Genomic DNA, 69,903 nt, shown 5'->3' with positions numbered 1-69,903 from the left:
GGGTCCCGGTGGCCATTCACGAGCCTGTGATCCTGGACACAAATTGGCACAGAATACTCAGCTTCCCCCTCTTAAAATGGGGATAATATACATAAGGCTGTTGTGAGCATGCGGGGCAGGGGGCCCGGCCAGAATGGTTGTTCAATAAATAATAACACCAACACCAAGGATAGGAGGCTATGCTCACTGATGGCGTTGACGGCCTCAGTTCTGTGGAGCTCCAGGCTGGCTTGGTGTCAATGCTTCTCGCTTTGTTCGTGTCTCAAGTGAGAAGAGAGAAAGGCAGTCCCGCTCCCCAGCCCCTGGCTCTCTAATCTCCCTGGCCTCCTTATCTGGGCAGCAGCTAAAAAGGAGAGATTTGCGGGACAGGGTGAGAGCCTAAGATTGCACACATATATATGCTCTGTCTGTATGTGTGTTTATTTCAATTAGAAAAAGCCTTCTCATCCTGTACTCACTGGCTGATCCCTTTGGATCAATACTTTAGTTAGGTCTTTTGTGAAATGAAATTTATATTCACGCTCCACTGTTCCCTTAGTAACAATCTCCGGCAATCAGATCTGCTCTCTGGTGGAAATGGCCTTTGGAAAGTGCCTGCGTGTGGTGCACAGTCGTACGATCTTACCTTTGCCAGAAACAGTTTTCTGATGTAGCCGGTATCTTTTCCAGAAAAAAAAAAAAAATTAACTACATTTAAGCAGACTTAACAAGGTCTTAAAATAGATATAAAGTGGTTTCACCCCACAAGGGGAATTCTTAAAATACTAAAGTACTGTTTTTAAGCATAGTCAAGTACTTCAGAAAAACTAATTTACATTCCAAACAATTTCTATGCTAATTACAAATGATTCTTTCCCAACCGCTAGGTAATATTTTGTGTTACTGTATGTACCTGAAATGAATAAAATTACCTTTCTTTCTTTCTTTCTTTCTTAACCAATATTCACTCATTCAAACTGGCCTTTCTGCAATTCTTCCAGATTTGCATTTTTATTGTATTTCAGGTGTGAATTTGAGAATTTGATCCCGTAGTATTGCACAAAAACAGATTTATCACAGTTGTCTAAATGAGATGGTTGTGAATCTCAGATTTCCATTGCTTTTGCCTTTTCATAGAAAATGAAAGCCCAGGATGCTCTCTATGGCTGACACGAAACCTATAAACTCACCTGCATCATTCTCTCTTTCTCCTCGGGTCCCCCTTTCAGGTTCCTCTCAATCTTTCTCTCTCGGTCTCTTGATGGTTGAATAAAACTTTATTTATAAAAATAGGCAGCTGGCTTGGGGCCTCAGATTCCTCTCTCTTAATTAATGACCCTTCACTCTTCGGAATGAATCTTCAACTTGCCCTTCTCTGTGGGTCCTTCCCACCAGGGTGTAACCTCGCTGCAAACAAAAAACTCTCACCCCCACCTTCCAAGCATGCCAATCTCTCGCAACCACCCCTCCCCTTGCCGGTCACATTTATTGGAAAAGTCTCTGCTTCCTCACTTCCCACTCTCAGCCCACTGCCTTCCAACTCTGCCATGGAAACTGATCTCTTGGTGGTTACCACTGGCCTCCTTGTTGTGAAATCCAGTGGCCCCTTATCAGTCCTTCCTTATTTAACTCAACCTCTAGGCAACATCTGACTGCCAACCACTCCCACCTCTTGGCTTTCCTGCCACACACGCTGGCTTCCCTCCGGCCTGGGGTGGGGGTGGGGGCTCCTCCTCAGACTTCTCTGCAGGCGTCTCTGCAGGCTTCTCTTGGCCTCTTCCATAAATCTGGTGCTCCAAGCATTCTGTCCCCGTCCTCTCCATCTACACACGCCTCTGAGTGAGCTCATCACTCCTTGGTTTTAATGCTCACTGATGACTTTTAAATCTGCGTCTCCAGCCCACACGTCCCTCCTGAGCTCTAGACCTCAAGCCCCAGCTGCTTCTGGACCGCTTCTTGGATGTTTCCCAGGCTTCTCAAATTCATCATGTCCTAAACGGAACTCGTTATCTGTCACCCCAAACCTGCTCTGTATTACTCTCCAAGCAAATGCACGAGATTTCTTCATGGCCTCCTTCTACCTACCACCGCCCCCATCAGTCGATCAGTCAAACCCAGACTCTTGTCCCTTGCACCTCCCAGTTACCTCTCCAGCTCTGCCTACCTCTCTCCATCCCCACCTTGGTCCCAGCCACCAGCATCTCTCACCTAGGTTAGTGGGAACTCCTCTTTCTGGCCTGCACCCATCTAGCCTCTCCAGTTCATCCTTCACACTGAAGCTGGAGAAGTTCCCCTAAAATACAAATATGTATTCCATAATGTTCTCCGCTGCATGCCACTGCCCTCAGGTTAAAGTCCAAACTCCTTATTCAAAGGCCGGTATTGCTTGATCTGAGCCAGCCTGCAACATTCCCGCAGGTCTCCTCTCTCTTTGTGGTCCAGTCACACTGGATTTCTTCCCTTCAGCTCCTTAGACCCACAGTTCCTCTTTTGCCTCCGGACCTTTGCACATGCCATCCCCTCTGTCCAGGATGCTCTTAGGTCTGACAAACTTACTATCAGTAAATGTGTGTGGTGATGTGATGGAGCAGACTTCTGAGAGAGACAGACCTGGGTCTGTATTCTAGCTGTGTATGTATGGCTGTAAGCCTGCCCACTAACCTCTCTTAGCCTTGGTGTCCTCATCTGTAGAAAGAGAAATAATAATGCTTGTGATGTCTGGCATATACTGGTTTTTCTTTTCAACTACCTGACCCACCTCCACCTATCCACTTTGAAATACTTTTTCAAGGAATTGCTCCCTCTTCCCTATTCGTGTAGGAACAGTGGTGATTCCTGGCAGCCGTGTTCATATAACACGGTGAAGCCCCTTCCCCACAGATGATGGGGCCGAGGTTGGCACCCCAGCTGGACTATCAGTCCCTACCTCCGGAAAGAGGAGTTGGGACCAAGAGAGAGTCACACTGGAGACTCTCCTGGGCGGCTGGACTGAGCATAGACAACCCCCACACACCCTCCACCCCCCTGCCGCTATCAGGAGCCGTGTGTTCTGGCAGACGGGAAGCAGAGAAAGCTGGTTGCATCAAAGAAGATGGAAACAGGTGCACAGAAGCAAAGACCCGGAGAGGAAGAGAAGGTGGAGACAGAGAAAGAATCTCATGCCTTCAACATCTGTTTCCGGTGACTGACTGACACTAGGTGCACTGAGCCTGGGAGAAACTCCTGCCTCCTTAAACTGAAAAAGAAAAAAAAAATTGTTTTTTTCTTAAATAGCTAGCCTGGATTTCTACTACTTGGAACCAACAAAGTCCTGGGTAATTTACCTATCTTCCAGAGTTCAGAGTTATTGTGAAAGGTGGAAATGAGGTAAATATTCATATGGTAAGTATTCAATGAATAATAATAATAATATTAGTAGTATTAATACATCCAGTGGATGAGTGAGGTAAGGGCTGAAGATGTCAGAACTCTCTGTACCTGTTTCTCTAGAATAGTTCTAGAAATAGGGCCCAGTGCTTAAGACTATATCATCCCATGAGTTGTTTTTTTTTTTTTTCATTAAGAAGGCAAATGACCGTATTTTGGTAATTTTGAAAGAAAGGAAAAAATTACACATAATCTCACCCTACCAAATTGAAGCAATATTTCCATTGCATATGTACAGTGCATACTTGTAATCATGGTGCACACTCCATTTTGTGTCCAGTGTTTTTCAGTTATGATATTATTAACATTTTAATATTTCTACACAGGCTTTATAGTAATTTTATTTTATTTATTTATTTTGAAAGATTTTATTTATTTATTTGAGGGGGAGAGAGAGAACGAGCAGGGAGGAGGGGCAGAGAGAGAGAGAAACAGACTCCCCATTGAGCGGGGAGCCCAACATGGGGCTCGATCCCAGGAGGACCCCAGGATCATGACCGAGCCAAAGGCAGATACTTAACCGACTGAGCCACCCAGGCGCCCCTAGATAGGCTATTTTGTTTGTTTGTTTTTTTTAAAAGATTTAATTTATCTATTTGTCAGAGAGAGAGAGAGCATGAGCAGTGGGGAGCGGCAAGCAGAGGGAGAAGCAGGCTCCCCGCTGAGCAGGGAGCCGGATTTGGGACTCGATCCCAAGATCCCAGGATGAAGACCCGAGAGGCAGGCAGATGCTTAACCCAACTGAGCCACTCAGGTGTCCCAGGCTATTTTTTAAGATTTGTTTATTCATTTATTTATTTGAGAGAGAGGACGTGAGTGGGGGGAGGGGCAGAGGGAGAGAATCTTCAAGTAGACTCCCTGCTGAGCAGGGTACCTGAGGCAGGGCTCAATCCCATGACCCTTGAGATCAGGACCTGAGCCGAAACCAAGAGTCTGACTCCCACTCGACTACACCACGTAGAGGCCCCTGGATAGGCTATTTTAAATTGGCTCACACTGATTGTTTTAATTGCAAAAGTAATATGTAGTCATCTTTGAAAATGTTGATGATACAGATAATCAAGAGGAAAATATTTGTCATTTCACCACCCAGAGATAACTCTCATAAACATTTTGCTAAGTGTCTTTCCAGCTCTTTTTTATGCATAAATATTCGATTATACTGTACATATTTTATAACCTGCTTTCCCCCACTTTAACTGTATATCAGAAACATCTTTTTGTGTCACTAAATATTTTTCTACAACCCTTTGTATAAAAGTACCTTACATGAACAATCCTCTATTTTTGAATATGCATTTATACCAATATTTTACTATTTCAGCTGAAACTGCAATGACTGGAATTCCCGAGTCACATCTTTATGCGTGTGTCTGATTGCAGTATTTCCTTAGGATGAACTCTCACAACTGGAATTGTAGGGTCAAGAAATAGATGGATATGCTTGAGATAATTTCTAGGAGTGAAATGTGAGGTTCAAGTTTAGAAGTTCTTTAAGGCTCTTGATGTGCTGTTTTGCTCGTAAAAAAAAAAAAAAAGATTGCCTTAATTTTTAAAAGTGGAATTTTAGTGGGGGAGGAGGGAAGAGTGCTTTTTTGTCCTCCTGGAATCACTGGGTTATGGGGACCAGCTCTCTTCCATCTTCCCTTCCTTCTCAGCACCCAGGCATTTCAGGATAATGGCAAAGATCAAAGAACTTGGATTCCAGGGACTGTTTCCATATTTTACGGACTAAATGACTCAGGCAAGTCGCTTAGATGTTTCTCAGGCCTCAGTTTCCCCATCTGTTAAGTGAGGTTCATTATATCTACTCTGAAGTAGCAAAGTTTCCTCAGAGGTGAAGAGGGATAATAAATCAACCATAAATCCCTGTTCTAAGCCGTGCATTTGTTTAGCCTCACGAGGAGACAATGGTGCTCAGTACTGGGCTGTGTTTCCGATAAGATGATGGAGACAGGGGGGCGGAGAGTGTTGAATCATGGGATTTTACCTACCTGGCCAGCGGCAGGAGGGGCAGGGGGTAAGCCCCATAAACTCCTCCCTCTGGGCCCCACTGTCTGGATCTATTCTATGGGGCCAGGACGGGGGCCAGCCTACTGCAGTAGGAGCTCCAACAGCAGAGGTGGGATTCTTTGGCTCTAATCCACAACCCCTTCCTCCCCCAAACCCAGACAGCCCCTGTAGGTTCCCATGACAACAGCACGCCCGGGAAGGACCAGCCTGGGGGGAAAAAAATAAACAGATTTTACTGTAAGAAAAAGTGGCCAGAAGCCACAGGCAGGGCAAGCAGAGACAAGGGCTAGTGGGGCGGGGTCCTCGGGACAAAGACCACAGGGGTGTGAGTATGGGCTCCACGCAGGACAGTACCTGACATGTTTTGAGCACTTACTCCGGCCAGACACCATTAAATGCGCTGTATATGTATGTTGACTTGTTGGATTCTCCCGCGTAACCTGTGAGGTAGGACATTACTAGCCCTGTTTTATTGGTGACAAGACCCGTACAGGGAGGTTAAAAACCGGCAGTCTGACTTCAGTGCTTGTATTATGGACCTCTAGGAAGTCATAACTCTTCTGCCTACAGCCTTTGGCGATTGATAAAGTACAGCTTCCTTCTCGCCTCACCAAAACGTTGCAAGAGAAAAATTATTATTCCCATTTTACAGATGAGGAACCCAAAGGTCAGAGAGGCTAAGTGAAAGGTCCCAAACCACACAGCAAGGAAGTAATAGAGCTGGGATTTGAACTCAGATCTGTCTGAACCCAAAGCCCGTGGTCTTTCTTCTACCGAGGTGCCTAGAAGTAAATCTGGAACTTCCTATCTGCCCACAGGTACACTTGCCTGTCGGCCTGAAGAGGCAAGTCATGGTTGCTTAGTACAGCTTTAGGAGCGTGTGTAGGGAGTGTTTCTGTGCCAACTCTTTCCCAACACACACACACACGCACGCACGCACACACGTAGGCACGCACTCATGTACACACAGGCCCTGGCAGGCTGATGCTGTCTTCCTCCCAGCCAGGAATGGGCCCGCCTACTCACAACAGGCTTCCCAGGCAGGTGAGCCTGCCCACACCTGCGCGCCTCACCTGGGAGAGGCTGCTGGAAGGCACATCTCCCCACCCCAACTCATTCTGTGTAACCAGGCTGGGGCTTCCCAAGGGAGGGAGAAACTTCCGGAGGTCTGGGAGGCCCCTGGGACTTTGGGGGGGATTTTTTCTTTTTTTTTTTTTTTTAAAGATTTTATTTATTTGACAGAGAGAGACACAGCGAGAGAGGGAACACAAGCAGGGGAAGTGGGAGAGGGAGAAGCAGGCTTCCCGCAGAACAGGGAGCCTGATGTGGGGCTCGATCCCAGGACGCCGGGATCACGACCCGAGCTGAAGGCAGATGCTTAACAACTGAGCCACCCAGGCGCCCCGGGGGGGGGGGGGGGGATTTTTTTCTAAATAGAATGGGGAGCCTAAACTTCAGAGCTTGGAGTTGCTCCAAGTTAGGATAGGGAAGGTTCTGGCATTCCAAAAGGAAAACTGTCTCTATTGTTCTTCCAGGGTCAATTTTTTTTTTTTTAAAGATTTATTTATTCATTTGAGAAAGCGAGAATGAGAGAGAGTACATGAGAGGGGGGAGGGTCAGAGGGAGAAGCAGGTTCCTCGCCGAGCAGGGAGCCGGATGCGGGACTTGATCCCGGGACTCCAGGATCATGACCTGAGCCCAAGGCAGTTGCTTAACCAACTGAGCCACCCAGGCGCCCCCAGGGTCAATTTTTTTACTTAATGTATTTAATTACCTGTACCCTGATTTAATTCTTTTCTGGATGTGGCCTTCGATTTTTAAAAGTCCTACAATCCCTGTGGTAAGTGCAGTGGTCTTCTGTCATTCTATCTTTTTTTTAAGTTTTTTTTTATTCCAGTGTAGCTAACATACAGTGTTATATTAGTTTTTTTTTTTTTAAGATTTTATTTATTTATTTGACAGAGAGACACAGTGAGAAAGGGAACACAAGCAAGGGGAGTGGGAGAGGGAGAAGCAGGCTTCCCACTGAGCAGGGAGCCTGATGCGGGGCTCGATCCCAGGACCCTGGGATCATGACCTGAGCCAAAGGCAGACGCTGAGCCACCCAGGCACCCCTACAGTGTTATATTAGTAAAAAATTAGTATATTAGTAAAATTAGTAAAATCAAGACATTTGCTTAAGTTCAGGTGTACAATATAGTGATTCAACTATTCTGTACATCATTCAGCGTTCATCATAAGTATACTTTTAATCCCCTTCACCTATTTCACCCATCCCCCACCCACCTCCCCTCTAGTAACCAGCAGTTTGTTCTCTATGGTTAAGACTGTTTCTTGATTTCTCTCTTTCCCTGTCTCTCTTTTTCTTTGCTCATTTGTTTTGTTTCTTAATTTCCACATATGAGTGAAATCATATGGTATTTGTCTCTCTGACTTATTTCGCTTAGCATTATACCCTCTAGCTCCACCCATGTTGTTGCAAATGGCAAGATTTCATTCTTTTTTATGGCTGAGTAATATTCCACTGTGTGTGTGTGTATGTGTGTGTGTATCACCTCTTCTTTATCTATTCATCAGTCCATGGACACTTGGGCTGCTTCCATAGTTTGGCTATTATAAATAATGCTGCAATAGACATAGGGGTGCATGTATCCCTTTGAATTAGTGTTTTTGCATTCTTTGGGTAAATACCTAGTAGTGCAATTACTGGATCATAGGGTAGTTCTATTTTTAATTTTTTTGAGGAAACTCTATACTGTCTTCCACACAGGCTGCACCAGTTTGCATTCCCACCAACAGTTCATGAGGGCTCCTTTTCTCCACATCCTCACCAACACTTGTTGTTCCTTGTGTTTTTGATGTTAGCCATTCTGACATGTGAGGTGTGAGGTGATATCTCATTGTGGTTTTAATTTGCATTTCCCTGTTGATGAGTGATGTCTTTTCATGTGTCTGTTGGCCGTTTGTATGTCTTTTTTAGAGAAATGTGTGTTCAGGTCTTTTGCACATTATTATGTTTTATTTTTATTTTTTTAAAACATTTTATTTATTTATTTGACAGAGAGAGACACAGCGAGAGAGGGAACATAAGCAGGGGGAGTGGGAGAGGGAGAAGCAGGCCTCCCGCAGAGCAGGACCGTGGGATCATGACCTGAGCCGAAGGCAGACACTTAACGACTGAGCCACCCAGGCGCCCCTCTTCAGCCCATTTTTAAATTGGATTATTTGATTTTGGGGTGTTGAGTTATGTAAGTTCTTTATATAGTATGGATACTAACCCCTTATCGGATATGTCATTTGCAAACATCTCCCATTCCATAGGTTGTCTTTCAGTTTTGTTGATTGTTTCCTTCACTGTGCTGAAGGTTTTTATTTTGATGAACTCCCAATAGCTTATTTTTGCTTTTATTTCCCTCGCTTCAGGAGACATATCTAGAAAAATGTTGCTACAGCTGATGGCAGAGAGATTACTGCCTGTGTGCTCTTTTTTTTTTTTAAGATTGATTGATTGATTTATATGGAGAGCGCAAGAGCAGAGCAGGGGCGTCTCCACTCCCTGCTGATTGTGGAGCCTGACTTGGGGCTTGATCTCAAGATCCTGAGATCATGACCTGAGCTGAAACCAAAAGTTGGACATTCAACCGACTGAGCCACCCAGGCACCCCTACCTGTGCTGTCTTTTAGGACTTTTATGGTTTCGGGTCTCACATTGAGGTCTTTAATTCTCTCATTCTATCTTATCTCTGAAGGACTATTCTATATTTTCACCTGGGACCTTACCTCAAAGTTCTTGAGTAAAATCATGACATTTGTATAAGATCAGTCATTGCACAGATATTGATCCTATGCCTTTCCCTTGAAAGACAGGGTATATATGGGAAACTAAAGACACATTTAGGTGCACTCCTTCTTACCTCTATAGAGTCAAGGGAGGCACCAGAAGCCTCTTCTGCCAAGTGTCCTCTTAGGTTGTGGGCTAGATAAGGGGCAGAGACCTGAAAGACTGTTTTATAGCAGGAAGCTTCTACACACTTTTCCACTGGAAGCAGAGTTAAGGTTCTCTCCCCAACTCTAACAGCCTATCTGCCTCCATCCCGTTCCCCTCTGAAGCACCCACAAGACATCCTTGGGGATGACCTGGAAACCATCCTAAGCAGTTTTCTCTAGCATCCAGCAGACCCTGCCCTGCTTAGGTATATTTTTTTAGAGGACCCTGACGTCCATCCACAGGACAGGATGGACTCCAAAGTGGAGTGGCAAGGGGGAGAGAGGCGGCAGAGCAGGGTACTTTGGCCAAACTATGTCGATATCATGTTTGTTTTTTCCTCTCGTGGGGAGGACGGGGAAGAGCATGCCCGCCGTCTTGAATATGGCACACCTGAGCCTGCCTCCCATCCCCCACAGCTCCCTGCAGGCTGGCCCAGGCATGCGGTGGGCATTTAGTAAGTGCACACTAGAGCTGGTGGTGATGTTGATGGGATGACCGCACAACACTCAGTCTGCAAAGTTCAGACTTCTGTCTCTCCCGCCCCCTGGGAATTTCATAAATAAATCCCTGGCCCTGTTCCAAGAAGAATTTCAAGGCTTCTCTGCGTGTGTGTGTGTGTGTGTGTGTTTCTAGAAACACAACAATTTTACATGCTGCCTGGTGTGCAAACTCCTAAGCAACTCCTGGGGAGGGATGAGCGCCGGCACAGCATGAGAACGTAGAGCCCGAGTTGGGCTGGGCCAGTGGGGTGGCCAGGATACCAGCAGTTAACCCGTGGGTTGGAGCTGAGTCTCTGCAGCTGGCTCTGCTAACCTGCCTCGCAGACACCCAGTCAGCCCCAGGCTCAGGTTGCTCAGCCCCCTCCCCCACTCTTTGGCTTTGGCAGTACTCTCCACCAGGTTTTTGCAAAGTGCTGGGGTCTTAAAATAGCATAAAGACACACACACTCTAGACTATAGTGTCAATTCCCGGACCACAGAATGATCAGAAAGGAAGGAGAGTGGAGGGTAGAGAACTCCGGGGCATCTTCCTGAGCAGAGAGTAGTGTGAGTGTGAGTGTGGGGCCAGGCAGGAAACGGGGTGGGCACTTGGTGTGAGGATGGGAATGGAGGACCAGGGAGGAGAAAACAAGGCAGAGTCCCTGTCTGGGTGTGTGTGACACAGTGACAGGACTGATAGTCATGTCTGGTATTTGTGTGTGTGTGTGTGTGTGTGTGTGTGTCTGGGATCATAAAACCAGAGGCTGTGTTGGTGTGATCAGTTTGGTGAGGAGACTCTGAATTTCCCTCCTGGACTATGAACTTCATCTTAACCATCCCCAGGGCCTAGCCTGGTGCCTGGCACATAGACACTCAGTGCATGTTCCCAGGATAAATCAATGATGGATGGATGCGTGGATTTTCTAGAACATAAAATGATAGCAATAAAGATAGTCCAACCTCAGACAGCAAGATCAGAAATGGGTGTCCCAAAGTTAAAAGGTTCGATCAATCAGCATGTACTTACTGAACATCGGGAGGAAAACGGAAGTGCTGGGGTTTATGGTCTGTCTGGGGAAGGAGAGAGGAACACACCCAGGAAGGGGAATGCTTCCAGGAGGAGTCAGGCCCTGAGCTCCTTCTGAAGGATGGGTGCAATTCCTTGAGCTGGTATTCTAGCTAAGTTTCGCAGGCTACGAGGACCAGTACCCTCAAACTGATGGAAGTGCAAAGAGGATTTCCTGGAAAGACGTGGGAATCTCAGAGAAACTGGTAGTGGAAAATACAGCTAGATCTCATGGGATCTGAGAAGACACTGGGCTGGGTATGTGTTGAGGACAATTTGACTGAGTGGGTGAGTCTGGAGGGCATGTGTGCACATGCACATATCCACAGGCACACCTCAGTAATCTCTGTCTCTCTGCCTCGGCTCCACTCCACTCTCCTCTCCTGACTCAGCCTGATGCCACATGGCCCAGAGTGGCTTCCAGGTTCAGCTCTGTAGCTCCTGTCACCATCTAAGTAACTCAGTTACTATGCCTCCTGAGTTCAAATGCCCACAAGAGAGAAACTGAATAGCTCAGCCAGTCTACTTACTGCTTTTCCTGGGTTCAGATGCCCAACCCTGGTCAATCATCTGTGGACAGAGGGCAGACTATGTACTCACCCAGGAGAAGGGGTCACTGACTCTCCTAATTCCGATGGAAAAGAAGGAGCGAGGGCTGTCCAAGCAGGGGGAACACCCTGAGTGAGGATTTGGGGTGTATGTGTGTGTGTGTGTGTGTGTAAGAGGGAGAGGGAGAGAGAAACCAGGAGAGCTATCAAGGGCCAAGATTAGTTGGGTGACCTTTCGCAATTTATTTAATCTCACTATGCCTCAGTTCCTCATCTCTACAAAGGAGTTGTTGTGAAGATTATATAAATAATCCATAGAAAGCTTTTAGGAGAGTAAATGGTCAGTTCCTGTACCCTATTTTTTAACCAAGTCTGGATGGCTATTAAGATCTCCTCACGTGGAAGTCTTGACTGCCTGTTTAGTTCTACCCCGGACAAATCATCGATCTTCTCTGAGCCTCAATTTTTCCACCTGTAAAATGAGGTCAGACTAAAATAATTTCTCAAATCTCCTCCAGATTTAGAATATCATGGGCTTGTTTTGGGCAATAGGGAGCCTGTGTGCTGTCCAGAAGGCAGATGTGACACAGTGAAAGGAGCTCTCGTGGACATGGGAGTGCAGCTGTGTGGCTGGGGACAGCAGGGAGTGTGGCCAGGTGATAGGGAGGTTGCAGCACGAGGAGTACCAGAGATGTGTGGTCTGAGGCTCTGCATTGGGCCCTCACGAAGGGCATGGAGAAGAAGGGACCAGACAGGCAAAAGCTCAGAGGTCCATGACAAAAGGTCAATGACCAGGAGAGTCATCCTGTGTGGCCATCGGGCATGCTCAGATAGAAACTGAAGTATGAATCATCAAGGCTGAGGGCTCCAGGCCTGTTTACCAAGGAGGCACTGGGATGGAACGAGGTCAGTGTGAGGGTTAAAGAACAACTCTAAAATCATGCAATGGCCTCTGGAGCAACAACAGGGTGAGAAAAGCCAGGGGAGGGTTTTCCTCAAGGACGCTAGAGCTCAGCACCATCCCCTGGGACCACTGAGCACACACAGCGCATGGCTGACCATATCGGGTCCCTGACACTGTCTGGGGTCTTCGGGCTTCGAAGGGCCATGGCAGCTCTTCTGGCCAGCCTCCCATCCTCAGCCACCAGCCATATCACGTTCAATTACCTTCCATTCCTACGCTGCCCTCCCTCTGCTTCCCTCACCTCCCTGTCCCACCTGTTCACCTACCAGCCCCTACCACCCCGCTCCCTACCCCTTCATCCTCCAAAAGTCCCCTCTTCTGCTCCCACCTGGGGCTGCTAAGTATTTCCAGAGGAAACTGTACCAAAGCTTGTTATGACCTCAGCTTTATGTTCTGCGACCCTGGCTGGGCCCCGGTGCCACGTTGGCGATCCCTTTCTGCTTTTCCATGTCCCTGCACACCACTCCCATTCTCCACAGTGGCTTCTCCAAATGCTCACCACTCTCTTCCAGCAGATTCACCATCATATGCCATCCTGCCTCCTGACCACATTGTACCACAGCAGAGGGCCACGACCGCAGTTTGAGAACACCCAGGTGGCCCTCTCATGCCTTTAAACTCCCTTGGTTCACCTTCTTCCTCCAGCCTCTGGCCAAGGCTACTCCCTGTAGCTCTGGATCCTGATCCTGTATTCCCCATCCACTCTGGGTTCTGGCTCCATCACTTATTCCTTCTTCTTCCTATATCTTTGAACTCCTCTTGGCTCCTTTACCGCAGTCTAAGTTGCAATCTCTCCCTTCCTACTAAAGCAACAAAACACAGCAAACACTTCTGTGACCTGGTGTATCTTTCTAGAAATCTCCTTTTCTCTCTTTCTCTTGTCCAATCTGGAAATCTGAATATTGGACTATTTAGCCCATTCACATTTACTGTAATCAAGACATATTTGAATTTATTTTCACCATTTTGTTTATGCTTTCTATTCATCCTACCTTAATATTTCTTTCCTTTCCTTTCTTGCCTCCTTTTGGATGGCTTATTTTTTCTCATTCTATTTTCTTCCTTCCCTTAATCTGGAAGTTATGTAATCTGTTTCTCTTTTATTAGCAAATATCTGACAATTAATAAAGTACACATGAATTCATACATAACTTATACATTTTTTATTTAGCCTTTTTTTATTTTTTTAGATTTTATTTATTTGACAGAGAGAGAGAGAGCACAAGTAGACAGAGTGGCAGGCAGAGGGAGAAGGAGAAGCAGGCTCCCCGCTAAGCAGGGAGCCCGACGTGGGGCTCGATTCCAGGACCCCGGGATCATGACCTGAGCTGAAGGTAGACGCTTAACCAACTGAGCCACCCAGGCGCCCTAGCCTTTTTTTTTTTTTTTTTTAAAGATTTTACCTATCTATTTGAGAGAGAGAGAGGGAACCACGAGCAGGGGGAGAGGGAGAGGGAGAAGCAGACTCCCCACTGAGCAGGGAACTCGATGCGGGGCTTGATCCCAGGATTCTGGGATCATGATCTGTGCTGAAGGCAGACACTTAACCGGCTGAGCCACCCAGGCACCTCAAGCCTTTATTTTTAATAGGCATTTTCTATGAGTACAGTAGCCCGCCTTATCTGTGGTTTCCCTTTCCTTTCAGTTCCCTGTGGTTGACCATGGTCCAGAAGCAGATGATGCTCCTTCTGACATATTGTCGGAAAGTCAATAGTAGCCTAACATTACATTACAATGTCTACATCATTCACCTCATTCATTGCATCTTGTAAGCATTTTATCATCACACATTATCACAAGGAGAAGGGTGAGTACAGTACAATAGGATATTTTGAGAGATCACATTTACATAACTTTTATTACAGTATATTGTTATAATTGCTCTATTTTATTGTTATTGTTGTTAATCCCTTGCTGTGCCTAATTTATAAGTTAAACTTTATCATAGGTATGTATGTATGTATGTAGAGGAAAAAACATAGTATATAAAGGGTTTGGTACTATCTACAGTTTCAGGCATCCACTGGGGGTCTTGGAACATATCCCCTGTGGATAGGGGGAATTATTGTATACAATATTCTAAGTTAATTGCTATTTTTCTCTTGGCCCTCTTTAATTGTTTTCGGATTTTTGACAACAGAGATTATATTTCTTGGAATTTTGTCTGTGACAATTCCTTGTAGCCTGAGTTGAAGTTGGGCTCGTCTAGAGATGATCTGCTCTTCTTTCTTCCAGGTACTATCAGGAGGTACCACCAGCCCAGGACCATTTGCATCTAAATAATGTATAGTTTTTCAGATCACAATGGCAGGGTGAATTTGTAATGAAATTAAATCATGCAAGCCAGCGTGTGGTTGTGAATTCTCAGGGAAGATTTTCGCCCATTCTAACTCAGAGCCAAGGTTTAAGTCTGGCAATTTTCCTTGCCTATCTCCTGGAAGAGTGAATTATTTCTAGTCCATCATTCAACCTAGTATATTATTACCCATTATGGGTCACAGCTCTGTGCAGATGGTTGCTTATTAGTCTCCTCACCTTGGGCAGGCCTGGGCTTTGTTTTCTGTTCCCTGTATCCTGCTTGCCTTTGAAAACCAAAGTTCAAGTTCACCTGGTATGCAAATGGTCTCAAGGTGAAAGCCAGCTTTGCGGCTTTGCTTTCCTCTCTTTTGTTCCTTAGTTTTTGACTTGAATATTCTTCACTTCCTTGGTAGTTTACTAAGCATTTTGAGTTGCTTCTTCAGCAGAAGGTTTGCTCAGGGAAACTGGTCCATCATTCTGAAGGAAATCCAAACCTCCCTCTCCCATCACAGCCATGTTCTTTTATTTATTTATGTATGTATGTAGTATGTATGTACGTATTTTTGAAAGGGGGGAGGGGCAGAGGGAGAGAGAGAATCTTTTTTTTTTTTAAAGATTTTATTTATTTTTGAGAGAGAGAGAGAGAAAGCATGAGCTGGGGGAGAGGCAGATGGAGAGGGAGAGGCAGACTCCCCGCTGAGCAGGGTGCCCGATGCCAGGCTCCATCCCAGGACCCCGGGATCATGACCTGAGCCAAAGGCAGACGCTTAACTGGCTGAGCCACCCAGATGCCCCAGGAGGGAGAGAATCTTAGCAGGCTCCATGCTCCACGCCCAGCATCCAGCGCAGAGCCTTGAGATGCGGGGCTCGACTCACAACCCTGAGATCATGACCTGATCCGAAATCAAGAGTTGGACGCTTAACTGACTGAGCCACCCAGGTGCCCCTCAGCCAAGTTCTCTTAAAGAACAGATGACTCTCAGTCTTTCTAAGCCTCCAATTGCCATTCACTTGTAGCCCCCTGAGGTTAGGCCTCTATCCCATGTTGCACTAAACCTACTCAGGTAAGCATCACCTTGAAGCATCAGGCTTCAAGTCCTCAAATCCTAGACATTCTTTGTTTCTCATCTTACCTGACCCTTTCTCAACATTAGAAACCACTGATCTCTTGAAACCCTGGGTGTCGTATGCAACTGATGAATCACTGAACTCTATCTTTGAAACTAGTAACACGCTATATGTTAATTAACTGAATTTAAATAAACAAAACAAAACAAAAACCTGCCTGCTTAGAACCCTGCCAAGAAAACTGGAGAAAAGTACATTTCCAAGTATACTTCCACATCTGCCTATCTCTCCAACATGACCTGTCCGCCCCGCCACCAGCCCCCTTCACCCCACGCCCTCGGGATGTGCTGCCATATGCCGCTCACACTTCCCCTAAATGCCAGGCAATTTTACCTCAGCATCTTGCTCATACTGCTCTCTCTGCTGAGAAAGACCTCCCGCTTTCCCTTGCCCCACATCGGCCTATCTGGGGGACCTTCTTTGATCTTCCAAGAGTCAGCTGTAGCAAGTTCCAAGAGAGCTTTCCCACATCCTCAGCTCGTCCCTGCAGAGTTGAGACATCCATACCCTCCTGAGTGCCCCCACTGACCCTTTACTGGTGTGTGTTGTAGCATATACAACATGTTGTTGCCTTTTTTTTTTTTTTTTTTAGGGATGGGGAGAGAAGGGGACAGGCAGAGGGAGAGGGAGGGAGAGAGAGGGAGAGTCTTAAGCAGGCTCCATGCCCAGCGCAGGGCCTGATGCGGGGCTTGATCTCAGAACTCTGAGATCATGACCTGAGCTGAAATCAGGAGTCAGCCACTTAACCGACTGAGCCACCCAGGTGCCCCTATTGTTGCCTTTTTAAAAATGCTTGTCTCTACTATTATAAGTTCCATGAGGGCAAGGACCATGACTTATCTATGTTTACATGGTGCACCTGGTATACCATAGGTGCTCCACGCATGCTTATAAAATGGGTGAATGAAGATGAGCTATTGCCTTCTTGAGGTTAATGAGCCTGCTGTTCACCAAGGCGAACTGTGCCAGATCCCCTAAGACGACAATGTCTTGGTGCCTTGTGACTAAGATGGCCGCTGTAAACACTGGATGGTCTAGTCAGTGGAGCCCAGGGAGTAAGCTCTGTGGAATCCCATGACAAAGGGACAGAGCAGGGCAGAGAGGAAGTTTATAGATTGTGATGTGGGTCCAGTCCTAAGATAAAGGAGGTTTATAGAAATGGACACTTTGTTGAAGCCTTCAGGGATGGTCAGAGAGCTAAGCTGTGGGCGGGACACAGATAGATTGGGCTCGGTAGGGCTCAGCTCAGGATCTACAAGGGAAGGTAGGCACATCACATAGGAAAGCCCTGATGTGAGAGGATGTGCCAAACTCTCAGGAATAGGATGTGAGGCTATAACCAAGCCCTCCCACACCCCATCCAGTCTAATTTCCCCACCTTCGGCTGGCTCCCGGAGACCAGTCCCTGGGAAAGCATGAGATGCTATGATGTTGAAGGAACACAGGAACCAGCAGGCTATGCCTTCAACACTTAATTATACGTGAGCTTGGGCAAGTTGCTTACCTTCTTTAGGTCTCAACTGCCTCACCTGTAAATTGCACACACACCGACATGCCTCAACCACTTCACAGGATTGCAGTAAAGGTCAAATCGTCATCATAATAATAGCTATTCTTTTTATATCACTTCCTATGTGTCAGAGGCTGTGCTAAGTGCTTCACATATGATATCCTCACAACATCTCTGTGAGATAGAACTATTTTTTTATTTTTTAAAGATTTTATTTATCTATCTGACAGAGAGAGACACAGTGAGAGAGGGAACACAAGCAAGGGGAGTGGGAGAGGGAGAAGCAGGCTTCCCGCCGAGCAGGGAGCCCGATGCGGGGCGTGATCCCAGGACCCTGGGATCATGACCTGAGCCGAAGGCAGACACTTAATGACTGAGCCACCCAGGCGGCCCTAGAACTACTTTTTTTTTAAGATTTATTTACTTTAGAGAGAGAGAGCACTAGGGGAGGGGGAGAGGGAGATGGAGAGAGAGAGAATTTTAAGCAGACTCCCTGCTGAGCTTGGAGCCTGGCATAGGCTGATCATGACCCCAGCCGAAACCAAGAGTCGGATGCTTAACACACTGAGCCACCCGGGCGCCCTGAGATAGAACTATTATCAGCTCCATTTTACAGATGAGTGAATCGAGGTTTAGGGACGTAGAATACCTTGCCCAGAGTCAAATGTTATCAAGTGAGACAGTGGAGCTGGCTTTTGGGTTGTTGACCCAGTGTTCTGGTTCCCCAGGCTGTATATTCAGGTGTGTAGCTGACCTTGCACTCTAGGAGTAAAGCAACCACAGGTTGCTTCTGGATCTGCAGACGCAGTGGCCGCACGGAAACAGGTTTAGGGGAAGAACAGTTCCTTCTCCTTGGCCTCAGCAATGTGCTCCTGAGGGGTCAGCTTTCTCTTCCCAACCACAGGGGTTGGTGAATGTAACTGTATTGAATAGTGTCTCCCCTGAATTCATGTCCACCCAGAACCTATGCATGTGATATTATTTAGAAATAGGATCTTTGCAGATATAATCAAGTTAAAATTACTTGAACTCATAGTGGATTAGGGTTGGCCCTGATTCAGTTACTGGTGTCTTTATAGGAAGAGAGAAATTTGGACACAGAGATATGCAGAGAAAAGATGGCCATATGAAGATGGAGGCAGAGAATGAAATTATGCTTCCACAAGCCAGGGAACACCAAGGATTCTGGGAACCACCAGAAGCCAGAAGAGACAAGGAAGGATTCTTCCCTAGAGGCTTGAGAGAGAGCATGGGCCTGCTGACACTCTGGTTTCAGATTTCTAGCCTCCAGAACTGTGAGAGAATAAATTTCTGTTATTTTAAGCCACCCAGTTTGTGGTACTTTGTTAAGGCAGCCCTAGGAAACTAACACAGTAACCCAGCGCTGTGCACATCACAGCTGGGCGCCCTAAGTATGGGTGGAGCAGAGTTTGAGAGACCAGTTAGATGGACTGGGGTGTGTGTGCCCATTTTGGGGTGATGAGGGAGAGCAGTATAAAAATAAGGTGTTTACTCATCCAGCTACTGGCCAACTCCTAGACAGCGTCTCTGCGTGACTTTGCACGTGTGTGTTTGTGTGTGAGTTGTATCTGGGGTGTGTGGCTGCAGTCTTGTTTTTTTTTTTTCTGGATGTGAGGATGGGCGTTCTTCCTTGGTAGCAACTTATAAGACGAGGATTGCCTTTGGGAAACGTTGCCCCCCACCTCCAGTCATCCTCTCCACCCCTAGATCTTGGATGATGATGCACTGTACTTAGAGAGGTTAAGAAACTTGCCCAAGTTTTCATGCCAGTTAGTAAGAAAAGGAAAATTCAGATCCAAAACTCTGGTTCCAAAGACCCTGCCCTCTTCAAGAGCTCAAACTATTTCTCAAGCTAAAGAAAGCAAACTCTTTTCAAAAAGATATGGGCGATTCAGTTAACCTTCTTTAAGTACTTTTTTTCTAAATTTGAAAGTAACACTTGTTTATTTGTAAAATATTTAGAAAACATTGAAGTGTTTCAAGAAAAAGTAAAAAAATGTATATATCCTGGCAATAACTACTGCTGATATTGGGCAATTCCTTTCCAGTCTTTTCCCCATACAGTTATATATTATCAACAAAATTAGAATAATACTGCAAATAGTTTGGTATTTTGCTTGCTCATTTAACATTATCTCACAAACATCTTACCTTATTGGTTTTTATAAATATAATTTGTAATTACTAAGTAATGCTCCATCACACGGATGGGCCATCATTTACTGCATAAGTGTCCAGCTTTTTATAATGATAAACATGCAACCGTTAACATTTTTCATACATATTGGTCCTCATCTCTATTATTTCTTGAAGACAGATAAGGAATAATACCAGCCCATGGGTATGGATATTTTAAGGCGTTTGATATATAATGTCAAACTGTTTACCAAAAGGGTTCTACCTCCCAGCAGAATGGGAGTGCCTCCCGCAGCACCCTCACCAAGACTGAGCGCTAGCATTGAAAACCTGGCTCTGTTCTGCAAAGGGGCACCCCAGGATGCGCTCACTCAGGTTGCCTGCGTCCAGCGGACCGCAGGCGGCCGCGCGGGACAGGGAGGCGGGTTACGAGGACCCGGCGGGACGTGAGACGTGATGGGGGCTCGAGACGAGGCAGTGGGGATGGAGGGAACAGAACACACGCACGCGACCAGTAGAACATTCGATGCGGAGGAGGGGGTGGGTGCTGATAACTGTGCGCCGGGCGGGGTGCAGGCCAGGGTGGAGGCCGCGTGTCAGACTCGGGCCTCTCCGCGGAGCGCTCGGCACCCACCCGTGAGGTGGCCGAGGCGCGAGCCCCTCCCACCCCTTTAACAGGGACACTCCCCTTTAAGGCGGGCGCCCGCGCGCACCCGGCCCCGCCCTTCGGGGGCGCGCGCGGCGGCCGCGGCGCCGGCTCGGCCGGGAGCGCACGTGCCGGCGCCGGGCGGAGGAGAGGGAGGCGGGAGCCGGGCCGAGGGAGGAGGGGAGGCGCCGGGGGCGCGCGCGCGCGCGCTGGGCGCTGCTGGGCTGCGGCGGCGGCGGCGGCGGCGGCGGCGGCGGTTACTATGGCGGAGTCGGCCGGAGCCTCCTCCTTCTTCCCCCTTGTAGTCCTCCTGCTCGCCGGCAGCTGCGGGTCCGGGCCCCGGGGGATCCAGGGTGAGTCCCGGGCCGGGGGGCGGGGGCCGGGATGGAGAGGGCCGGGCGAGGGCGAGGCCTCGCGCCGCGGCCCCTGGCTACAGCGCGCCCCCTCCCCACGCGCACAATATGGCCGGGTGGGGGGCGCGGAGGAGTCGGGGTGACCGTGGTCGGTGTCCCCAGACTTCCGAGGCGCAGCTGCCCAGCTGGGACCGAGCTCACGCAGGGCCCCTGGGGACCCGAGCCCTCTTCCAGGCGGAACTGGATTCGGGGAGCTCTCAGGGTCGCGCTCCCAGCACCCCCTTGTTCTATAGAGGGGAGGGCAGGCTCCCTTCCCCGAGATTTGGAGGTCCGTGCTTCTGCCTCTCAGCATGTCCAGGGGCGGGGGTCTTCATTCCCTCCCTCCAGATGCTCTTGGGGGGCGCCTTTTCTCCCGCCAAGATTAAGGGGCTCAGGCGATGGGTCTTTGCTTCTCCGAGGTATCCTGATGTGGCGAGCCCTTGCGCACCTCAGATGACAGGGGAAGGGGTCTCTAACCTTTCCTTCAGGACCTGCACTTGGTGTGTCTCTTCCCTTCCCTCTGCTTCCTCCCTATGTTCTGGGAAAGGGAGTCACATTTCCCCTACGTGCAGCCCCCTTGAGTTCAGGGGGGCAAAACCCCCCCACATACACATGCCCTGTGGAAGCTGTTTGGAGGAAGGGAGACCAACAGGCCCCTAAACGTTTTTGGAGCTTGGCTTTGAAATCTCTCTAACCCTAGGAAACCTGGTTCCAGAACGGTTAATCTGCATCTAGGTGTATTTGCTTTCCACCTCGCTTCCCCCACCCCACCCCAGGGGGCCCATTCAGTTAATCACTTTGTGGATGCCTTTCAGGTGAAATCCTAGAACCTCCCTCCAACCCCCAAGATTATTTAAAGATCCCACCACTGGACCGACTCCCCGGCCCTTGGTCAGTACTTATTTACCTTCCCACACAATCCCTTTTCCCAGCCCTGCCCCCCACGCACTCCCCCACCCTCACACACCCCTTACCTTCCAACCCCCACAGCCTTCTGCTCCCTGACACCACCCCCACCCTTCTCAGTATAGAGGTGGGTACCTTTCTGTGGGACACTCGACTGGGTGTGTTGTTTATGAGGCTTTGGGGGCTAAGAAGAGCAGATGAAACCCTAAAATATTTAATTTAAGAGACTCGTCTGAAATGTGTTTTGGCATTGGGGTAGCAGATGAAGGTTATATTTGGCAGTTATATTAAAGTGATTATTGACCCACAGATGGATCTGGGAGAGACGATGAGGATTGTATTCGATCCCCGATGTACAAACCCTGGGCTTTGACTTCTCAGCAGCCCTTAACCTTCCAGCTATGGGAGATCAAGTGTGTGTTCTGTGGCTCTCCTCTCTACTAAAAATAATGATTCTCAGGTGGGTTCAGGCTTCTTTAATAAACCAGACAAACAAGAAAAGACATCATCCTACTTTGGAGTCTCAAAAACAAGTTCATTATCTCTAGCTTTGATATTTGTTCCCAGTGGTGTAGTCTGTGCAGTGGGGTCTTTGTTCACTGGCTAATGCTTCTGTTAAGCACCTCGTGTGTGTTCCTGGGTCTCGCTGCTCTGTGCATGGGTAATATGCCATGGGGTCTGATAAACACGATGAAGGTCTACGAACATGGGCTGACAGTTGTTAAGATAATGGTTTTTGTGAATAATGTTCGCTGGGCATTGTTATGGGCCATGTTTTTGGATGTGTAACATAATGTTATTTCTCTAGTAGGATAGTAAATAAGGAGACTCAGCCATCAGGTTTGTCATTTTGTATGTGTCTGAATAAATCTTTGCATTCTTTCCATAAAATTTTTTATACTGTCCCTAATATAGTTAAGATTTTTAACAGCCATTTCCCTGTTGATTTGGTGTAGTGTCTGTGGGGTTTTTCTTGTGGTGAGCCTAGTTAAAAATGTTTAATTGGTAATCCAGCTGGTTCTGAATAGGGCAGAGTTCATTTTTTGTAACCTTCCTAAAATGGATGTTTGTTAGGGTGAGGATGGGTGGGCATAATAGGGAGTTAGTTTCTTTTTTTGGTAAATTGGAAATTAGGTTGTGTGTCCAGCAAACATTCTCGAAGGCCTTTAAACTTCTTGGCCAGACACTACAGTTTTTTCCGGGACACATGTAGTTGCCAATAGTGCATGCTACAGAGACCACTGTTGCAAGAGGCTTAAAGTAAAACGTCAGTTCTGGGAAAATAGAGGCTGTGGGATTAACAAGAAGTTGATTGCTTTCCTCCCCTGCACTACCTCTGTGTGTTCCCCTAGGTGAGCTGGAGGAGTGGCTGAGCCAGGCAGCCCTGATGGCTGGTACTTGGACATGACATGAGGGCAGCAAGGGATAGGTGTTCTATTAGTGCATTAACTGCGACTTAGTAAAAGGCCAGTGAGAAGGAGAATGAGTTCCAGGTTATAAGCAGCATCCGCTTGATAGGTGTAGCAGGTTTGAAGGCCTCACTTTGGAATCTTCACATCAGTATTTTAAAATGTAAACTTGCATTAGTAAAGGGAGAACATGACATAAATTTCTTAAGACAAAAGCAACAAGGGAGACGTTTGAGGTTCTGATAGGAACATTTTGGATTTCTGTGAACAGACTTAAAAATCTAATTTCAGGCCAAGTCTTGTAATTTTGTTGAGTGCACATGGATTTGAAGTACAGTGAAAGTGAACTCTTGTAGAGAAAAAGAGAATCTCTGGTTGATTTTGTTAAAAGAGCTCCTGGAACAGATGTGATTAAAACATATTAAATGGCTACTCTGGTTAAAGGTTGGAGCCAGATGGAGGGAGGAGGCCAGATCTCAGCCCCAGAACTTTGCTCCCTTACAGGTTGTCCTTGAACAAGTCACTTGCTTAACCTTTCTGTGACTGCCTCAGTTTTCTCTCTGTAAAGTAAGGAAACAGCCCATGTAGTTCTTATTGGGACATTTGTGAGACTAACTTACTGATAGCCAGTTGGCTGGGAGGTATTTTTAGACACAGTTTCTGACTTCAGGGAACAAGCAATGTTGGGTTACTTTTTATCTTATGGAGCAGAGTAACATACTCTTGGGATTGATAGAAGCACCACAGGCCACAGCGTGGTTAATTTCTTCTGATTTGTGCTTTTTTTTTTTTTTTTTTTTTTTTTTTTTTGTAGACTATTTCAGATTTCCTCAAGTTAATTTCTGTCTTTTGACAGGCTCTTACATCGTAGACCGGGCAGCGTACCTGTGCTAATCAAAGACAGTTTGAAGGGAGTGACCTGCTTTAGGCTTTATTGGTTTGGCAACGTTTTAATTCTTACGCAACTCTGGGTATGTTTATGGCACTATGTAAATGTTACATAAGAACATGGAGGCTGAGAAGGGGCTGGAATGGTGCCTGTGAACACAGGAAGGTTAGACTGAGGACTTCATCCGAAAGGACCTTGGGAAGCTGCAATCAGCACAGGAAGAAGCTGCACTTCATTTTCCTCTAAAAACCTTTTTAGATGATTGTGTCTTTCAGGTGGACTGCTGTGTTATAAATAGGTTTATTCTCCACTGGTGAGCTAATTGTAACCTTGCTACCAAAATATGAATCAGTAAACGAGGAGACGAGGAGCCGTGCTGCTTCTTTCGGCATGTCCTGTCGAAGCTGCTTGTTGCATTTTGGAACATGAGTTGAGTTGCGTTGCAGTCTGCTCTCATAACTCAGGAGTACAGGGTGTTGAGGTGGAATGGAATTCTCAGTTCATGGTGCTTTAGATCTTCTTTATTTTTGAAGGTTAAATTAGAATACTGAAGTGGCTCTTTTGTTTTAATTTTGAAATCCTTATTGTTTACTGTTCAAGTTTTGCCCAGAGCAGCAGTGAACAGTAATTCTGGAATCCCGCCTCTTTGTCTTGTGTTATTTGTCTGTTACAGTAGGAGTTGATGTAAGAGGGTCTTAGCTCATTTTCCTCTCTGTGTTTATAAAGAGAAAATCCTAGAGCCCTCTTTCTCATCCATCCCTCTGACGCTGGAAGTGCTGCTGGCATCCGTGGCCCATCAGTTCCGCCTGGGCTGGGAATGCTGAGGCCTCTGAAGGAATTGGCTCCTCAGACCCGCAGTCTCCGCTGCATTTCTGCCCCTCTGTAGGCTCCGCCTCGTGGCCAGGTTCCAATACCTACCTACCTGCCTGCTCCGGGTTTTTGCTCTCCTCAGTGTCTCTCGCACATGTGGTTTGACCTGAGCTTGGGCTCCTGGAGGCACCATCCCTGCTCTTGCCTATTCTCTCTGCCTGCTGGCTTCTCCATCAAGGACACCTGTAACACCAAGCAGAAATACTGTTTCAGAGTGTATCTCTCTTTCCCTTGCTCGGTAGAGCTGCCAGCATTTGGTTGAGCCATGGCATTTGCATCCCAGACAATCTGACCTGCTCTCTGGGTTTCAGAGACAGTGACACCTCAGGGAGCTCTGGGGTTCTTTTTGGTTTTCTTTCTTCTCTCTCCACTTCATCCTAAGCCTGCGTTTGTCTTACTAAATATTTTGAATTTAACATAATGAAAGTAACTGCCCTTCCCTTTAAAGTGTCAATCACCCCTGATATTTACACAATTACATATGGGAGATTTCTTTATTCGTTAGGTTGGGTATGTGCCTGGAATGGTTCTTGGCTTGGGGAAATAACCCTGAGAGAACAAGATGGACAAAAATCCCTAAGTACCTAACTGTCACAGAACTTACAATAGCAGTGGCTCAGACTGAAGATAAATAAGTAAACACAATTCTCAGTCTTAAGTGCTCTGGGGAAAATAAAACATAATGATGTGCTAGAGTGTGCTGAGAGCTACCTTTTCACATCTCTCTCAACTTCATTGTTTCATCTGTAAAATGAGGCTAATACAGTCAAGTGTCATTATTCGTGGTACTTATGTTCTATAAAGTCGACTGGAACACTGGATTAGCAAATACTGAACCACTGCTCCTAGGGGAAAGATGGGGTTAGGTTCCTGTGAGCCACTGGTCACCACCTCTTCATCGACCAGTCAGTACATAACCTTGCTATGTGTGTGTTTCTGGTTAAAGACACCTTATTTAATATACATTGGTTAATTAACCTTGGACTTAAGGCCAGCAGCACTATAATGAAAGCCTGAACGACACTTACCTGATAGACGTATTTTCTCTGCAAGGTACATCACTGTCTCCTTGAGCTTGGGAACACTGGAGAGCATTTTAGCGCTGCTCTTGGGGGCCATTTTAAACAGCGAAATCCCCACCACCAACACGAAAATGCAAAAAGGTGAAAAGGCACAGAATATACTATGAAAAGAATTCATATTTACAGTATGAAAGCTGAAACAGGAAGGCAGAGCATTGTCACCTTGTTCACCATCAACTGGGGACATGTCATTGGGTGATTCCCATTTTTTACCACTGCACATGTCTGTGAATGACCGTGAAAGCACTGAGAGTATTGATTTTGGGGTTACAGATAAATTTTAATGAATATGGAATCTATGAAAAATGAGGATCACCTGTATTTTGTTAAAGCCATACACAGATCATTGTGGCAGAGATAAAATTATATGGAATTCCAAGGATTCCTAAATGGTTTCACTGAACCAGAATTTGAATATAGAGAGAAGTCCCATTTCCAGTCTGTAAATATATAGTTATCTGAAGTAAATATATATAGATATCTATATATAGTGATCTATATATATAGTGATATATAGATATGTAGTGATCTAAGTAAATGTATAGTGATCTGAAGATTCCTTTAACACATATTTATTGAGCACCTAGGTTCTAGAGATACAACAGTAAGCAAAAAGACATACAAATGCCTTCCTTTGGGGCGCCTGGGTGGCTCAGTCATTAAGCGTCTGCCTTCGGCTCAGGTCATGATCCCAGGGTCCTGGGATCGAGCCCCGCATCGGGCTCCCTGCTCGGTGGGAAGCCTGCTTCTCCCTCTCCCACTCCCCCTGCTTGTGTTCCCTGTCTCGCTGTGTCTCTCTCTGTCAAATAAATAAATAAAATTTTTAAAAACAAAACGAAACAAAAAAAAGCCTTCCTTCATGAAGCTTACTTTCTGGCAGGTGAGATAGACAATAAATAAAATATAAGGTGATTCTTCCTACCACAGTCCACCCTCTGCCTCCTCCCCCCAAGATTTCCTGCCTTTGGAATATACCACCTTCCAGTTATTAAACACGAATCTAGGTACGCCTTGGAGGGATTATGCAGATGTGATTAAGGTCCCAAATCAGTTGATCTTCAGCTAAGGGGACTGTTGTGATAGACCTGACCTGACTGTGCTAGCCCTATGAAAGCAGTTTTCACAGCTGATTGCGGAAGAAGAAGTCAGAAATGCTCCAGCTGGTTTGGAGGAAAGTAAATATCCGTGTGTGAACTGCCCATGGGGGCCACGTGGCTAGGAACTGCGGGCCAACTCTCAGAGCTGAGAGTGGTCCCTGGCTGTCAGCAAGGAGGTAAAAGGGGACCTCAGGCTTCCATCCACAAGGCAGTGGAGTTTGCCAACAACCAGTGAGCTTGAAAGAGGTCCCAGCCCTGGAGGAGAAGGCAGCCCTGGCCAACACCAGTCACGCTGTGCCTGGACTTCTGACCTACAGAAACTGAGATAGTAAATAAGTGGTGTTCTTTAAAGAGAGAGAGAGAGAGAGTGTGTGTGTGTGTGTGTGTGTGTGTGGTGGCGGCTCAGATGGATATGTGAGAAGGAAAGCAAGAAGGGAACTAACTACCCAAGATAGGCTCAAGGAGACTTGAGACCTGGTACCCAGCCACGCTATTGATGGACCTCGCATGTGAAAAGTTCTTTGACCACATGTGGCCTTCACCTACTCTGCCAGTTACCTGGATAGTTGTGAGTGAGTGGAGGAGAGAGGAGTCTCCTTTGTGAGTACTTTGGAGATAAGTTTTTTAGGTGGTAACAATGTTTGAGGGGCGCCTGGGTGGCTCAGTGGTTAAGCGTCTGCCTTTGGCTCAGGTCACGATCCTAGGGTCCTGGGATCGAGCCCCCGCATCGGGCTCCCTGCTCAGCGGGAAGCCTGCTTCTCCCTCTCCCACTCCCCATGCTTGTGTTCCCTCTCTCTGTCAAATAAATAAAATCTTAAAAAAAAACCAAACAAACCAATGTTTGAGTTGAGGAATCTGAACTGAAGCGTATCTTTTTTTATTAAGTAGTTGTGAACCTGCCTTGCCCTAGATCTTCATGTGTTGTTTTGGTGTACATTTGTATATTACATTTTATAATTGTGGTCGATAAGATCGAATTGTCATCAGTGTTCACTTCTAACATCCAGGACCAAGCTGAATGGTGAGAGGGATACTGAGGAAAGAGTCTGTCCTTGCCCTTAAGAAGTTTACACACAAATTGACTTTTCTTCTTCTTTTTGGAACAACCACAAGACCCTTCTCATGCAGCGGGATGGCAGTAGTCGTAAAGGCATCTGGTTAACTGAACGCTTACTGTCTACTCAGGTGTGATGCTAAGGACTTGGGTTATGTCAGTTACTCTCTGCAGCTACTCTGAGCACTCTTATCCCCATTTTACAGATGAGGTGACTGGGGCATGGTGAGGTTCAGTGGTGGGCTCGAGGTCTGTCAGACTCCAAAGCATGTGCTCTAAATCCTGTACTCTACCATATCCTACGAGGACTGTGAAAGTAATTTTCTAACCAGTCTCTGCTTCCAGTCCCCCACTGGTCGTCCATTCTATTGCTGAATTTACCTTTGGAGAGCATGCCCTCTGTATCTCATGATTCCACTGCTTTCATGTGGCCTCCAGGATCAACCCCAGACCCCTTAGCCTGGCATCATGGTGCATCTGATTTGGTCTCGTCTCCCTTACCGTCCTTGTCTCTGGCTGGAACCTTGCATCTGTCCGTTTGCCGTGGACCTAGTATGCCTTGTGTTTTGCTTGGCCTCGGCCTTCTCTTCTTAACCAAAGTGACCATCCTCCAGTGTGGGACCGTCTTTGTCCTGCCTTCCCCTGGTCCATGGTTCCATCCTCTCTGCTCTTCTCTTTGGTCCATCTGCTCCTCCCACTCTCCCAGCCTCTGCCCTCTAAAAATGGATGCTCAGAACTGGCTTATTCTTTCTGTGGCTTTGTCCTGTCACAGAGCCTTGCACATTTTAAGTACTTAATAAGTTTGTTTAATTGAATTCATTCAGTTCTTTTCCATCCTCTCAGCAATATCCTAGGTAAATAATTCCAGTTCTGTCCCTGCTGTACTTTTAGTATCTCCTCTTTATGCAGTTTTTATCCTAGTCACTCAAAAATGCTACAGACATTTCTGAGTTACTTGGAACATGATAAGCTCTCTTCCTACCTCACCACTTTCATCTTTGTTTTATTCTACCACCTACCCATTTTATTCCAGCCAAATGCACTTGATCTCAGCCTCATTAGTTTTATTCTCAGCCCTGGCTGATTTTTTTCTCCTTCATTGTCCCAGTTGCCTGAAACCATTCCTATTCCTCTTCTCACTCAAAACTGTGACATACACTCTCTCCTCTCCACTCATCCATAGTATAGTAAATAGGTCAGGAAGCAAATACAAAATGCCACTCATAAACATCCTCCCCTGCCCTAATGAGCCACAAATACGTCTATTTAAATACAACAAAGAGAGAAAGCAGAATGGTTTTACATGTTCATTATAAACTGTAAGTAAAGGAGAAGTACCAAGTTACTCCTAGATAGTCTGAATAGGACAGCTGAGTCCATACACTTGGGTCCTAGGAACACCAGGCATGCTCCATAGTAAGACGCCACTCATTCCAGTTTTACCTTGCCATTCTCCTGGGCAGCAGGTGGGCCCTTGCTGAGATATTCAGGTATTTACAGTCAGCCATAAATTAAGTTGCAATGACAGGTCTCCTTAGCATAAACATCAAACGTCTCTTTTGAGTGAGAACAAAGCTTTCATTCTCTAGACCTGAGGCTTAAGGGTGAACTTGTTTAAACAGCTCTCTAGGGTTGGGTTTGTCTCCAAGTAGAATGTCAGAAAGGCAGTTGGTAGAATAGATAGAGTGTGGAGCTGGCTTTTCAAACACCTTTCCCTTATGCAAACCCCATTCCGAGACCTTTTCCCAGATTGAAATTAAATACCAAGCTTATCAAGTGTCTTATTGTTAAATCTCTGGGTTTTTTTTTTCCCCTCCTCATACAAATAGCTTCCCTTATTAAGTCAGTTGCATTTTTTTCATAAGTGCTTTTTACCAGTACATTTTTTGGTTTTTTAGGTACCACCCAGCTGCACATGTAAAATTTGACTTTATTTTGGCACTTGGATACTTGAGAGGTTTGGTTTGGTTTTGTTTTAATGTATTTTTAAAATCTAATTTTGATGATTATGAAGGGTGAAAATGTAACTTTCTTTTTTACCAACCAGTAGCATCTGATCGTTTTACTTTAACGTTAATGTGATGTTTCTACTTAGGTTAGAGGCTTGGCTGCTGACACATTGTCAGTTCCCAGTTACTGTCCCTTGTCAGTTCCCAGTTACTGTCCCCCCTCACCCCTTTGGGGAACCAAACATTACCTTTGTTTTGTGACACTTTAGTGCCAGACGCCTCCATTTTTTAACCTGATTCAGGATTTTCCTAAACATTTTGGCAGTTGTCTAGATTAGTAGTTACTGAACAATATTTTTCTTTTTTTCTTTGTCTTTTTAAAGCAGTGCAACCCTTTAAATGTACAAATGTAGAAACATATGTACAGCAGATAAAATCCGCTCTGGTAGAGCCCCCTTCCCTCTCAAGTTATTAGGCTGAGATTTATTAAACACAGTACTATTTGCTGGGCACTAGACACCACTGAGAAAATGGTGAAGCAACGCAGGGCAGTGGCTCCCCCCTGGTGGAGCTTTTGAGCACAGGGATTCAGGAAGAATACAATCTGAACACTAGACTTCCAAGGGTTTTTTCCCTTGTTATTTATGTATGTATGTCTGTATATAAATAAGTGATCTCTGCACCCAACGTGGGGCTCAGACTCATGACCCTGAGATCAAGAGTTGCACGCACTACCACCTGAGCCAGGTGCCCTGAGTTGTTTTTTCCATGCATGTGTGAGGTGTTTAAATGTTTTTGTTTCATAATTGAGATTATATTATACATATTGTTTTTCAAAGATGTGATATTTTTTAAAATTGTGGTAAAACACAGATAACAAAGAATTTACCATTTTTAACCATTTTAAGATGTACAATTCAGTGGTGTTAAGTACCTTCATAACGTTATCGCCACTATCTGGTTCTAGAACTTTTTCTTTACCCCAGAGGAAACCTAGTAACCCATTAAGCAGTAACTTCCCATCCTCCTTCCCACTCCACTCCCCAGCCCCTGACAACCACTTATGTGCTTTCTGGATATTTAATATAAATGGAATCATATAGTATATGGCTGCTTTCACTTAACATAGTGTTTTCAAAGTTCATTCATATTGTAGTGTATATCAATAGTTTATTCATTTTTATGGCTGAATACTCCATTGTATGAATATACCACATTTTGTTTTTCCACTCATTATTTGATAGACATTTGGGTTGTTTCCACCTTTTGACTATATACATAATGCTATTATGAACTTCCGTGTACAAGTTTTTCTTTGAACACTTGTTTTCAGTCTTTTGGATGTATACCTACAAGTGGGATTTTTCAGTTATATGGTAATTCAACATTTAATTTATGGAGGAACCATCAACTGTTTTTCGCAGCAGCTACACCATTTTATGGTCCTGCTGGCAATGTATGAGGGTTCCTGTTTCTCTAAGTCTTCACTATCACTGGGTATTTTTCTTTTTCATTTTCTTATGGCCTTCCCTACTGGGTGTGAAGTGGTGTCTCGTGGTTTTGATTTGCATCTGCATTTAAAATTCATTTGCATTTGAGATGATGTTGGACATCTTTTCATGTGCTTTTTGGCCATTTGTGTATCTTTTTTGGAGAAATGTCTATACAAGTCCTTTGCCCATTTTTTAATTGTTTTGTGTTGTTGAGTTATGAGTTCTTTATGTATTTTGAATACTAGGCCATTATTAGATATATGACTTGCAAATATTTTCTCCCATTCTGTAGGTTGTCTTTGTATACTGTCCATTGATGCACAGGTTTTAATTTGATGAAGGCCAGTTTATCTATTTTTCTTTCGTCACTTGTGCTTTTGGTATGCTATCTAAGATAGCATTGCTAAATCCAAAGCCATAAAGCTTTACCCCTGTTTTCTTTTTTGAAGTTTTAGAATATAAGTTATAGCTTGTATATTTAGGTTATTGATCCATTTTGGGTTAATTTTTATATATGGTGTGAAGTAAGGGTCAACTTCATTCTTTAGCATGTGGAGATCCAGTTGTCCAGCAACATTTGTTGAAAACTAGTCCTTCCCCCTGAACGGTCTAGAAATTCTTGTCAAAAATCAGTCAATCATAAATGTAGAGGTTGGTTTCTGGACTCTCAGTTCTATTCCATTGATTTATGTGTCTATGTTTAATGCTAGTACCACACTGTTTTGATTGCTGTAGCTTTGTAGTAAGTTTTGAAATCAGGAAGGGTGAGTCGTCCAACTTTGTTCTTTTTTCTCCCCCTCAAGATCATTTTGGCTCTTCAGACTCAGAGTTGAAGTGTTTGTTCTATCCTAAGGAAGCTGTAGGGGGTTTGGATAAGGTCCAAGGAAGACTAATTAAAATAATCATGAGTTGTAATAGGCTATTCTTATCAGTTTGGCTTGTCTGATGGATGCTGTCATCTGGAAGGAGGAGGGCTGAGAGGCAGTTTATGATCAAATTGTAAAGTCGTGAAGAGGAAGGGCTACGCGAGCTGGTTTGGGCACCTCATCATGGATACTATAAAGTTAGAAGGTTGCCCAGTGAGGTTTGGAATAGGCAAGTTTAGTATACCTGAACAGGACAGTGCCCCATTCTGGTACAAAATCGGTGAAGCTTATTATCCTCGAGGAGCGATTAATTAAGCTAAAAGTCATAAATACTGGAGCTTTAAAATGTTTTAGAACATTTGTGGATCTTCATCTACCAGGACAAATGTGGATGTTTTGCACTTGCTTCTTACCTTTTGAGGTTAGTGCCACCACCCTGTGCTCTCCCGCACCCTGTCCCCTGGAGATGTGGTCTGGGGCAGAATAGTGTGCTGAGTGGCCATGAGTCTATGCCTGTATGGTGGCTCTTGGGCATTCCCATGCGCCACACCCTTGCTGAGTGTCCTCCCAGTGGGTCAGAGAGAGAGAGGACCCAGCCCCAGTGCCCCGCCTGCAGTGGGGTTGTCTTTGCTGAGACCCAGCTCTGTTAGTGCTGCCGTAAGATGCAGCTAGACAGAGGCTGCCCAAGTTGGGACTCGTTGGTCTTCCTCAAAACACAGCCTCTCTCGTGAATCAAATTTGCATCGACATCCTACCGCATACCACCTTCTAATCCTGTTCTGGAGCCACACTCAAGTCCTGCATAGGTGGTTTTGGTTTTAGTTCCGGTTTGACTGACTTCTAATAACAAAATGCTGTGCCAGTGAGAATTTCATTCTGACCACTTTTGGGGGGAGGGGGAGGGGCTGAGGGGGAGGGAGAGGGAGAATCCTAAGGAGGCTCCACGCCCCCAGCACGGAGCCTGACGTGCCACTCGATCCTACAACCCCTAGCTCTTGACCTGAGCCGAAATCAAGAGTCAGACACTTAACTGACTAAGCCACCCAGGTGCCCCCTGGTTCTGACCACTTTTTACCTTGGTTGTGTCTCAAGTGGTTTTGTTACTCCTCTGTGATTGGTTTTCCAAATTGTGTCATTTCTACTACATAACTCCTTGGTTGTGGAATACAGAGAGTTTTCGGTATGTATTGTTTATATGCGTGTGTGTAGACTGATTTAACCTGATGAGTCACTATGAAGTAGATTATAAAGGGCTATTAGCATTCATTAGTCCAGATTTAGCTTTTCAAAGAAATCGCGATTAGGTTTATGATTTAGTGTACCTAGTACATTTACAGTAAATTCAGATGTTTTTATAATTTTATTACCTATTTTGAGAAACGAATAGTAACAGAAGACTAGCCCTAATGTCTGTCTTTAAAGTTCAGGAAAAAATATATAAAAGTTAAAGCACTTCCCAGCGTTGGATCAGTGATCCAAACAATGTGAATTTAAAAACAAACTGGATTCAAATTTCAGCTGGAGGATTGTAGAGGTCATCTAGTTCATTGCCTTCTCTCTGATGAATCATGAGGAAAATGAGGTTCAGAGAGGTTAAGTGACTTGCCCAATGCCACACGGCTAGTTACTGGCAGAGCTGAGACTAGAATAGCAGTTTCTTGCTGTGCTTGCTGTGGTCTTACTGTAACTTGCCACTTCCTAATTAGTGGTTAAAGAGACGTTTTACGTGTGCATGCCTGTGTGTGTGTCTGTTTGAGTCTTACATTTAGAGGAGAGATTAAAGTTTATTGAGCACCTATTTGCCGAGCACTTTTTTTTTTTTTAAAGATTTTATTTGTTTATTCATGAGAGACAGAGAGAGAGAGAGAGAGGCAGAGGGAGAAGCAGGCTCCCAAGGAGCAGGGAGCCCGATGCGGGACTCGATCCCAGGACCCTGGGATCATGACCTGAGCCAAAGGCAGACGCTTAACCATCTGAGCCACCCAGGCGCCCCGAGCACTTTTAAAATGTATTATTTCATATAGTTCTTATATAGTCCTGTAAAGTGATTATTAACAGTTCCACTTTACAGATTAGGAAACCAGGGTGCAGGGAGGTTACTAACTTGCGCAAGGTCATGTGATTGGTGTTAGAGCTGCTATTTGAACCTTGGGTCTTTCTGATCTGTTCCTGCCATCATAACCCTGCTGTGGCTCTAGCGATAAGTAACTGAAGCCTTTTCAGGGGTGTGGGCAGTAGTGATGATTATCTTAAAAATGTATCTTTTTCAGACTTCTTCCTCACTCTGTAAACTGTATAGATGTACACAGATGTGTGCAGAGCAAGTCCTTCTCTGAATACTCACAGCGCTTAGCGGATGTGTGGCTAATCTTCCTACCATCTCTGTAAGATAAATGGTATTTTCTGGTTAGGCGGCTGAGGCCCAGATGGATTCAGGGACTTGCCTAACCCCTTATCACAAACACGCACGGCCCTGCTCCCAGTTCCGTTCTTCATCCCGTCTCACATAGATTTCACCACTTTTGTTCTTTCCTGTCTTACACCAAGATTGTTGAAGTACTTCCCAAAAAGAATGAGCCACGTGTGGGTGTGTTCGTTCTCCAGAATGAATCACTGTGAAAGAGGCCATGAACCAACGAAGGGAGAAGAACTATCTGGAATCAGAGGCTCTTGGCTCTCCTGTCTGCTAATTGACAGACTCTGAAGTGAGCTTTTTTTTTTTTTTTCAAAAGGCGGCTGCGGGTCTGGCCTGTGTGTCCCACTGTGCTCAGAATAGCCCTCTTAGAGTTGCTCGTTTTCCCTTCTTGCTTCCCAAAATAGCCCCAATGCTGTTCTCTTTGCTGGATGTCATGGCACGTGTATTGAGAGGTGTGCGCTCCATGGGGAACCCCTTCGTGCCTGAATGTCCTCCCTGACACAAAGGGGGGGTGGCATTAGCTTCCTTGGATTACCGGTCAGGACTGCAGCGTGAGTAAGAGGTTTGGCTCGAGTATTCAGAGAGTTGCAGAAGTAAATTTGAGTTAGCAAGAAGAATAAAAGAGGGAGCAAAAAGAGGTATTTGGGGGAAAATGAGGAGGTTTCTTCGCCTTTGTGTCTAAAAAGGGCTGGAATCGAAGTTTAGGAAGAACTGATTTTTAAAATTGCTTTTATGATTTGGATTCTAGTCTAAAGGGTACCTGCTTTAAACTTCCTGCCCTTAAAATAGAACACTACCATCACCCTTCAGCAGGTAGCTGCGTGTTTTGGAATTTCTCCCAGAAGAAAGGGCTCTCTCTGATCAAAGGCCTTACGGTGAAGCTCCACAGCGGCGATTACCTGTCCATGTGCGCTCTCCTTTGTTTCCGTGGGTGGGAATGGCGACAGAGTGCGTTATTTGTAGAACGCCTGAGGAAGGGGGCTTGGGCACCGGAGATATTTAGAATCTGCCTTTGGAACTGAAAAGCCGAGAGATGCCTTCCAGGGTATTGCAGGAAGAGACAAAGATAGACTGTTTACAGCCTGAAGGGGTGAGTTACAACAGGCTAGTTTTTCATGGGATTGGTCATAAACGTCTCTTCTCTGGGGGCCTTGGTTTGAATGTATTCCCACTTGGTATCCAGATAGTATTCACTGAGTGGCCAGTGTGGGGCTTGGGTGGGCTGCCCCCTCCATTCCCCGATGGGCAAATGCTTCATTCAGCAGCGAGTCCCAACCTAAGTGTCCTAGTGGCCACAGCCGTACTCCTGCCCGTTCCGAGAGGTCAGGGCTGGGTTAGGCTCATGGGAGACAGTGTTGGGGAGAACCGACTGCTGCTGTCTGTGCTATTCTTGTTAGATGGATAAATAAAGGATTTCAGATTCCAGGGCTGCTGAACTGGCTTTCAGAGGCACCAAATTCATTTACAGTAATTTCCTGTCAACAGTGCACACTTATGTATAATACACACCCAGCAGAACTCATTAGTCCCAGACATGATTGCACACACTGCCTATTTGGGGGGGGGGGGAAGCATGCATGTGTGTGTATATATGTATAAAACATTTATATTTATATATTTTATATGTGTATATATTATATATGCGTATATAATATTTTCAAAGTGATATCCAGGGACCTTCCAGAGTAGATTAAATTTATTGAGCACTTTTTATGCATCAGCTCATTTGATCCTCACAGTAACTTTATGACGTAAACATTAATGTTATCCTCGTTGGAGGTTATTCTTTTTGCCCCTCATGAGAGGTGCACCTGCCATGGACTAAAGGGTGGAGGAGGATGTTGGACTATGGGCAGGAAGCTTTTCAAAGGAAGTGATGGTCAGGCTGAATTTTAAAGGATTTGTGAGAAGTAGCCTTTTAGGAAAAAAAGCATTGCAGCAAAAGAATGTGTGAGAGCATGCATACTGCATTCAGCAAACTGTGGCATGCCTAGTGCCCGAGAAAGGAGGTGGGGTTGAGGAGCCATCATCAAGTGAGGAAGCCTGGGCGGTTTTGGAGGGAGGATGTAGGGGTGGGCAGGGGTGGTGTCCTGTATCCTCCAAGGGCCAGGTGTCTTCCTCGACATTTCAAGGAAAACTTCATTCCCAGCCACAAAATAATGTGTAATGAGTCTAAGGCAGAGTTCGAAAGGTGGTTTCTCTGTTTCTCATGGGCATTAGATAGGGCCACTTAGAAGAAAATGGTGGAGCTTGGAAGCCTGGTTTCCGAGCTGAATAAACAGGTGAAAAGCTGGTGCTCCCATTGACGGTGTCGTCTTTCTGGCGCTATCTCTATAAAGGCTCCTGATTTGGGAACATCAAGTGTGCCAAAGGCTTATATTCTAAGTCTGGAAAAGGACCTGGGAGAAGATCTCACCATTAATGTCAGTGTACTCCCATATTTCCCGCAGCTCTGCAGTGTGCGTGTACCAGCTGCCTCCAGGCCAACTACACGTGTGAGACAGATGGGGCCTGCATGGTTTCCATTTTCAACCTGGATGGGATGGAGCACCACGTGCGCACCTGCATCCCCAAAGTGGAGCTGGTCCCCGCTGGGAAGCCCTTCTACTGTCTGAGCTCCGAGGATCTCCGCAACACCCACTGCTGCTATACCGACTTCTGCAACAAGATCGACCTGAGGGTGCCCAGTGGTGAGTGGACACCCTTGTTGGACTATTGGCTCATCCTGGAGGTAGGGCACCCCCGTCATCTCATCCTTCTCTACTCCTGCCCAATCCCTTTGTTTGGTGATATGTAGAAGTACCTTTTTGATGTGCCCCAAGGTGACAAGGGGATGGGATTCCTCCCCACTCAGGTTTGTAGATGAGAGGTCGGAGGAGACAGATGGTCAAGGTAGTCCCAGGGTTGAAAACTGAGTTCTGGCCACTGGCTGAGCAGCCATGGGCAGCTGGTAAGGAGTGGGAGAGCCAGGCAGGGATCCCCCCCCGCAAGGTATGGAGACAACCACTGAGCTGTGTGAAGGCAGCTGCTGGGTGAGGGTGATGGCAAGGCAGGACGAGAGGCCAGAGTCGAAAAAGAAGGACAGCAATCAAGGCTGAGAAGGATTAGCTGGCATCCCTTTTGCAAGCGTACCATTTAGAAGGCATCACTGGGGAGAGCAGAAGAGGAGGGACTTAAAGCTGCAGGGCTTAAAGCAGCTGTTACGAGTGGAAGAGCAGAAGTTGGCCTGGGGCACTGAGGTGGGATAGTCCCATGAAATGCTGCGGATGACAAAGTGGCTTGTGAGTTGGACTGTCGAAAAGGGCTCCTCCATTGGAGAGGTTTGCATCTAAGAGCACCGGGCAGACACACAGCCTGGTAAGACCAGGGAGGTCAAGGGCACCTTGAACACAAGCAGAGGGAAAGGGCATTTCCACATGGAGGGAGGGATTGGGGACAGATAAGGCCAGAGCTTTCCCGTGTTTTTACTGTGTTCTTTCCCTCTCCTCTCTCACTTGACCCAGGTCACCTCAAGGAGTCTGAGCACCCTTCCATGTGGGGCCCCGTGGAGCTGGTAGGCATTATTGCTGGCCCAGTGTTCCTCCTGTTTCTCATCATCATCATTGTTTTCCTTGTCATTAACTATCATCAGCGTGTCTATCACAACCGCCAGAGACTGGACATGGAAGATCCCTCATGTGAGATGTGTCTCTCCAAAGACAAGACGCTCCAGGATCTTGTCTACGATCTCTCCACATCGGGGTCTGGCTCAGGTACCGAGTCCTTTAGCGATTGTGTCTGTTGTTGGTCTTCGTCACCATTTCCCAGCAGGATAGAACGTTTGTGAAGAAGGCTGGGCCTTGCACTTGTTTCTGCCTGCATTGAGGTGTTTGGCTTCCTAATTCCCCTTCTTTTGGAGTCTGATATGTAATAAGATAATGGGTCCACAGAAAATCTTTCATTCCCTGGGATTCCAAAGGCCAAGTACAAAACTCTCCATTCCAGGAACCCTGCCTCTCCAAGTCTTGCAACTATACATGTGTTAAAATTCACCTGGTTCCACCTGAGCAGCGGAGTGCTCAATGGAAGGGCCCCTTTGGAGAAACAGGAGTGTGCCGGGTTTCTGTGAGGTGGTGACTGCTAATCATTGATCTCCGAGCAACCACAAGGGGAGTTTAAGGACACTGAGGAAAGCTGAGAGCTGGGTTTAGTGAATCATTGACTTGTACCAGTTGCCCAAGGGTTTTCTGGTGCAGGTTACATAAAGGCAGCCTGGGCTTGTGGCATGGGATCGGTACCATTCGCTTCCTGCACTGCCTGTGGACCGACTCTCTCCTAGACGAGGGAATTGAACCGAACCCTGGACCTTCGTGTGAGCCCGGAATTCAGGATAAAGGGACTGGGGCTGCTCAGGTCTCAGGGCATAGCTCAGCTAGCTATTAGATGTGAAATGACTGCGAAAGAGTCTTTTTATGAAGATAAGCAATTATTTTAGTTCTGTCCTTGTAAAAAAAAAAATAATAATCTGCAAAGGTCTCTATTGCTGTTCTAGCTAAAACATACAGAATCATATTGTGAGAATTTTGTGTGTGTTTATGTATATTTCCTTGCCGTGTGACAAAGACTATTGTTCTGTAGGGAAATTATGCCATCAGTCATGGCCAGACATTCCTCCTTGAACACAAGGAATACTTTGAGCTGTGACATCTCCTGAATTTCAGTGGTTTTGCCTTTATTAAAGCTCTGCAGTAGAGAGTGCCAAAATGATGGATATATTTAAAAGCTGCATATTTTTAGGAAGAGAGAAAATATATGTCTTGTTCTTTGCTGAAAGAGGTAGGGCAGTGGTTAGAACTGCCTGGCTGACTCTGCGACTTGATTTGCTGTCACAGGAGGGTAGCTCAGGTCTTCTGGAGTCCTTTTTAAGATCAGAACTAGCTGAGGCTAGCGAAGGTCCGTGGTGGTTACTTAGTCACCTGGAGTAAAATGACTAATAACTGTTTCTCCTTGGAGGTTCTAGTCCCTTCTTAGTTCCAAATATGCAGAGCTTTGAAGGTGTTGGAGTTTTAATACTGTGGTTTTTAAAGTGATAAGTGCTTATGTGACTTTCAAGTCCCTTCAACAAGTACGTGTTGAATACCCTGTGGGTGACACAAGCTAAACAAAGATGAAAACGGCTGACCCAGGATTGGATAGAAAAAATGGGGATTGCTGGGAAAGGCTCTCATGGGGGAGGATGCATTTAAAGGGGTCCTGAAGACGGAGTTGGAGGTTTTAAGAGAGGTAAGAGGACAGGGAACATTCCAGGCCAAGGAGAACCCCTTGAGCAAAAGCACAAAAAGGCACGAAAGTTCACCATGTGTTTAGGGGACGATATAGAGGCTGGCATGCCCTGCCCACACTGGGGGGTGGGGACTGGCAGCACAGCTCAGGTGGGCAGGACCTTGGGCACTGTGCTTTATCCAGTAAGGTGAGAGGCATCTACCGGAAGTTTTCACGTGGCAAAGTAAACGTTCATATTTTCCCGTGGAAGGCATTCTGGCAGTGGTGTGGAGGTTGAATTCACTCATTCACCAACCTCCTGTTAGCGAGGGCAGGGTGAGGCAGGGCTGTGTGTGGGTGTGCAGGGCAGGAACAGGGCGACGAGGGAGGTGGAAAGACCAGTTGGGAGTCTTTTAAAGACGGTCCAGAACCTGGATGGGCACAGGGGGGATGGAGAGGAAGGGTCCGATGTGAGAGACATTTTGGTGGTTCTGTAGTGTTGTAGTTAAGAGCATAAACTTTGGGAGTCAGACAGTTCTAGACTTTAATCCCTTCTTTGCCACTTGCTGCCTATAGGAGTTCAAATGAGTTACTTAACTTTCCATTTTGAGCCTTAGTTTTCTTGTCTGTAAAATGGGGATAATAACACCATCTACCTTATAGGTGGTTGTGAGGAAATGAGATCATTTAAAGCTTTATCATAGTTTCTAGTGCATAGTAAGCCTCCAGTAAATGGGATTCACATCCACAGGACTTAGGGATTAATAACATGTTTATTTGGTCTGGGAGAGGAAGTGAGAGAGCTCCGAGTCAGTCTGATGGTAAGTGTGATTGGATAGATAGGGGGACTACTGAAGGGGGCAAATGAAGCAGTAAATGAGCCCTGTGAAGACAGTGAAGTTACTCTTAGGATACGCGTGGGAAGTCTCTCCTTGCGTATCAGGAGCTTGACCTGAGCCGAGCTTTGGAGAGCAGTGGGAACCTTGTGCGCCCAACCACAGTTTGGCTTTCATGGGCCACGCAGCACCGCCCTCTAGTGGCCGTGGAGCAGAGCACCCCCAGTCCTCAAGCCCCGTCTTTCACCTTCTCTGCCCTCTTTCCTCTTCAGTCGGCATAAAGCAGTTGTGGGTGGACTGGCCCACGAGAGGCCGGCTGCAGAGTTGGTGAATCTGGTCAGACGTTGTGTGCGAATCTGTCACCCGTACTAACTGAAAGGAAGAATTGCTTAGATAAGGCACAGCTAATCTCATGCGTTTCCCTTTCTGTGTTTGCTCACTGCCAGTCACTGCCGGGCTTAGCCCTCTGCCGGCTCACCTAGCCGTGTGCAGGGGCAGCCACAGCTCTCCTTGGTCAGGGGACCCCGGGTGGCTTGGAGGCACTGTGTGGTAATGGCCTTTCCAGTGTGGCAGTGAGAGTGGGTGTTGCAAAGTTCAGCAAATTGACAATGTCCGCTTTCTTTCCATTCTTTGGTCCACAGGGTTGCCCCTTTTTGTCCAGCGCACAGTGGCCCGAACCATCGTTTTGCAGGAGATTATTGGCAAGGGCCGGTTTGGGGAAGTGTGGCGTGGCCGCTGGAGGGGTGGGGACGTGGCTGTGAAGATTTTCTCTTCTCGTGAAGAACGGTCTTGGTTCCGGGAAGCAGAGATCTACCAGACGGTCATGCTGCGCCACGAGAACATCCTTGGATTTATTGCTGCTGACAATAAAGGTAACGAGCTGGGTTTGAATATAGGGGCTCCCAAAGCCAACAGTAGCCCCAGATGGACGGGGTGACTGGGGAAGTTGAACAGCTCTGGGACTGCCTTCATAGTTATTACCCATAGAAGGAGAATCTGAATAAGCTGATAGTCTCTCCAACTTCTCTTCTATGAAAAGCTTATACCGAAACCCAGGCCATTAAGCAAGCAAACTGTTATTAAGCAGATAAACAAGATAAACCCCTCATCCTACCTGCTCACTTCCCATTCGTAACACCCCTTCCCGTCACCCCTAGTGTAGTCCCCGCCCGGGCTTCATTTAGTTTACCTTGCACATCACTGGGATGAGGAATCGTGGCCTCAGCCCCTGCCAGGGCAGGGAGCCCAGAGAAGCATGTGGCGCACGTCTGTGATATAATCCGCATCATACACACGGGTAGCGGAGCAGGCCCAGCGGGGCTGACCTGGCTGCCCCCAGGTGTTACCTCCTCGTGATCTTTCAGGCTCAGCTTTGGGTCTGCTTGGACCTGAGGTCCCTTGGTTCCTCCTTCTTCTCCCTTCTGATTTTTCTTTAGTTTCTGAGTCTCTGTTGTGTGGCCAGGCACGTCCTTGTTTTCGAGGGCTTCACTGAGCAGCAAAGTGAGAAGTAAAGACATAGTTAATTCCAGGAAGTAATCAAACTGTAAGCTCTTCTAGTTTGCACAAATTGGGGGTGAGGTGGGGGTCGGGGAGGTCACACTTGAGCTTGATTGAGGCCGGGGTGTCAGGAGTCGGTGAAGAAGACGACTCAGTGGGAAGGGCACTGCAGACACACACGTAGAGGTGAGGGGTGCCTGGGACCCTGCAGCTCACAGGCACGGCTCCGTGAGGGGAGAGGCGGCCGATGCCAGGCCACAGAGGGCCTCCTCGAGAGCATTACCTTTTATTCTGAGGTAGTGGGTGGTGCTTGGAGTTGCACTCATTCATGTACTCACATCCGTTGACCACTGCAGGGCAGGACCTCTGCCCGTTGTGCCGATGGTCACACGGGGTCCCCCCGCGGTCCTTGCCCTCGCAGCTCCTGGAAAGCCGAGGCATCAGGTACGTGGGCAGGTAGCAGAGAGTCTGGAGCCGGAAAGCCCATGCGGCCTTCGCGTGCTCACTGGAGAAGAGTCGCCCTGGCAGCTGGGACAGAGGCTGCTCCCGGGACATGGCAGTTTCTAGAAGTTCATGTCTCTGAAGCCTATGGAAGATGCTAAGTGTTTATTTTTCCTTCCTAAGACAGCAGCAGACTGCCGATTCCTCATATTACTGTGGGGCTTTGTCGTGGCCTCAACTGCCCCCAAGCTGAAGAGGCTCGGGCTCAAACACAAGGGAGGAAGGGGAAGAGAGAATGTTTACCCCCTTTGAGTAAATTGTGCTTTTTTTAAAACAGCATCTTTTGAGAACACTTCAATTTTACGTACAGCTTAAAGGCTCAGAAGGTGTCTTCCCTTTTAACTTGGACTTACTGCCAGCATCCTCATGACTTCAGGGCTGGTTGGAGCGCAAGAGTGCTATGCTGGGTGGGCCCCTTGTTCGGAATCAGGGAAGCCAAAATTGGTGCCGTTCCAAGAGCCACTCCCTTTATTGATTCTGGCAGCTCGTGTGGAACAGGGATCTGGCTGTAAAAATTCACATTAGGGCCAAGGGAGGAGAAAAATCGGACTCCTTCGTTTTTGCCTTTTTAGCATGATATATATGTATATAGTATAGTGTCCCGGAACTAACACCGGCCTGGAATTTGGAGATCTCAATCCAATTTCCAGTCTTCCTATTGACAGCAGCATAACCTAATTAGATTACCAGCTTTGGGTCTGTCTTTTTTTCCTTCCTCCTTCCTACTACACACTGCCTCTCATCCCCCACCCCGTATGAAAGTGCGTGCTGTCCAGCTTCCATTGCTCTTCCGAGGATAAGATGGCCTCTCTGGAATACTTGGAATTGTGCTCTTCGTGCACTGAAAAGCCTTTTTTTGGTCTGCAATACAGGAACGCACGCAGGAGCTCTTTGCTCTGCTCCCAGAGAGCGAGCGCATGCCTGGTAGGAGCCGTGGACTGAAAGGGAACATTACGGGTGAGCCAGCTGCTGGGGCTAGGCTGCGCTCACAGGATCTTGGAGCACAGAGGAGGGCCTGCGAAGCGTCCTCCCTGGCAGCAGTGGGTGCAGTCAGTCTTGGTCTCATGAGTAGATGAGCGGGTCTTGTTCGGACTCCGACAGCCACCGAAGGAAGAATGTTGTTCTTCTGTCCTTCTTGGACCCCCACGCTGGTGACCAAGTGTAGATGCAACAGGTATAGGGGAGCCTCAGGAGGCATGGAGGCAAGCAGCGTGAATTCAAGAGTCTAGCTGGACTTTGTGTTGTTCGCATATTCTTTACTGCCTTAACCTTTTTGCTGGTAGTTGTGCCTCTTCCAGAACTCCTCTGTGGTTCTCTGCAGATAATGGCACCTGGACACAGCTGTGGCTCGTCTCAGACTACCATGAGCATGGCTCCCTGTTTGATTATCTTAACCGATACACGGTGACGATCGAGGGGATGATTAAGCTGGCCTTGTCTGCGGCTAGCGGGCTAGCACACCTGCACATGGAGATTGTAGGTACCCAAGGTGAGTGGACCCCACTGAGGGGCAGGCAAGTTGAGTAGCCTTTGAAAGCCGGTACCATCCTCATTTAGTTCCCAGAACTCCTTTTTACTGAGGAAGTTGGAGGTAGGCCTCAGGAACTGTGGCCTAATCTAAGGGAGAGAGGTTTGAGTTTTTCTGGAGAACAGAATGTGTCTCCAGTGGGGTCTTGCGACCTCCGTCTTTAGAATTCCTTCAGGGGCTCTGGAACACAAAGATTCCATTGTTTGTCCTCTGTTGGCCCAGCATGATAGTTGGGTGGTAAGCCAGTGTCCTGTCCTCCCAGAAGTCCACCACACACACGTAAAAGAATGGCGCCCAGAAGAGAAAAGGAGCACAGTTTGCTAATGTCACGTCACACATTTGCTGTTGGCGACAGGTGGCTTACGGACTGCGTGCTGGATTAGACACTGGGCTTTACAAACCTAGGAAGGTTCTCCTGGAGGAAACAGACCTGAGGCTTCTTTGTATGTTGACTGTGACATCAGCTCTTTGGGGGATCACGGTTCTCGTCCGGGCAGCAGGTGTGCTGTGCTCCCTGATTTCTGGTTGACCAGGGCAACGGCTCTTGCTGGCCTTGAGGGAAAACCATTAACGTCTGATCCTGTTCCTAACCCCTGTGTGATAGTAGCAGGCCTTATCTTCGCCTCTTTGACCGTAAAAACCTCGCCAGTATAGCGGTTTTTCTTGGAATTCCTTAGCAGTTCTGTCCTGGAGCATATCAGTTCAGGGAAAGGCAAGGAGGAGGAGGAGTGAGAATCACTAATACGCATGCCCTTCTAACCTCTTCACTTACCTACATTAATGCGTTTAATCCTCACATTGCCATCAAGTAAGGACTGGGGTAGCCTCATCTTACGGATGAGAAGACAGAGGTGCAGACGGGTTGAGTCGCTTTTTTAGGGTTACCGGGTTAGTGGGAGGCAAAGCCAGAACTTGGACCCACGCAGTCTGGCTGCAGAGTCTATGCTTTTAACATTTATGCTATCTCTCTGTAAAGATCCTTATTTTTTTCTCTGCCAGGGAAGCCTGGAATTGCTCATCGAGACTTAAAATCAAAGAACATCCTGGTGAAGAAAAATGGCATGTGCGCCATTGCAGACCTGGGCCTGGCTGTCCGCCACGATGCGGTCACAGACACCATCGACATCGCCCCAAATCAGAGGGTGGGGACCAAGCGGTAGGAAGGCCCTGGGCCTCTGCCTTTGCCCTACCCTTGTACTGAGGAGCGCACGGGCGCCCTTTCCCGTCTCTAAAGGAGAAAGAGGCATAGAGGAGGACGTGTGGCCCTTGCTCTCCGACAGCCGAAAGCTGAAGTGAAGCCCCATTCCACACACTGGAGAGCTGAGCTGGTTGCGTCTAACAGATACGGGTGCTGTGAGCACGGCTCTAGAGAACTACAGACACGTAGATCTTCTTGGTATTGGGCAGGGGGAGGCAGCAGAGAAAGAGAATCTGGAGAAAGATTCGGAAGGGGGCCAGGCTGCAGGCTTGGCTGGGACAAAGAGGAAGAATGTGCAGTCCCAACAGGTACTTGTTCGGAGGCGGGGAGTGTGTCAGAGAGCAGGTTTGCCAAGCTCGAGCGGAGGTGATCGAGGGTGGAGATTGGGGGCACATTCAGGATTATGGGCCTGCTTCCCGCTTCATACAGAAGTGAAGTAAGAAGTACGGAATTATGATTGTAGATTGACTTCATGAGTTGGAAACGGAAATGTCTTGTAATGGGACAGAAGAGGAGGTCTATTTATCTGCCAAATTTCAGTGAATTTCACTCAAGGGTGCTGCTCCTTTCCCCCTTCCTTCTGACCCGAATGAGTGCAGCGCCCCTGTGGGGGGGTTGGGGGGTGTGGGGAGTGGCTCGAGTAGTACTAATTAACTGAGGGAGACCTTGATGATCACCTAGAATTCATTTTCATTTTTATTTGTAATTAGGTGAGATAACATAAGTTCAGAGTGAAATATAAATTCAGCCCATCACTGTGGCTACATTTAATGAAGTCCAAGACCCCAGCAGCAACCAGATATTATGGATTGCCCTGTGATCCACAGTACAGATACTTCTGCCAAGAAATCAAAACATGCTTAAAATACATCTTGATGGTTAAAAAAATAGAAGTACAAATAAGAGCAGCCTAGTATCACCCAGCCTCTGCTGAAGTGTTTAGATTCGAATCCAAAACATGGGAGTTTGCAATAAAGAGAACTGATCACTTCCTTCTCCTCAAGGGGCATTCTCAGGGTGATGCCTTTCCACATTCAGAGAGCCCCTGAATCACTACTTGGATTTAAACAAAGAAATCATCCTTTTCTTGGCATGATCTTGTTTCCTTTGCTATTGCAGATACATGGCCCCCGAAGTGCTCGATGAAACCATTAACATGAAGCACTTCGACTCCTTCAAATGTGCTGATATCTATGCCCTCGGGCTTGTATACTGGGAGATTGCTCGAAGATGCAATTCCGGAGGTACCTTTCTTTTTTGCCTTCTCTTGCTCCTACCTCCCAGTGCAGGTTGTTGGGTCACGTCAGGGTGCTCACCTGAGGGTGCTCACCCGAGGGTGCTGGTGTTTCCTTGCCTCCTTTCTCTTTACAACCTGTTGGGTGTCTAGTGCCAGAGCCCATCACACTTAGGGTTCTCATCAAAGATGAGGGAATCCTGGAGGTGGTTGTACTAAAGGTGTGTTGATTCTGTTGAATAGTGCTTTTTAAAAAATTTTATTTATTTCTTTAAATTATTTTTATTTATTGGGATGCCTGGGTGGCTCAGTCGTTAAGCATCTGCCTTTGGCTCAGGTCATGATCCCAGGGTCCTGGGATCGAGCCCCGCATCGGGCTCCCTGCTCAGCGGGAAGCCTGCTTCTCCCTCTCCCACTCCCCCTGCTTGTGTTCCCTCTCTTGCTGTGTCTCTCTCTCTCAAATAAATAAATAAAATCTTAAAAAAAAAAATTTATTTATTTAATTTTAGAGAGTTGGGGGGCAGAGGGAGAGGGAGAGAGAGAGAGACTCTCAAGCAGGCTCCACGCCCAGCATGGAGCCCGACTCGGGACTCAGTCCCAGGACCCCGAGATCATGACCTGAGCCAAAATCAAGAGTCGAACACTTAACCAATTGTGCCATCTAGGTGCCCCTGTTGAATAGTGTTTTACGTTGTGGTAACCATTCCGGAGGCTTGTTTGGCTTGTTGTTTTGTTTTAACACATTGTCCTTATCGATCCTCGGAGGTTGGGAAAGCCCTGGGCAGGAATAGCACAGGACCAGTGCAGGGGCGCTCCTTCACATGAGAGGCAGTATGTTCTGACACCAGCTCTCAAGCCACAGTGCTGGGCTTTCAATGATAAAGTAATGGTGGCAATTTCTGAATTTGGAACAGAAAGTTTATTAACATATAAAATTTTCTCAAAATGAGTTTTTTTGTTCTGTAATTTTTTCTTACACCTTCGGCCTTTGTACCTGCTCACCCATGTCAGAACCTAGTGAAAGGTAGTATCAGATCTAGCAGGAAACATTTTTTATCATTAGCTTAGTGCATCAGTATTATACGGTGACTTCTAAGTATTCTGCCACGTGAACAAGTTCAAGAACCACTAGAACCTTTTCCTCAGCCGTTTATCTCTGATGTAAAAGATTCCAGGTCAGTGGAAATGAAATAAAATGAAATAAAATGAAATGAACTGGTAAGTCTTCCAGCAGAACCCTCTTCTGTTTTACTGCCCTTTTCCCTCTCTCATATGTTTGGGAAGATTCCCATTATGGAGCAGGCACCCAGGTATTATTCATGGAATTGCACATCTAACATTTTTTTAAATTTATTTTTTGAGTAAACTCTACCCCCCAACGTGGGGCTCAAACTCACGATCCTGAGATCAAGAGTCGCGTGCTCTATTGACTGAGCCAGGCAGGCACCCCTAAAATTTTGATCATTATATACAGATAAAACAGATACGAAAAATCTGGTCACACCATCCAGAAGTTGGGGCTAAGTATTCTAATAATACTAATATTTACTCGCCACTCGCTGTGTGTGAACTCATTTCATCTGTACTGCAAAACCTAAGAGGTTGGTACTGTTATTTTCATAATTTTGCAGATGAGAATGAGTCACAGTGAAATTAGGTGATTTGTCCAAGGTCACACCAAATTACTAGGATTCAAACACTGGCAGACTGAGGCCAGAGCATAGGTTCTCAACTACCCCTTACATAATTATCAAGTCAGACCCTATTTACAAATCTGTCCCATTAGCTCAGAACAGTAGAATTTTTCCTGGGAAAGGGCATGGGAAAGTTACATTGGATTTTTTAAATTAGCTTTTTATTACGGAAAGTATTTCAGTTTATAGCTCTAAAAGATAAGGACTTAAAAAATATAACACTGTCACTTTAAAAAGTGAATAGTAATACCATTTAACCAGTCCGGGTTGAGATTTCCCCAGTTGTCTCCAGATTTTTTTTTGAACAGTTTGTTCAAATTAGGGTTCAAATTATGTCCATCAACTGCAGTTGATTGATACACATCTTTTTTTTTTTTTTAAGATTTTATTTATTTGACACAGGCACAGTGAGAGAGGGAACACAAGCAGGGGGAATGGGAGAGGGAGAAGCAGGCTTCCCACAGGCGGGGAGCCCGATGCGGGGCTCGATCCCAGGACCCTGGGATCATGACCTGAGCTAAAGGCAGACGCTTAATGACTGAGCCACCCAGGCGCCCCGATTGATACACATCTTAAGTCTCTTATAATCTGCGGGTTCCCCCTCCACTTTTTTTTTCCTCTGCAGTTTATTTTATTGGAGAATCCAGGTCGTTTGCCCTGTAGTTTTCCTATCTAGATGTTGCCAGTAACCTTTTCTTGGCATTCACGTGTCCTACTGTTCCTGTGGATTTCCTGTGACAGTTACATCTAATGACTAGATTCACACGCACACACATAATTTTTTTTCCCAAAGTTTTTCTGTTACCAGGCACATAATGCTGGTTATCTCTCTTTCTGTGTCTTTTTTTGATGTTAACAGCTATCAGTGATCATTGTCCAAATCCAAATTCATTAGAGGTTGAAAAATGCCAATATTCTGATACTGTCAATCCTCAAATATTATCTAGATTTCTTTTTTATTTTTTTAAATTTAAACAATTTTTTCTTAAGTAAACAAACCCTACTCCACACATGGGGCTCAAGCTCACAACTCCAAAGTCACATACTCTCCTGACTAAGCCAGCCAGGTGCCCCCAGATTTCTTCTTTAAAGAGAAACTTCCCCTAATCGTTTGGCTAAAGATACGTAATTTGAGTAGGGAAGGCAGGAAAAACACTTGATTCTTTCCATTTATGTACCATTTTTCAAAACAATCAGTTTGTTCCCTCTCATCCTGCAAAGGTGACTGAGGTTTTTGGTGTCCTTTTTCTTTTTCTTTTTTTTAGTATTGTGAACTGGTGGATTTAAAATATTTGCTTCCATTGAAGTGATTAATTAGTCCTGCTTTGCTTAAATGTTCTCATCTTTGGCCACTTGGGAGCTTTCCAAGTCGGTGCCTTTTGACATGACCTCAGTAGTCTTTGATAGTTTGCTTGCTTTTGGTATGACAAAGATGTTCCTGGCTAGTCCCATTCTTGGAACCCACCCCCCTCTCCAAGGAGCCCTAGCTCCTCTTAGTGGGAAGTGGTATTTACAGATCACAGTGTAAGTGTTGTCATAGGTTTTTGAGTACTGCCCTCCTTCTGGTGATAACTCAGGTGGGTATTTTCTTTTTTCCCAGGAGTCCATGAAGAATATCAGCTGCCATATTATGACTTAGTGCCCTCTGACCCTTCCATTGAGGAAATGCGAAAGGTCGTATGTGACCAGAAGCTACGTCCCAACATCCCCAACTGGTGGCAGAGTTATGAGGTAGGAAGCTTCCCAGCCTCCTGTGGCTTTTCCATCTGCCTGATTTTTCTACTTTAGAAAAAGGGTTTCCTAATTAAAAAAAAAAAGAAAAGAAAAGAAAAAGGGGTTTCCCAACAAGGAGGCTGTGCCCAGAGGTAACCCCTGAGTGGTCAGTTACACACTACTGCGTGCTGTTGTATACTAAGCCCTGAGGGTCCATGGTGCCTTGTCCTGGGCACTGTAGGGTCCCCTTGCCAATGGACAGCCTAGTAGGAGAAAAATCTGTGTCTTGGGGATCAAGCCCAGAGAGGGAGTCAACAAGAGACAGAAACAAAAACTGAGTGGGAACTGTTAGACCTGTCTAACTAGAAAAATGGCTCTGGAAGCACAGGGGTGAGCTGAGCTCTGTGGAAGAGTCGAGAAGAGGCATCCATGAAAGAAGCTCAGCCTGGGTGTAGAAGAACGGCAGGACAGGACTTAGCGAGAAGGCATGTCTGTGAGGGAGGCGGCCTTTCTAAAAACTCAGAAGGGAGGAGGGTGTGAAGGGTTGGAATTTGGGAGAGATGGCAGCTGAAGTGGGGCGGGGACAGCATTTGGGGGGGAAATTGAAATGAGGACAAACTTATGATACAGGTTCCTAATAAACACGGCATTCTGGGGCCTTAGAGTCTTCAGGGGGAGCAGGGTTTGCCGAGCCAAGTGCAGGTGGGACTCCTTGGCCCTGGTGGCTCTGCTTTTAGGAACTAGAACCACTAGAGGGCATCTGTGCACGTAAGAACAAAATCACTTGGTTCACGTTTGAGGTGATGTCTTCCTGTTGCGTAATAGAGCAGCATTTTCCAAAATGTTCCTCGGAGCCCTCAGGTCAGGGTTTCCGAGGATGAGGGGGAGGCTGAAAAAGCTGGTCTTTAGCTGCCCCCGTCCCCCACGCCCTCCAGTCAGTTTTTGAAACTTTGAAATTTTGAAAACCACTGGCCCAGGTTAGCAACTGGGGACATCTGGGGCCCTCAGGGTTAGAGGTCTGTAGGCGACCTTCCAAATCCATCTCTTGACCTGACCACAGTGGTCGCCTGTGTAGTCCAGGCAATGGCAGTGTAGCTTTCTGCCTCTGACAGGATTGCTTTTCAGGGGCCCCTTGCCTGCTTCTTTCCCCCAGTCCGTGCCTGTGAGCCGTGGGATCGCAGCCGTGCGCGTGCTCGTGCCAAGGTGCGCCCCTGTTGTGCCTGGTTCCTGGGCTACTTTAAAAAAACACACAGTTAGTACAGAACCACACAAATGGATTCTCCAGCCTGACAGAGGTGGTTTTCGGAGCCCTGGCTATTTCGGGTAGCCCCATCCAGAGCACCCCGGTGGCGGGCCAGCTGAGTGCACTTGCAGGGCAGGCCTCCCCTCGCCAGGCACGGCGTTCTCCTGGCCCCCCGAGGAAGGGAGGGCCAGGCGGAGAGGGAAGCTTGCATAGCAGTCCGTGGGCTCCGAGGAGGTGGTCAGGAAGGCCTCCCGGGGCGAGGTTCGGACTGACGCCGTCTGCGTCTCCCCGCGCAGGCACTCCGGGTGATGGGGAAGATGATGCGGGAGTGTTGGTACGCCAACGGCGCGGCCCGCCTCACCGCTCTGCGCATTAAGAAGACCCTCTCACAGCTCAGCGTGCAGGAAGATGTGAAGATCTAAGCCTCTCCCTCCCTTGCACGCAGCCCCGGGCGGCGGGAACTACACACGCAGCTGCCCTGTTGAGCGTACGATGGAGGCCTACCTCTCGTTTCTGCCCAGCCCTCTGCGGCCAGGAGCCCTGGCCCGAGAGAGGGACCGAGCCCGGGAGACTCCCTCACTCCCATGTTGGGTTTGAGACACAGACACCTTTTATATTTACCTCCTGACGGCATGGAGACTCTGAGAGCCAACGGTGTGGAGAACTCGATGCCACAACTCGAACTGGCTGTGGTGGGAAGTCCCGCAAAGCCCGGGGCACCTGGCAGGTGGCCGGGAGGACCCAGGAGAGGCCGAGTGTCGCCAGTGCCCAGCAGCACTGAGGGTTTTCCTCCCGGGACCAGCCAACCCCAGCACTCCGAGGTGGCCCAGAGGCACCGCAAAGTACAGCCCCCTCTCACAGGCAGCTCTGGACCCCGGGCTCCCCTCCTCCCTCCCGCGGACATCTGGAGGGACCGCCAGTGGGGACAGGGTCTGCCGCCTGTCTGTCCAGCCGTGTGTGTGTGTGTGCGCGCGCGCATGTGCCGAGGTGTGTCCCCTGTTGTGCCTGGTCTGTGCCACGCCCTTACACGTGTGTGTGTGTGTGTGTGTGTGTGTGTGTGTGTGTCGGTGCGCACTTACCTGCTTGAGCTTTCTGTGCATGTGCAGGTCGGGGGTGTGGTGGTCATGCTGTCTCTGTGCTGGTGTCTCTGTTCTGTAGTGAGCAGCAGCCAGTTTCCCCGGTGCCCTTCCCAGAGGTCTCTCTCCCGGCCATGAACCCCAGAACCCCCATGCCACAGTGGGGCTCCCTGCCCAGCAGGCTGCTCCACCCGCCCCTGTGTCGACACCTCCATTTCAGACTGTGGAACCAAAGCTGGCCCAGTTGTCCCTGTCAGGCGAGGCTTTGGGGTCCAAATGGGGGGGGGGGGGGGGGGGGGGGGGGGAGAGAATCTTGGCAGAAGTCTCGGGTGTTGCGGTCAGTGGCAACCGTGGGAAATGAGCCAGCCCAAGGGCATCGTCCTCAATGGCATCAAGGAAGGGCCAAGGGATTTTAAGCCCACATCCTGGGACTCAGATTGGAATGTCACATCTGTCTTTCATATCCCAGATTCTGGACACAGCAGTGTATATTTTTGGTGGTGATGGGTTTAGGGTGGGGAAGGGAGAGGGGGGCAAGGAGTGGGGAGGGAGTCGGGGGTGGGAGGGAGGCATCTGCATGGGTCTTTTACTGGATTATCTGATCACGGTGGAGGGAAGATGTGAGATTTGCACCCACTTCAGGGGCCCTATGAAAGGGAACAGCCCGAGCCAAATCTGTTCTTTTAACCTGAGTATAGTATTTAATGACGTCTAGAAGCACGGTTGTGGGTGGTGGTTTGCTCAGCATCTCTTAGGTATATCATAACTTTGAAGCCATAACTTTTAAACTGGAGTGTTTTGGTTTGTTTTCTTCCTTCTTTCCTTCCTTCCTTCCTTTTTCTTTTTCTTTTCTTTCTTCTTTCTTTTTTCCTTCCTTCCTTTCTTAATTTTATTGGAAGGATCTGAATTTTAACTTTTTTTAATATTGTTAAGTTTTTATAAAAGGAAAACCATCTCTATGTGATGATTACCTCTCAATCTCTTTGTTTTTAAAGAAATTCCTACAAAACAACGACAAAAAAAAAAAAAAAATCCAATCAAACGCACATAGCTTAATCACACTGGAAATGTTTGTCCTTGCACCTGAGCCTGTTCTCACTGAGCAGCGAGAGTTCCTCCCTCTTTGCCCTGGAGGTTAGTCTCTCTTGCACTGTGCGCCCCCTCCCCAGCCCCCAGTTCTGTGAGTGGTTTTTGCATCAGGGCCCTAGACCTTTGTGCATTGTTCAGCTGGTTGCGCCTTTTCCTCCAGGCGCTTATTTAACGGATGTTCGCTGAGTGTCTGTTGTGTGCCAGGCCCCGTGCTGGGCGCTTGGGATACGTGATGTGAGCAAGACAGACGTGGGTCTCCCTCTTGGAGCACTGAGGAAGGGGCTCATTCAGGTTGGTGGGTGCCTGTTTCAAGACCAGAAGTTTGTATAGTTGGTTCTGAGAGCCTTTTGAGCCTGGAATGATTGCTCTTAGAGAAGACCACTGAGGAGCAGGATGCCTCCCCACCCCAAAGAGCCCGGTGGTGGGCAGTGAGACCCTAAATCACTGCATTCATTCTGAGCCCCCCTCCTGCCCCCAGGGGAGGCATATGATGTATGCAGCCTGAGAGCATGCCCGCCTCCAGCCCAGTGATTCTCTGCCAAAGCTTGTGGAGGAGGGGCGAGTCTCCCTGCTTACATGGGTCTCCCAAATGCTCCTGGTCTTCCTATTTATTTTCTTGATGTGTTGCTTCTTTCCTTGCATTAAAGGAGATCTTCACCTCACCCTTTGGGCCAATTTACTGGCTACTGACTAATTTCCCTTGAATACCAATTGTGTCATTAGGGGGACCTTCTTTCCCCACCCCTGCTGATTCTCCCCCCCCCACCCCACCCCCCGCCCCGCCTGTCTGCCCTGCAGCAGAACCTGGCAGGATAGAGGCGGTGATGGAACTTAGACTCCTATGCCCCAGTCACAACCAGCCTCTGGGATCTGCCAACACTCCTCGACCCAGGGACTCCCAAGCCACTAGCCTGTCCCCCAGGGGGCCCTTCCGGCCTCACCGCACCTTGGGGAAGACTGAGCAGTTTTTTGGGAAGCCCCCACCCCTATCCCCACCACTCTGAACACCAAGAGTTAGGAGTTGGGAGAGCTGGGGAGAAACTAAAGCCTAAAGCCGTGGTTTTTGGCCCCTGGGGCTAACCCTGATCCATAGGGCTACCTGCACCTCTGGATTCTGGATTCACAGACCAAGTCCAAGCCCGTTCTTACGTCGCCATCAAGGCCCCCGAACGGCATTCTCGGTACTTCTGTTTGTTTTTGTACATTTTATTAGAAAGGACTGTAAAATAGCCACTTAGACACTTTACCTCTTCAGTATGCAAATGTAAATAAGTTGTAATATAGGAAATCTTTTGTTTTAATATAAGAATGAGCCTGTCCAATTTCTGCTGTACATTATTAAAGTTTTATTCACAGAGCTTTTCTGGTGCCCGCTGCCTTCCGTGTGTGTAGACTGACTGCCCAGCTCTCGTCGGGGGCGAGGGCAGGGGGCAGACGTTCCGAGGTGGTGGTGCTACCCTCCCACTCGCACCTGCCACGGCCAGTCACGTCTTTGGAAGAGGAGCTGGTCCGGACGCAGGGGGTCTTCCTCCCTGACACACGGGGGCGGCCTGGCCTGGCCTGTGCGAGGGAGCAGGGGGCAAACCACACATCTTTTCTTGGACTTTGTCTGTATCTGCTTTTGCCTCTTAGCCTCTTCCTCTGCACAAAAGAGGGTCTCGATCCTGGTGCGTCACCAACCACATAGTCTCGAAGGCAGCCCGAGAGCTCCGCTGGGTTCCTGTTCTCCCCCTTGGCGATTAGAGAATAAATGTGAATTGGGGGCACTTAGGTGACTTTGAGGTGGAAATCTCTGGCTGCTCGGCTTTTCAGCATGTGGGTGGCAGTGAATGCCTTTCTCTAGGCCACGGGAACCCCAGATGGCAAGTGCTCGGGGTCACAGACACTCAAGTGTAGCTGGGGCCCTGGAGGCCGCCTGCTCCATCCGTGTTGGGCACTGGCCTCCCCTGCAGCCCCCTGCCACGTGCTGGGAGGCCCACGCCTTCCCCTGCAGGCCATCTGCTCAGTAGCAAGCCCTCCTCGTGTGGGGCCAGGCGGCCTCCGGGTGACTTCTCCACGGTTGAGGGCAGTTACTCTCTCGTCCCTGTGAAGTCCCTTCAGTTACCATCCGTTAGCGTTGTTGACTAAAGTTGACACTCTGTGCTAAGCAGTGCAGCAAAATTTGCTTGATGTATATTCACTGCCCTCAACCTCAGACAGCCTATGAGGTGGGCATTACTCTCCCCACCCTCCTTTGTGGATTAGGGACCGAGGGCTAGAGAAGTCAGTAAGTTGTCCGTGTAGCTCACGGGGTGGAAAAGACCTTGGGTCCAGGGTGTCTGATCACAGACTGGCCCCTGCGTCTGTGCGCTGTCCTGCCCACATGGTCCCATATTCTTCCGCCATGCCACTGAACCTCGCAAGAGCCTGGGGCCGGAAGGACACATAGCATCCCATCCAGGCATTAACTGAAGCGCAGGCTGGAACACGAACCACACCATGCCTGACTTCGGCGGGTCACATCCGAGGACCCTAGGACTGCATCTCATGGGTTGAGTGAAGCCTAGCCACCTTCTCCTTCATCCCATCCATGGGAAGCTGGTATTTTGACCTCAAGTGCAGGACCTTACATGTTTGCCCTGTTAAATTTTATTTTTATTTTTTTTAAGATTGTACTTATTTGACAGACACAGCGAGAGAGGGAACACAAGCACGGCGAGTGGGAGAGGGGGAAGCAGGCTTCCCGCGGAGCAGGGAGCCCGATGCGGGGCTCGATCCCAGGACCCCGGATCATGACCTGAGCTGAAGGCAGATCCTTAACGGCTGAGCCACCCAGGCGCCCCTGCCCTGTTGAATTTTACCCGAGGATGTGCTCCTGGCTCCAACCTGTCAGTATTTAAAAATTCTGATTGTTGGGGCGCCCAGCTGGCTCAGTTGGTAGAGCATGCGATTCTTATCTCCTGGTTGAGTGAGTGTAAACCCCATGTTGGGTGTAGAGACTACTTAAAAATAAAATCTAAAAAATAAAAATTCTGATTGTTATCTAGAGTTTTCCATTGGTCTCTCACCTGAGACTGCTGGGCTGGAGAAAATCAAGTAACTCACCTCTAGAAGTTGGCTTTAAGTTTGGCACATATTCCAGTAACCTGGATTAGCTGCTAATTAAATTGTCCTTGTGGCCTCACCATAATTCATTTGTGGACAGAGACAACAGCGCAAGTCCGAATAGCTTTCTGAAGTGGCAAGGCAGTATTGTGGCTGTAGCATCTCTTTGTCGACAGAAAGGTGAAGTGGCTTGTAGGGAATCTCAACCCCGCTAAAAAGCCATCCTGTGGGGGCGCCTGGGTGGCTCAGTCGGTTAAGCGACTGCCTTCGGCTCAGGTCATGATCCTGGAGTCCCGGGATCGAGTCCTGCATCGGGCTCCCTGCTCAGCGAGGAGCCTGCTTCTCCCTCTGACCCTCCCCCACTCATGTACTCTCTCTCTCTCTCTCATTCTCGCTCTCTCAAAATAAATAAATCTTAAAAAAAAAAAAAAAAAAGCCATCCTGTGAAGAATCAGTCGTCTCACCGGGCATGGACCTAAAATGCCCTAGGCTGTGGATTGCAGCTTCAACTTTAGCATTTTGCAAATCAGAATGGCAACCGTTGTGGTACCCCTTTGTGTGCCCTTGAAGGTTACTAAGGAAGTTTCACCTTTGTAAGGCCCATGACACAGGAGACCTGAATGATGTTGACTAGTCTATCACTTAGGGGTTTTTTTGTTTCACACATTGTGAATTTTTGTCCCCGCCAGGTCCTGTCTTACGATCTTTACAGTCTGGAGAACATGCTTGCGAAATACAACCAAAACAAAATTTAAAGTAGTAGAGTTCAAGTGACACTCAGGAACATATGAGGGATGCATAAGGAAGGTGGCGGGAGGGAGAAAAGGCTTTGGATCAAGCCAGGAATGGTGTACTAGGATTCTCCAGAGAAACCAAACCAATGGGATGGATGGATGGTTGGATGGATATTTTAAGGAAGTGACTCATGACCGTGGGGGCTGGCCTGTTTGAAATCAGGCTGTGACAGCTAGAGATCCAGGGAAGAGTTGTTGTTGCAGTCTTGGATCCGAAGGCATTCTGGAGGCAGAATTCCTTCTTCCTCAGGGGACTGCAGTTTGTTAAGGCTTTCAACTGATTGGATGAGGCCCATCCACGTAATGGAGGGTAATCTGCTTTATTCAAAATCTGCTGACTTAAATGTTAATCACACCTAAAACATACCTTCACAGCAACATCTAGACAGGTTCAACCAAACAACTGGCACACCACTCTGGAAGTCATTGAGCATCCCACAGTCAAGACAGGCTAGGATTTAAGGAATATGGCCGAGAGCCTTGGGTCCACCTAGGAATGCTCCTTGAACAATTGGATAGACTTGGCTCTCTTTGATTTGTTGAGCAACCAACCTTAACGTGTAACGCAGAGAGAATGCAAAGACAAACAGTCTATGGTCCTTGCCCTTCAAGGCAGAGAGAGGGTTTGTACAGAAAGAACAATAAGGCAGATTCTGGCAAGTCCCCTTATGGAACTATATGTAACATGTCATGGAAGCACAGACGGGGTGCCTAGGGAACCCCATGCATCCCTGCCCTCCAGGGGCTCCCTAGCTGGTGGACTGGACTAGCAGATAGATAACCACAGTGGAGTGAGGTGCATGTTAGGATAGGGGTTGATACAGAATCCCCCAGGAGCACAGGACAGTAAGTTGGGGTCAAGAGAGGTGACATCTCTATTTTGTTGTAGGCATTAGCCTGCTGACTGAGGAGAGGAGAGGGTTTCAGTCAAAAAGAGTGTGTCATCGGGGCGCCTGGGTGGCTCAGCCGTGAAGCGTCTGCCTTCGGCTCAGGTCATGATCCCGGGGTCCTGGGATCGAGCCCCACATCGGGCTCCCTGCTCGGCGGGAAGCCTGCTTCTCCCTCTCCCACTCCCCCTGCTTGTGTTCCCTCTCTCGCTGTGTCTCTCTCTGTCGAATAAATAAAATCTTAAAAAAAAAAAAAGTGTGTCATCATTCAAGAACCACAGATGTCCTCAGCTATGGCTAGAGCGAGGGAGCCAGAGCGACCATGAGGGAGTCTGCTGGGGCTGTCACATGCTGAGACAAAAAAGACTTCATCCCGGGGGCCACCAAGGCCATCACCCGTGACAGCTACCTCAGACTGTGCGAATCAGCGGTTTGTCCTCTCGAGTCTGGCTCAGTCTCCGAATGTTTCTCAGTAGCATGCTTATGTGGAGTGGCCCATAAGTTAAAACCTCTCTGAGGTTCCGGCGTCCTGATGGAGGGAACAGGCCACGGACAGGTTTTAGCAGGGGAGTGAGGTGATCTGCTTGTGCTGGGGAAGATCACACCGCCAGGACTTTGGGAGAGCGGGAACAGCTGAAGGAAAGGGAGAGACGATGGGTAGAACGCACAGGTTTGGGGCATAACCATATGCGAACTGAGAGGGCAAAGAGGGGGGCTGACTTTGGAGTCAGGTGAGGAAAAAGTCAGTTTGGAGTTGGGGGGGGCAGTTGGATGCACCACACCGTCCCCTGGGAGAGGGAACCGGGGATGAACCACCAGACAGCTGTTTGCGCCAAGAGGGAGGAGGGCTGGGGTGTCCGAGGCCCTAAGAACTGCCGTTTTCCGCCCTCACTGTCTACACGTTCTGAAATGAGGCGGGGTAAACTAACATGTATCCTGTGTCCTCACAGCAGCGTGTGGATGCTGTGAGGAAAGCTGGGGAGTTACCCCTCCCTTCTGTCAGTCTCACCTGTTTAAGTCGGAGACACCTTGCCGTCCCCACCCAAGAGGCAAGGTGGTCCCCGGCCTCTGGCCAGACTAGACCCAGAGGCCACCCGTATCCAACACAAATAAACTGCCGTATCTGCTTTGCCCTTATTCCCAGACCCCCCAGAATCGGCTCTGTGGGCTGTGCTGGATCCTCCCGGCTGCTGGGCTCCCCTGGGCCCCAGCACCACACACAGACACTATCCAGTGGAAATTTTTGGGCAATAAGAGCCATTAAGAAAAACCACCACTCCCTGCCCAGTCAGCTGCCCACTGGCTGTCTCTGCCTCCCTCGTGTCATGCACGCGGGGGCCCGGGCCCTCATTCCTGACCAGAGCGCCGGCTGAGTCCCAGGCCCTCTCTCTCCCACCTCCCCGGCTCAGAAGCAGCATCAGACCCAGAGAGGAGTCTCAGTGACCTCTTACTCTTCCTCCCAGTTCTGGGATCAAATGATGAAGCCGGAGCTGACATTGAGTTAGACTCCAGAGCGGCCTGAGCTGCTGGAGCTCTTGCCCCAAGTGCCCCGACTTCCTGATGGTACCCTAGAGCTTGAGCCCGTCGGTGGGGACAGGATTCAGCCCTCCCCACTTCCTCCACCGGGCACTGGTGACTGTTAGGCATCCAGGCAGGGGCTTGTCCCAAAGAGAAGGAGTCTTCCTCAGACCTTGTCCATGAGCGGAGCTCCCGCCACAGACAGCAAGCCCTATCCCCAGAGCCAAGAGCCAAGGCAGCTGGAACGAAAGTAAGCAAAGCTGGGGAGCTCATTCTGAAAGACTGACTGGCTCGGGGATAAGATACAGATTGAGTGCAGATGTCTGAGGAGCCAGAGCCTGGGGCTTTTGCAAGGAGGCCTCCCGGAGGGAGGTGTCCTAGCACGCAGTTGCAGGCAGCATGCGGCATGCTCCCCCCTCCGCATCCTCCCTGCCACCCCCGAGCTTTAAGGAGCTGCGGAAGATAGGATGGGGAGAACAGATGCTAGACAAGAGACTCAGGCTTAAGAGGAAGTTGCGGGGGGTGGGAGAAGGCAAAGCTGCAGGGACCCCGCGTGTCTGGCATGTGAAGGTTAGGGCACAGAGGAGGCCCACCCGCTGTCTGCCCTCTGTTGAATTTTACCTGCGGCACAGCAGCTCTGGGGGAGAGCAAAAACATAACTTCCGAACTGTGACAGCGGCGAGACTCCAGAACTCGGCGACCAAAGTGCAGCGTGGCATCTCAGTGGGACACAGACCCTCTTGGCACAGGAGAGGAGATGTGGGAGCTCCGTAAACCCTGCTCAGATTCCAGGTGGAGTCTGGCACTAACCAGACAGCCTTTCTCTCTCGTTTGAAGATTCTCCAGCAAGAGACACATGGCCACCAGAGGGCATCACCACCCCGTAGTGTGGCGTCCTGGGCTCCCCATCCCCTCCCCGGAGAAACTAATGAGATTGGGAGCAGGAAGCAGGCACAGATCTCTGAGCTCTCAGGGGAGCTACTAGCAGCTGAATTAAATAGTCCTCAGAGTCAGGAGACCTTGGATCTAGTGGGTTCTAGTGCCTGCCCTGCCGCCATCTTTCCTCCCTGGCCTCAGTTTACCTCCTCCATTCAATGAGTGCTTGGACCGCCTTGTATCTCACCCGGACCATGAGGCCCTTCCTTTCCAGCTCTCCAGTTCCAGGATTTGAGGAAATCGTGCAATGAGCCTCACAGAAATTGCATCTCCTGGGCCCACCCTTACTCTGGGGTTCTCTGGAGCTCTGCCTGGAGGAGGGGGAAACTTGTGTGAACTTCACTTCTCTGGTGCTGTGCCCTCACTCGGAGGCAGAAAGGCAGACTGACCGGCAGACGGCCTGCACGTCAGCCTGAAGGAGGAATGTTTTAACAGGGCTTGAGACACAGGTGCCGTGTGCCCGAGGCGTCCACTTGTCCAGCTTTCAGACAAGGCCGTGTCTGTCAGGTCACCCTCTGCGAGAGCTGGGGTAGTGGTTCTTCCCACAAGAGACTGTGCAAGGTGCGCTTTTGCTGGTCCCTTCAGGGATAGCCACAGGAGTGAAGAGAATAGAAACCATCGCCTCTCGCCTCCCCATCCCCCACCGCACCCCCACCCGCACCACAGATGCCGTCTGTCAGGAGCAGGCAGCAGACGGTCCAGGGGTCCATCTGTGCTCATGCTTCACAATACAGTCCCATGTTTCCCCACCGACACCCCCTCGGCCCCTCAGCTGATGGCCACTTGGTGGTGCCAAGGGGGAGGTGGGAGGAGGAAGGGGAAGGTACTAAGGGAGCTAGCTCCTGGCTCCCAGCAGTCCCCAATCCACCCTCTGCCCCCCCACCCCCACCCAACAAGCATCCTGCCATCTGGACTTGTGCTAATTACTGAAGGGTGGCAAAGCACCCCTCCCACCCACACCTCCTGTAGGGGCTGGGGCCCCAGGGGCCTGGGGCTGGGGCAGGGACACGAGTCAAGGAGACATGGAAGCACAGAGACTGAGACAGACCCACCCGCGCCGACTGAGACAGACAGGAGGCAGAAAGCCTTTCCTGGCCTCTCCAGGTAGATATGGCCACGTGCCTCTCCTTACTCCTCATGCTGGCCCTCGAACACAGCATGTGACCATGTAACCAGACCCAGAGCCTCTGTAACCCCAGTGCCCAGCGAGCACCTGGCCCGGAGCAGGGCTGAAATGTAGGGTGAATGGGGAGCTGAAGGAGACAGCATCACATAGGGTTAGGATCGCAGGCTCTGGAACCAGGCTGCCTGGGTTCGAGTCTCAGTTCTGCCACTCAGTGGCCTAGAGTGAGTTACTCAACCTCTCTGGGCCTCAGTTTCCTCCTCTGTGAGGTCCCGATTGCATAGCGTTGTTAGGAAGACCAAGTGAGTTAAGACATGTATGTAACACAGCACGCAGTGTGGACAGTCCATGGTAACTGCTCGATAAATATCAGCTGTAAAGGCATAATACAGATTTGTGACGACTGGAGGAGAAGGGGACAGATGGGGACAGTACCTCCCCAGCCTCTGTTTAGTGGCCAATGGTGGGATGAGGAGGCCCCCAGCTTGTGGTGCTGACGCCCTGTGGTGGCTAGCTGCTCTTTAGACGCCAAGACTGGCCTTCTACTTCCTCCTCTCACTTCTTATTTGGGCACCTCTGACGACAGAGACTTCAGCTGGGCCATCCCAGTCTCTCCCACTGCCTGGCAGCCACGGTAACACAGCCGGGGGTGGGGGGTTGCTGAGGGAATGGTCCCAAAGACGGGGTCAGAGAACGGTGGAGCACACCCTCCAGCCCTAAGCTCCCACTCAGCTCAGACACATTCCCCTCCCCATGAATCAACACAGAGTTAAGATCTTTCTGCTGGGAAAAGGGGTGTCTGAGCTCCAACATCAGGAGCTGGGGAAAGGTTTATCCAGGAGGGACGACTCCTGACCCTCTGAGGGGACAGGCCAGAATTACGCCCACACCCACTGCTGCTGGGTTTCCACTGCTTCCCTTTCCCCTTGCCAGGGAAGGGCAGGGAGCCTCTCTCACCTCTTCTGGGGCAGCTGTGCAAAGGGGAAATCCTTGGCCCTCACTCCCCGGGGGCTTCTGCACAGTCAGGGGTATCTCTAACCTCCTTTGGGACCTCACCCCTCCCCTTGTCCATACCCCTGCCCCTGCACTGCGCTGCCGCCACTCTTCCCTTGCCTAAAGTCTCCTACAGCCCCCTGGATCGCCTAGAATCTTCCCTGGGCGTCCAAACCTCCTTACAACGACCCCTTTCTGTACCCCCACCACCAGATTCTCCATGAATCTCCGAAGCCAAAGCCATCCATCTCTAAATGTAGTCTCCTCTCGCACACGGGAGACCCCCGCCCCGCCCCGCCCCGCCCGAGGATGTCCTGCTCCCCTCCTCGGTGGCTAGGTTTGCCCTAGTTGAGTGTTCAGGTCCCTAGACTTTCCCAGCCTGGCGGGGCGTCGGACGCTGTGGGCGGGGCTCCGGGGCAGCGGCCCCCTGGGGGGCGGGGCCTGCCGCTCTAGGGGCGAGGCCACCCGAGGCCGCTCCCCGCCCGCCCCCCAGCCCGCCCAGCTCGCCGATCCTATAAAGGGAAGCGACCCGCGGCCCGCGGGGCTGGCATCCCCGAGCCCCTGGCAGCCCCGCCGCGCGGAGCGAGCGCCGCCTGCGAGGGTCGCCGGGCGCCGGAGCCATGACCCTCCGCCGACTCAGGAAGCTGCAGCAGAAAGAGGAGGCGGCGGCCGCCCCGGACCCCGGCGCTCGGGCTCCCGACTTGGCAGTCGCTCCCTCCACTCCAGCCCCGACCCCGGCCTCGGGCCCCCGTGCTGCAGCCGCCAGCTCTGGGGCCCCCGGAGACGAGCTGTACGCGGCGCTGGAGGACTACCACCCGGCCGAGCTGTACCGCGCGCTCGCCGTGTCCGGGGGCACTCTGCCCCGCCGAAAGGTGCGTCCCCACCCCCCCAACTCCCACTGCCCCCCAGCTCCCGGTACCCTCCGGCGTCCTTTCCCCGAGACCTGCTCAGCCCCTCAACATCCCGCATCTGTGCCCTCTGACCCCACAACATATTCCTCGGGGGCCACCGCGTCCCCCACCTAATTCCCCAGCCCGCTCTTCCCCACCCACACGTTCAGAACCTGCTCTCCCTCGGTCAGTCTCCTCGGCCCTCTCCTCCAAAGGCGCAAGCCTCCCCGCGCCGCGGCCCCCGCCTCCACGCCGCCCCCGATCTCGGCGGCTCCCCACTGCACTCCCCACGCGCCGCCGTCGCGTCTCGCTCCTCTCCTCCCCGAGCACCCCCTTCTCCTGCTCGCTCCATCTGGCCCTCAGCACCCCTGTGCCCCGCCCCCCGTGCCCAGGTATCTCGAGGCCCCCGGGACCCCTCGCCTGGGCTGCTCCAGTTGGAGCGGGGAGGCCTAGGGCTGCGGTCCCGCCGCTCGCCGGGACACGCTGAGGGTCTCAGAGCCCCGGGGGGAGAGGGAGGCGGGTGGACGAGGAAATGTGTGCGGCGCCGCGGACTCCCGAGAGCTCACCCTTCCGAGGGGACGCCCGGATTGCTGGGCTCCGGGCCTGCCGCCTTGCCCCGCGTCGGAGGTGCGGGGCGCGAGGCCACGGCTCCCGGGACTTCGCCGGGACCGGACGCGGTGGGAGGGGTCGCAGGGCGCCCGCGGGGCAGGAAGGATGCGAGCCGCGCCCGGGCTCTGAGTCTCCCCCTCCGCGGGGCTCTTCCTCTGGCCTGGGGGGACCTGAGCGCTCAGAAGTGGGGACACAGACCCAGGTCAAGGAGAAGGGGCTGGTGGCCTTTCCCCGCTCAGCAACCCCCCCCCCCGCCCTTGGCTCCCCCCCATACAATGAACAGCTTGTTGAGAATTTGCATTTTATGAAAATCGGGTTGAAAGACAAAGGGGTCTCTCTCTGTGCTGCCCAGTCCTTCCACCCCGGCCCATTTGGGAACTGCCCCCACCCCTGAGGCCAGTATTTGGTTCTGGAGAAAGAGGGCTCACTTCTCTTCCTAGTCTTGGGGCAGCCTGGGGGGGAGGGTTAACTAGGGCACCGACCAGGAAGGCCCTGGGCTGTTGAGGGCACGTGGGAGGAGAGCTGGTCTGGCAAGGCCTCTTCCAAGGACCAATAATTTAGGGAAGGAGAGATACTAGTTGCTCCAGGGCCTCAAGGAGGCAGGAACCCTCAACTCTGACCGCCCCCCCCCCCCAAGAAAAACCCTCTCAATCTCTCTCCTAAGTATAGAGAGACTTAAGGACAAGTTTGAGGTCTGGTTTTTGTTTGTTTTGTCCCAGAGAGCAACAAAATATATGGCAACGTGGAGAAACCCAGGTGGAGCTGGGCGCAGCGGGCAACCTGCAGCTGGGATCCACAGTTGGTCCCTGAAACAGCCTGTAGTTTGGGGGAGGAGGGTTGGCCCTACTGTCCCCTGACTTTCCATGTTCAGGCTGGGATTGCCGGCTCTCCAGACCTGGGTCTCTGAGCCCAGCTCCCCCAAGTCACTGTCTACGACTGAGAAAATAGGAGGAGATGCCCAATGGCGGCGGGGGTGGGGGTAGTCTCTGGAGTACCTTGGTAGGCAAGTCCAGGGTTCCCCTGCCCTTCTTTGGGAACATCTGGAAAGAGCCCCTGCCTCAGCTTTTAGAGTCTGAAAGGTCTGAGTCCTGCAGACATACACCCTGAGGGTAGAGACTATTCTATGTAGATTAATGAGTCCCCCTTGTCTCCATCCATCCCCCCCCCCCACCCCCCCGGGCTAGCACAGTGCTTAGACAGTTCCTGCATCTGGAACCCAGTAGGACTGATGTGTCCCCACAGTCTCAGTCTCAGTTATGGGGTAGAGCCTGAGGGAGAACTCTGGGCAGTGATGCTGGAGGGGCATTCAGCAAAGTTACACTGGCACCAAAGCAGGTATGGAACTGGGACCAGACAGGCAGGCGACAGGAAGTGAGGTGCTGGGTCCAGGGCTGGAGGCCAGGGGAGGGACCTCGCAGAGCAGGACTCTCAGCATCTGCTCGAGGACAGTCCCTCTCTCACCTGCTCCTTCCTCTCTGTCTTCCCACGCAGGGCTCAGGACTCCGCTGGAAGAATCTCGGCCAGAGTCCTGAACGGCAGCGGTGAGTCCCCAGCACCCCAGCCCCTGCCCTGGTCCACAAGGCGTGAGCTGCTGGGGTGGCTGTGGACGGCAGCACAACATAGCTCTCGGCCCAGGGGGACTCATTCTCCTCTCAGCATGCTTCCCTCACTAAGAGTGAGGGGCAGGTGGGGGTGTGGGCTGTGTTAAGGGGGTGGCAGAGAAAGGAGGTAGGGACTTTTGAGTCATCAGGTGCTCCTCATGCCACCCCCAGTCCCTGCCAGTTACCCCTCCCTGAGGAGATCTGGATCTGGGAGGTGGAGAAGTGGAAGTCTTCGGGGCTCCCCTGAGCTCTCCCGGCCCCAGCAAGCCCCGGGGCCCAGACCCTAGCCCGGCTGCTGGAGTCTGGCGACCCCTGCGTCCAGGAGCTCAGTCCTTTGCTGCTCCCATCCTGCGGTGGCCCTCTTTGGAAGCATCCGCGGTGAGGGCAGAAGTAGGCACTGGCCTCAGGCCCCACGTTGCTCAGTCTCATGCGGATTGGGGCCTGGCTTCTAAAATGGATCAGCAGACTACAGCCTGCTGGCCAGATTGGCCCGTTGAGCCCTTGAGCTAAGAGTTGTTTTTCTATTTCTAAAGGGTTGTAAAAATAACAACAAAGAACAATATATGACAGAGGCCGAATGGAGCCCGCAAAGAAAGCCTAAAATACGTACTATCCTGGCCCTTTGCAGAAAAAAGTTTGCCAACACTTGAAGAAACCCAGAGAACACTGGGGTAACACATAACTTCAGTCACCTTATTCCCCAGCCCAACGTACAACACACACAGAGCGGGGAAGGCCTCCCTTCACAGTGGGGAGGAGCTCAAGTTAGGGCTGGGAGTTGCTTCTCAGCATTGGGGGGGCATCTGGGTCAGGCTGGGAGCTGTGGGCCTGGGTCTCAAGGGCCTTTCCGAGGCTGTAAGACTTGAAGAGGCCTCTGGAGGCTGCTTTCACTCTGCCTCTGGCGGGGCGGGAAGGAAGGGGGTGGGGGTGGGCAGAGGAAACTCTGGGCTCCCCCAGCAGGCGAGGATCTGGAGCGGCTCCAGACCATTGTGTCCAGTGGGCAGGCCTTCAGTGCGGGAAGGGGCGGCCTCGAGGCTCCCCTCCCCCCAGCCTCACATCTGGTGGGCTGGCCCGCTGCAGCTGGGAGGAGCAGCTGTGGTCTGGGCTGAGCCTCGTGACTGGCCTCCGAGGGTGGGGCCAGCCCTCTCCCCAAGGCTGCGGAGTAGAGAGGCTCAGGGCTGGGGCCGAATTTGGGGCCTCAGCAAGTCAGTGAGTGGTACTCTAGGGCTCACTAGAAAGCTGGAGGAGTGGCTCAAAAGCTCTGGGAGTCCATTCCCTCTGGGGCCCAGCCATTTGCAGTGCCTCCCTGCACTGGAGGCTAGATTGATTCTCTGTGGCTCCATGAAGCTGGTTTCGGCTGGGGATTGGGACAGGCATTCCAACAACCTGTGATGAGAGTGAGTTGTCGCTGGAGACCGTGAGCCCTGCCTGGGTGTTCTAGAGCAGACCCCAACATCAGTGGAAGGCCACACTAGGGGACCACCAAGCTCCTTTTAATCCTGACAGTCCTGAAATGGCCCCCGTGTCCCCTTGCAGGAAAGTGCTAACTTTGGAGAAGGAGGAGAACCAGACCTTCGGCTTTGAGATCCAGGTGGGAGAAGCTGGGTACAGAGGGAGCGAGGGATGGCTGGCCCCTGCCACACCCCTGGCTGATGGTCCCCTTGTCTCTTACAGACTTATGGCCTTCACCACCGGGAGGAGCAGCGCGTGGAAATGGTGACTTTTGTCTGCCGCGTTCATGAGTCCAGCCCTGCCCAGCTGGCTGGGCTCACACCAGGTGAGGTCTGAGCCCAGGACACAGGGCTCCGGGAAGGTGGTATGACCTCACTCCCAAGCAGAGGGGGTGAGAAATCTCTTCCGAAATCAATTCCCCTTCCTCCTCCTGTTTTGAGAAGGCCAAAAAGAAGAGTGGAGAGAATCTAGGCTTTGGATCGAGGCAGATTTGCCATTTACTGTGTGACATCGAGCAGTCCCATCTGCAAAATGGGGGCAATAACATGCCCAGGGGTTCCCTAGGCACAGAGCCAGGGCCTGGTAAATAAATGGCAGATGTTGCTGCTGGTGTTTTGACTCCTGGCAATCTGGTCATCCAGCCCAGGGCAGGAGCTGGGGAAGGTGCAACATTCCATTCGGTCTGCTTGATGTTGGAGATCAGGGCCTATCCCGCCCCGACCTGGCCCAACTCGGGGGACCCGTGCTACTTCCTCTAGCAAGGAAATGATATGGTGCCTCCAGTAGGGGACCCTTGGGATTGGCCAAATCCAGAGCCCCCTGGTCCCAGGAAGGGGATTGAGACTGTATGAACTGACCACCTCCCCCACTCTATCACCACTTTCTTCCCTAAGCCCCCACCTCCATGCCCACTTACCAGCAGCCCCTGGTAGCCAAGTGGTGTACCGCAACTTTGCAAAAGGCCTTCGTATCCACTCTCCCTCCTGATCCCCAAAGTAGCCACAGTAGGGATCCACACCCCTGTTTTACAGATGGGAAATGGGCCCTCAGAGATGGTGGCTTGCCTGCCTGAAGTCAGGAGGTTCTGCGGTGGCACAGGGTCTCAGAAGCTGAGGCCTCTCGTGCCTGGGGCCAGTGTCAGTTCCCAGCTGTGTCCTACTCATCCTGACCCCTTCCTGTCTTGGCTGGGTCTCAGGACCGCCTGTGGGCTAGACAGAAGTAACCAGCTCCAGGGGCAGCCCAGGGTTGCTGAGAGGGCTCAGCCTTTGGGGACAGTTTCCTGAAGGTGGGGTGAAGGTGTAGGTATAGGAGGGCCTGACCCCTGCGCTGGGGTGCTGGGCCAGGAGGAGGTTTCCCCACAACCATGAGGAGTGGTGGGAGGGAGCGCAGGAGTGTTCTGTGGGATTATTACCCTGACCCTTTCCGGCTCGGGTAGGGGACTGGAATTCTAACATCATGCCACAAGGAACAGATGGTGACCCCCCTCTCTGCCTGGCAGGGGACACCATCGCCAGTGTCAATGGCCTGAACGTGGAAGGCATCCGGCATCGAGAGATCGTTGACATCATTAAGGCGTCTGGTAACGTCCTCAGGTATGTCCGGGTGCCGCAGTCCCTGAGGGTTCCTGAGCTCAGCTTCTCTCAGTGTTTCCACGGCCTGTGGGCTCACTCAGCCTTTGGTTCCCCAACCTCCTCAGGCTGGAAACTCTGTATGGGACGTCCATTCGGAAGGCCGAACTGGAGGCCCGTCTGCAGTACCTGAAGGTAAAGCAGCCCAGATAATGTTCCGCCTCCACCCTCTTCTGCCCAAGCCCCTGCCCTCCCAGGCCTCACTCTTTTTTTGTAGGGGCCTATTTACCTGTCTGAACCTGCTTTTAACCTTAAGATTTCTTCTGTGTACTGCCTGACCCCTCAGTCTGTCTATACCCACCTCCTGCTTGTCTCTTGCTAGCTCCTGACAGTGAGGCGGGGGGTGTCTCTTGCAGCAAACCCTGTACGAGAAGTGGGGAGAATACAGGTCCCTAATGGTGCAAGAACAGCGGCTGGTGCATGGTGAGTGGACTCGGGGTGCCAAGGGCCCCTTCTGCCCCTGCTGATACCCCTCTCCATGCTTCCACCCCAGAACGAGGGGCTTACTTCCCTGGCCAAAGTGAAGAAAGGTTTGTTGAGCTACTACTTCAGGCACAACACTGCCCTGGGCTACTTAACTGCACACACATTTTTAGTTCATTCTCACAATAGCCTTGTGCTAGTAAGCATTAGTATCATCCCATTTCACAGATGGGAGCAGCAAGGCTCAATGAGCCAGTTTCAGATACGTTCCGGGGCCCTTGTGTTTCCCGTGGTCCTCCTAAGGACTTGAGTGTGGAATCCTGTTTTGCAGGGGAGGGAAGTGGGGCTTAGGCCAGGGGCCACACGTCTGGTCAGCAGGAAGGAGCGGAGGTCCCCTCCCCGTGCCCTCTGACCGCCCGCCCTCGTGTCCTCTGCCCTGGCAGGCCTGGTGGTGAAGGACCCGAGCATTTACGACACGTTGGAGTCGGTG

At 49.4% G+C, this 69,903-nt stretch overlaps 2 protein-coding genes across 5 annotated transcripts in view; both read left to right on the top strand.

The window, feature by feature from the left end:
• The first annotated feature begins 20,416 nt into the window (after positions 1 to 20,416).
• ACVR1B (activin A receptor type 1B) lies at positions 20,417 to 54,833 on the top strand. 4 transcript variants are annotated; one of them, XM_035002613.1, is made up of 10 exons: positions 20,471 to 20,555; positions 21,811 to 21,960; positions 37,076 to 37,315; positions 38,129 to 38,377; positions 41,344 to 41,574; positions 44,022 to 44,189; positions 45,228 to 45,384; positions 46,546 to 46,670; positions 49,955 to 50,085; positions 51,607 to 54,833. In XM_035002613.1, the coding sequence occupies exons 3-10, from the start codon at positions 37,141 to 37,143 to the stop codon at positions 51,730 to 51,732; spliced, it is 1,362 nt and encodes a 453-aa protein (XP_034858504.1). In that variant the 5' UTR covers positions 20,471 to 20,555; positions 21,811 to 21,960; positions 37,076 to 37,140; the 3' UTR covers positions 51,733 to 54,833. The 4 variants fall into 4 exon arrangements, with proteins under 4 accessions (XP_034858502.1, XP_034858505.1, XP_034858504.1 ...); XM_035002611.1 differs by lacking the exon at positions 21,811 to 21,960 and having other exon boundaries at positions 20,417 to 20,555; XM_035002612.1 differs by lacking the exons at positions 20,471 to 20,555; positions 21,811 to 21,960 and adding an exon at positions 34,327 to 34,914.
• Positions 54,834 to 63,367: 8,534 nt separating this feature from the next.
• TAMALIN (trafficking regulator and scaffold protein tamalin) overlaps positions 63,368 to 69,903 on the top strand; it is a 7,409-nt gene continuing 873 nt past the window's right edge. Inside the window, exons 1-8 of the mRNA XM_035002610.1 lie at positions 63,368 to 63,682; positions 65,801 to 65,850; positions 67,447 to 67,501; positions 67,585 to 67,687; positions 68,861 to 68,954; positions 69,059 to 69,125; positions 69,347 to 69,413; positions 69,857 to 69,903. The exon at positions 69,857 to 69,903 is cut by the window's right edge and continues 218 nt beyond it. Coding sequence (XP_034858501.1) covers positions 63,431 to 63,682; positions 65,801 to 65,850; positions 67,447 to 67,501; positions 67,585 to 67,687; positions 68,861 to 68,954; positions 69,059 to 69,125; positions 69,347 to 69,413; positions 69,857 to 69,903 — 735 coding nt within the window. The 5' untranslated portion in view covers positions 63,368 to 63,430. The remainder of the gene's footprint in view (positions 63,683 to 65,800; positions 65,851 to 67,446; positions 67,502 to 67,584; positions 67,688 to 68,860; positions 68,955 to 69,058; positions 69,126 to 69,346; positions 69,414 to 69,856) is intronic.

The sequence above is a fragment of the Mirounga leonina genome, unplaced genomic scaffold, assembly GCF_011800145.1.
Source record: "Mirounga leonina isolate KUSES-001 unplaced genomic scaffold, KU_Mleo_1.0 Mir_126, whole genome shotgun sequence".
NCBI classification, from domain to species: Eukaryota; Metazoa; Chordata; class Mammalia; order Carnivora; family Phocidae; genus Mirounga; species Mirounga leonina.
Note: the sequence above shows the minus strand (reverse complement) of the source record. Positions and strands in the feature narration are given on the sequence as shown.

Excerpts from the sequence above, each read along its gene's own strand:
- ACVR1B (XM_035002611.1), top strand. The coding sequence starts at position 20,465 with ATGGCGGAGTCGGCCGGAGCCTCCTCCTTCTTCCCCCTTGTAGTCCTC. Across the intron at positions 20,556-37,075 it reads CGGGCCCCGGGGGATCCAGG|CTCTGCAGTGTGCGTGTACC; the intron begins GTGAGTCCCGGG and ends TATTTCCCGCAG. Across the intron at positions 50,086-51,606 it reads ACTGGTGGCAGAGTTATGAG|GCACTCCGGGTGATGGGGAA; the intron begins GTAGGAAGCTTC and ends CTCCCCGCGCAG.